Source organism: Petromyzon marinus, chromosome 52 (genome assembly GCF_048934315.1).
Source record: "Petromyzon marinus isolate PM22_M1 ecotype Great Lakes invasive population chromosome 52, UKy_Petmar_22M1.pri1.0, whole genome shotgun sequence".
Classification (NCBI taxonomy): Eukaryota; Metazoa; Chordata; class Hyperoartia; order Petromyzontiformes; family Petromyzontidae; genus Petromyzon; species Petromyzon marinus.
The window spans coordinates 7,424,817-7,485,764 of record NC_133718.1 but is presented as its reverse complement, the minus strand read 5'-3'; the positions used below and the strand labels follow the sequence as shown (position 1 = coordinate 7,485,764).

Here is a 60,948-nt window from a genome sequence, read left to right as displayed (position 1 = left end):
CTGTAGGCTAGGACCCTGAGGTTCCCTCAGCCCGACGTCCTTCTGAGGGCCGGGGCTCAGTGCGGTGCCAGTGGTCTGTAGGCTAGGACCCTGAGGTTCCCTCAGCCGGGTCTGGACTGGCCAGCGGTCAGAGACCCACCGGTGCCAGCGGTGGGTCAGCCTCCCCTAGGTCCAGCTAGCCGGAGGGCTATAGCAGTAGTCGGGCCAACGGCTAGGGTACGATAGCCCAGAGGCTGTACCTCCTCAGGTTGTGGGTAGAAGGGGCCATTACCCCTTCGTGTTAGGGACCTAGTGAGTTGTATTAAGATATAAATAAAAGTATTGCTTACTACTACGACTCCATCTCCATCTACTACTACGACTCAATCTCCATCTACTACTACTACATTGGTAATAGAAAACTGATCGCATTAATAAAAAAAGTCAATATATAGTCAATAATAATGTATGTTACGCTGTCATCTGCTTTATATGCCATATATTATACACACATTTTAAGTATTCATTCCCGAGCGAGACCAGATTAAAAGAAATAAAATAAAAATTAACTTGTATAATGGGTTTTCTGTGGTGAGCTGGTCAATGTTATCCATCTCAGGAAACCTGAAAGTGAAGTTGAATCATTTGGTGGGAGCCCACGATTTAGGGCCCCCCATTTAACCAGTCACAAAGCACCAGGCTCAAACCAACCGCAAGACAAACACGAACAAAAAGTGAAGAAAGAATTTATTACAAAAGGAGACATGTTACATTTTAAGGTGTCTCTGTAAATCAGAACAAATGGTCTCTACCAATTGAATATGAATCTTTACACACTGCGAGAAGCGCAGTGTACAAAATATATTGAAGAATGTAACCAGTACTAGCACCGCTTGTTCAAGAGTGTAGCAAACATTTTCATTTTATGAACCAAATTACAATTTCACTGCCAGGTCTGAATGTTATACGTCTATGACTTATTCTAGAAGCTCACTTCTCAAAAGAAAGTTGAACGGGAATCGTGTAATGCAGGCATACATGTGCGAATTACATCGCAGGTTTTTCCAATTTCGTCTCACAACTTCGAAATAATGATGAGGCTGCCGCGGTCACAACGTTAGGTCCTCACCTTGCTGTATATGCAGGGGGTCGGCATCCGGCGACTCCGTAACCGCACACGGCCCTTTAAGGACCGCCGCTTTGCGACGTTATTCACGTGCATTGCGGCTCGGTTTTTTTTTACCGAATTCTAAAAAAAAAAAAGGCTCTTCCTGTTATTTTGGTTGCCGACCCCCGTGTACGTGGTACCAACGTTTTGATATTTTCATGCAATATTCGGCTCGATATTGTCCCCTTCATTGCACCAATTGTTATTTTTTGGGGACAACTCACCCGACATCGACCCGAAAGATCACGCACGCTGTGCTCGCTTTGCCATCTCTTCCTGCGAAAGGCTCGCGGCAGAATTCGTGCTTGTCCGTTTTTGCAGAGCAATAACAAAGCAGAGCCATAATGTTCTAAGCAAGTCAAAATATCTCCCTGCTCAAACGCGCATTGGGGCAGTTTTCACCGATGCAAGCAGCACCCAAGCTCGGGGTGAAAATTCCACATGCTGAAGGCAAGAGGCAATCTCTCAATAAAATTCCCACTGTTGACTTTCCAGGAATTAACATTTAATTTAGATAATCCTCTTGAGAGATGAGCGGCTTAAGCGACTGGGCGGCCAGGAATTGATACTCCTTCAGAATATGAAGTGCGCGAACCACCGTGCCACAAAGCCAGACCACCTCCCCCCTCCTTCCGCCAACATTCCCATCACACACGAACAGCAGCAAGCGGTTTCAACACCTACCACTTGCCATGCCCAACAGCATCCTGTTCCATAAAAACTGAGTGAAGCGGATTTCTTTAGGCCACAACAGCGCGCAATGGCCCCTACACTTGCAGGTGACACTGCAGGGTACTTAAAGGACACTATGCAGCAGATACTGCACTTTGGCAATTCCCTGCAGGACATAACTCGGGAAACCAGAATGAGAATCAAACTGGCGACTCTGCATGCTAAGTGAAGAGTGGTGAGCACTCCGCAACCTCCGATTAGCACGGCGGGCTAAGTACGGTGCGAAAGAAGTTCAACATACATAAGGACAAGTTCAGGGCATCCATGTCTCGGTAGACACAACCCCAAAAAAATCCGCGGTTATATCACAGATGTGACGCTCGGGTCTACGTCACGGGATGCCTGAGACGAGTCATCATCAGCTTCATTATTGACAAAACCGGACTACAAGCGACTCTCTCAGGCGAACCGCCATAGCGCCCTCTAATGACGGTACAGCAACACTGGGGTCTCAACCCGTGTGAGCTGGAAGCCCCATCGTGAATCTCTGGCCAAAGTCACAATCCACAGCAAATGCTGGGAGGTAATCCATGCTTGCCTATGGAGCTCAGCACATATGGGGGGGGGGGGGATTTCAGATCGACAACAGTGGCACTGCACCATAGAGCCTGGAGCTGAGATGTCACTGATTATTCTGCAGGTTTTTGTTATTTGCAGATGCAAATTTCTACTTGAACCGATACATTGTTTGGGTTGCGTCTTGCTCAACAACACACTCCACTTACCGATCCTTGCTACAGGCAAACTTTATTGTTCCGAAATTTTTCATTACACGTGTCAACACCGAAGGTACTTGGACTTGTAGTAGAGCGCCTTAACTCACGGTTTGCAGTGTTCCTCATTGACATACATGAGTAATCGCACAGGATTTGGAAATGAAGTTTGCCTGTTTTAATCTTCTGTGGTCTGATCCAGCATTAGGTCTCTGGCCTCACCTTCCCTAAACTCCGAGCACGAATTCTCTTTATTAGACCCACGACACTACTGCCTTTCCACTTCCGAGTAGTCAACCTTCACTAAAGTTGGTGGTCGCCCCTTTCCCTGTATGCTGTCGTCGTGAAACTTCAAGCACCTGTTCAAAGGCCTCACAGTCCTCACATCTCTTTCACACGCTTCTTCTCCGCCGCAGCGCACATTCTTCTGGAAGACTCTTCGGAATAGTTTGTCGCGTGTGCCCAAGCGTTGCGGCAATTGATGCGCTGCTTTAACAAATTAAAAGTAATAACGTGCCCTCAATGCAGCAGCTTGTGCACTGCAGTTTGCAAAGGCAACCTTTTTGTGAATGCGGAATTTGTCAATGTCAACTATAAAGCAGGTGGCAAGCCGGAGAAAATATTAACGAGTGAAAATATCTCTACACTCAAGAGAGGCATTAGACAGTGCTCAGCCACTCCACTGGTTGCCTCGAGCCATGAGTATATTAGCAATGGTAAAAAGCCACAAAAAAAACTGTGCTCACAACTTAAGGATTTAGGAATTTACATCGGCCACTTAAATGTCTCGAGGCGCCTTGCATCACATCGCGATCATTCCAATGTACAAATGTAGCTCCTCTCTCGATGAATGCGCCGAGGGGACCCCCCGATGAAAACTGTCCCTGTGCGGCACAAGGTGAAGCAGTATCTTCTCTTACCTTAAAATAATATAATAAACGCCTTATCGAAGGCGCTTTACACAGAATTAACAATGGTACATATGAATGTGATGGTGGAGACGAGGTGAATGAAACAGATGAGAGGAAGCAATGGGGGGCAAATCTGTGACGTGTGAATTCGGTGAAAGCTAAATCGATGACAGTAAATGATGATGAATGGATTGAATGAACGGGGAAGAGTGATAGCCGTATAATGAGAATATGAAGAGGGGACAGTAACGGTGGTGGTTATGAGGGGGAGATTAAGGGGGTCGTGGGGTGAGCTAGGGAACAAGAAATACGTTTTTAGTGAGGAGGGTAAACTTAGTGAGTGACGTTGCCTGGTTAATGTGGAGCGGGGAAGTTTGTTCCAGTTAAGGGTGGCAAGGAGAGAAAAATAGCGAAAGCGAGGATTAAGCGCAAGGAGGAGGAACAGAGACCGACAGCAAAGATTGAGCACAGGCCTGCAAACGGGCATAGCCTGTCAGTAGGGGGCGATTTTCTTATTTGGTTGCTACAATTCAGTAAAATGCAAGCAAATTTGTTTTAAGCTTGGCAAATTTGTGCCATGACAATGGCACGCAAGGCCTACCCCCCCCCTATTTTTTTTTAAAACGCCACGGGATCTAATGTTCCCTGCGCTACAGACGGCTATTATGAACCCCAAAACTCCGCAACAAGCGGATAAATGCACTACGGCTCTGTCGCATTTGACCGGGTTTATGAGGTACAACTTAGCCTTAATAAAAACAAACTTGAGACAGGCGTCGGGTTTTGTGCCTTTGGAAATGAACCATCGCAGCATTTTATTGCAACACGCTACGGTTGTTCCGTACGCACCGATGACTCGTCACATCCCGGGCCACCCGGAGTAAACCCTCGCCAGCTGCACCGGCACACCTCCTTGCCACTCACAGAGCACTCGTGCTACATCTTTCTGCGTGAGTCGCACGTGAGCTTACACAGTCCCACGTTACACACACACACAAGAGGCCGCATGTAATGATAACAAAATAAAACAAAGCTGGCACAATGCACTCGTTGTGCCGTGGAAACGCGAAATAAATTCAACTTCGGAAGTTCGGTCCCTGGATTGAGGGGTAACGCAACGTGTAAAAATAATCACCGTTGCACTTCGTCCAGCCTCGGAAGCTGCGAGTGCGGTTTAATCCGTGTTGCCCGAGATCAGTGTTCACTCTCTGAAGCTTTTCTTATTTTCTTCCCTCCCTGCTGCAAAATACAAACAAAAAGTTCAAGGATCGAAAGTGTCGACCACAGGTCAATGCATGCAGGCATGGTCCCTCTCCATTCATCGACTCTCTCGTGTTTGTCAATTACATTTAGCAATAACCGAGACAGAGATCTCCCATATAGCCTCAACAAACTTTTGGTGCAAGTGCTGTTAGCCAGTAGCACCCATGAATGCGAGCATGGCACAAGAGGGGGTGGTGGGGGTGGCCAGCACCACGCTCGAGCACCTTTTTTTTCCTAGCGGCGATGTTTACACATCGCACCAGGTACTCATTTGAGGCAGTCGACCCACGGGAGGTCCAGGACCGGTTCAGATGTTCAGTCATTGTTATTGGCCGTGAATGGGAATCAAACTCGGGTCACTGGGTTCAGAGCGAAGCGCTTACCACTCTCCACACATATATAATAAAGGCCACGTGCACACATACAAACACATTGCTTACGGCTCACCAGTATTTTGAGGGCCAACATTTTTCCACTGGAAATTGTGTAACAAGAGACGCAAGTTTGACGCAAAACACATGACAGAATCGATCGAGTTGTTCTCTTGCCGAGCGCTATTTATAAACCGTCAACTTGCTCCCCGTGTTTTACCTGGTGTTTCACGAGCTCTGCTTGTAGCGTTTTCACCTTCGACCTCTCCTGTTCCAGAGCAGTGTGGAGGTCGGAGACCTGTGTCGCAAAACAAGCCGTTGGTTTCTGCTCTGTCTACCAATTGCAACTCGGTTGCACTGTGGGGCTTTCAGCCCGGAGCACAGAAAAAAAAAGTTTTTTTCTTTCTGGGGCTTCCTACGCACAAACCCGAGCCACATTAGGGATGATTTTAAGCTATAATTTCAGATCTTGTTTGGATTTTCAGATGTTTTTGTGCCAACAATAGAGATGTCACCTGGTGCCACGTGACTCCACTTTTGCAACAATAGTCTGAGAGTGACTGGCCACATGATTCAAGCAGGATGACAAAATGACCTTACCAAGTACCCGTCCACCATTCAGGTGTGACAGAAAGAGTAACCGCTCATCATCGGGAGCTGAAATTTCCTGGGAACGTGTTTAACAAACACCCATTAAATGAATCACCCCCTTTATGAGTCTACGACTTGTTATGCATCACCGTCTTGTTGTGCATGTGGAATCTCTAGTGGCTGCAGAATACATACAACATATAGAGATTGTAATACATACGCGATTCCATGTATCGTGAGAGTAGGAATATTTAATCGACGAATCAATGCCTTGTTACGTGCCTAGCGTTTATCCACGTCACAATGACGGACACCGACGAGACCGTGACACCATTTCTGTAAATGTCAACACAGTGGTGCAACGAGGGACCGCTCAAGATGATTCCCACCACTGCTCATGTCAGGTCGTAAGACACATCGTATGTTGAACTTCTTTCGCACCGTACGTAGCCAACCGTCAGGGTTGATATCGAACCTACAACCTCCTGTAAACCAGGCAAGGTAGTAAAAACATCTCGCCATCGAGGCGCCCCATGTTGGTGTGAAGCCGGTTTCAGAGGGGAGCGACGGTGACCTCGCGTGGTGCTGTAACACGTGGACTGAGAGCCGAGAGCCGAGCGCGGCACTAATACGTGCCGATCTGGAGTTGAATAAAAAGGGAATCTATCCTGGAGAAGTCTTCGCCGTCCATCGCTGTGTGTACGTCAACCTCCCCCCCCCCCCACCGAAGTTCAATCATAAACTCATTCTGAAATAATCAATGTGCAGCCACCGAGCTGGAAAATGAACGCTCGACGGTTCGGGAAGTGCGACAATAACCCACGCGGCCAGCGCCACCGTCTGACCTGCTGTGTGAGCTCGTTCTTTATGTTGGTCAGCTCCTCGACTTGCAGGAGCACGTCAGACTTCTCCTTCACTGCGACGACAACAGCAACGACAAGGGGGCGAGGAGGGGTGCGCGCTGCGACCCTCGATCTGCGCTTGCCGCAAAGCGCGGCGCGCGCAACGCGGGATTTCTCCCCGGCAAGCCTCTCAATGCCGGGAGGAACACTTCACGAGCGAGGACAACAACAACAACAACAAGATCCGGCAAGCGGAGCGCGGCTGCAAAAAAAAGGGGCAGCACGGAGATCTCCAGTTGTACACGTCGGCTTTTGCGATCGATATTATCCATAACAGAGGTTTTTGGGTTAGATCGAGGAAATAAAAATGCGTCGTTGAACCCTCCACCACCCGACACACAGCTAATTATGAAGGTTTGTCACGTAAAACCTTACGACTTGGCTGTGTCGGGTGATGGCGGGTTTAACGGCACATTTTTATCTTCTTTGGTTCTTTCGGTAAAGTCACGTAGAATGAGAATAAAATAATAGGCCGCCTGTGTTGTGGCCGAAACGTCGTGAGAATATTATTGTGTTATTTTATTTTATCAATTTGTTATTTTATTCTCATTCTACGTGACTTTACCGAAAGAACCAAAGAAGATGAATCCTTGCAGTCACGAAAGCTTTAAATCGAAAGACACATTTTTATTTACGAGAGCCAACCCAAAAACCTCCATTACGGAGATTCCCCTTTGATAATTCTCAGTGGAGACGGCGACAAGGATTGTCGACCCTTCTACCCTGCGTCATCTCAGCGGTGAAGACGCGGAAAAAAAAAAACCTCAGCTCGCTATTCACTCGCACCCCCTTGCTGCCAATCTGCATCCCAGTGTGAGCGTGCTACAAGACGTCGGCGTGGTGATGAACGCAGTCTTACTTTCTCCCTGCTGCAGCATGTACAACAGCTGTGCGTTCCGCTTCTTCACCTCCTTGAACTTCACCTGCAAAGGAGCAGAGGGTAAAAAGAAAAAAAACAGATTTTAAATACGGTAAGCCCTCGCCTAACGCGTGTGCACCCGGTGCGTTTTCGCTGAAACGCGATTATTATATTGGGCAAAACACTTTCGCGCAACGCGGAGCACGCGCCATTGTGACGCAGTTTCGGAGCGATCGATGGCAAACTACTTTCTTGAGCTGCGCGGCTGAGTGGCATGGGAATTATGGGTATGCGCGTGGAATGATACAGTACACGGTGGGGTGCACTCATCTACGGTTATTTGTCCCACCGTGGGATGGCTGCAGGCTGATTTTATAGTGCAAATGTGATTAATATTTTCAACATTAATTCATGCACTGTAACGTGTGTGTGTGTGTATATATACACACACACACACGTTACACACACAGCAATTCTACGCGGCACTTTTCAGGAACGCATGTACTGCGCTGAAAGCGGAATTACCGTACACAACAAACAAACATTGTTTACCCTCATTAATACCAATGCTCCCAAAAACCCCACAAGGCCACCCCTCGTGACACATTCATTGACAGCCGGCGGTGGTAGCGGTGGTGGCGGTGGTGCGCGAATTCACCTCCCACTCAGCCGTGACCACCTTCAGGTCGGCGATCTCCTTGTCCTTCTTCGCCAGGCCGTCCTTGAGCTGCTCGATCCTCACCGTCTCCAGGACGGGGCTCGGAAGCCGCGCTGCGCGCTCCGCCGGGGGCTCCTCCGCGGCGCCCCGGCACGACAGCACCGCCGCCGCCGCGGAACCAGAGCTACCCCGGGAGCCACCCCGACTCCTGTCAGTGGCCCTGCTGCTGTTGGTGCTGCTGCCGCCGCCGCTCGGTGCGTCTGGGAGGGCAACACCACGTAGGAGATTGGGGGAAAGGAGGGGAGGACACAGCGGCACGATATCAAGACTCTGTAGTTTTATTTTACGTACTTGTTCCGTCACTGTATGCACCTGCCCACCCACTCGGCAACTTACCCATTCACTTACTCGCCCGCCCACCCACTCATTCACTCACCCACCCACCCGCTCACTTACCCACTCACCCACTCACTTACTTTGAAGGGGGATCAGTAGGTATACAACCAATATGTGGGAGGGGGTTTACTCTTAACGACCCCGATGCACGTGACCGAGGAGAGCCACAGCCCATGCAGCATCTCCTGCTCCGAGCCATGCACCGTGGAGGACCTCGCCAGGGTTACAAACCGGCCCATATCAACAACATCATCATCATCACCACCACCACCACCACCACGTGCCCCCGACTCCCACGAATGTGCATGGCGGGACACGAGCAGAGCCATCGGTGTGCCCGTTACCTGCGGCGCCGTCCGTCTGGGCAGCGTGTGCCGGCGTCGGTTCGGGAGGCAGCAGCACCTCCACCATCCTGGGGGCGACGTCGCGGTCACGCGCCTCCTGGAGGAGCTTGCGACGCTCCTTCCGATTGGGGACCCGAGGGACTCCGTCTGGATCGACGACCCCTTGCTGCGGGCGACCAATCACGCACGGGGGAAGATCACGATCAAGAGGTCATGGGGTGCCGCAGTGGTGAGATGTTAACTCCCCCGCCTGGTATGCAGGAGGTCGTGGATTCGATCCCGACCCCCAACGCCTGTATATGTTTGGAGATTGCATGTTCTCCTTATGGTCGAATGGATGTTTCCCTGTGTCCTCCGGTTTTTCCCTCCACATTTAGAATTAACATGCATTTAGAGTATTTGGTTGCTATAAATTTCCACACAATAATAAGCCACTTCGTTGAGCTATCATTTGTGGCCAGGTCGCATCTGAAAAAGAGCCATGAAGCTCAGGGGGTCTTACCTGGTAAAATAAAAATAGTAAATTTATCGTGGCCAATAACACGGATAGCACCACGAAGCCGCACCATAATTTCCCCTCTGATCATCAGATCCCAGGATTACATTGTGAGACAAATAGAGGAACACACGGATTTGCTAACAAGTGCACATTATAGACATTAGATTAATTTTAGTAGCAACTGCATACTTTATCCTTTACGAAAAGGTCTGACTTATCAATATAAATGTGGTGTTTAAAGGCAGCGAGCCAACCAGGACATGCTGTGGGCAGATCACTCAACTCAGGATCGCAAGAGTTTGAATTTCAGTTGGTGGGCTACTCGGCAAATCATGCCACCAGGCGCAGGGATCCACCCCTTATGCGCCCACAGTGGACATCGCACGGTACCCCAGTTGGGGAATGTGGAATTTACGCTCGCAGTTCGGGGGCCGCCAACGGAAATGAGCAATGCCCACCACTCGTTTGAGCAGAGACACACTTTACTGACTGGAAGCAGCAGCTAAAGATGTCCATGTTGTGCCTTTCAGAAATCATAACTGCAAGTGCCCATAGCTTCTAATTTCCATTCACATTCGCAACAATAAGGATCTTCATATGAAACCAGGAAAGAAGCCGACCAAATGTTACCATGTGTTACGCTCTCAAACACAATACGTGCAGGGTCATTTCTAAAATGATAGCGTATGCCTTGGGTCACAATCAGATCCACTGGTTCAACTGAGACACATTTAGGATTCGAATCATTCAGTGGAAGATGCCCAAGACACAAAAACATCACGCCGTACAATATAGAGTCGTGGCTCGGCTCGAGCCTGAGGAGCTCAGCCATGGCCTGGTTCAGGCTCCACCCAGGAATATCCTGAGCATGGCTGGGACCATGCTTAGACCTGGCTCAAGTTAAACATGGCTTTGAGCCAGCTCACTTGAGGCAGAGCCAAGCCTGAGCCAAGCCGTGACTAAGAACATGGGCCCTTCATTGAGTCATAAATCAAATGTCTTTTTGCCACCGAGGTACATTTATAATCCGCAGTGGCTGCAAGGTTTCCACGAATAAGTTATGACCAGCATACATCAGGCATGGGAGCTGCCACAGTGATGTAATAGTTAGAACACCGGACTCGCAATCCAGAGGTCACCGGTTCGATTCCATCTCCCGGCGAGGCAATTGAAACAATGGGGGCGCGTGTTTCTTAAAACCCCTCACACGTGCACCCAGCACTATGAATGAGTTCACCACAGTTAGTCGATTGGCAGCTCACGTGTGGTGGGGTAAAGTGTGGGTACCCCCAACACTTCAAATACCCTCTAAAGGGGCTCTATAGAACTCACTCTCCAATGGAAGCCCTTCCACCAGTGCTGGCAGTGAACTATTTCAGGATTGCACATTTACATCAGAAATTACTGACCATTGTAGGCACGAAATGAATCATTACATCTTCGCAAAGCAAAGCTTATATCCCAAGCTGGAGTGTGCAGCTGTATTGTTCAAGCTAATCAGCGGGTATGTTGGTCGTATTTAATAGGCATCTTCCACTCTAAAAGGCTGCTCCCTGCTGGGTTTTTGAGGCGGGCGACTACAGGTTAGTCCGATGCAGCTGCAAATTTATCTTCTTTGTTATGCAACGCGAAATACACCCCCCGCTAGCCTGAAACCTCAGTGGCAGAGCGAGGGGCACGCAATCGGTAGGTTGTGAGTTGAATCCTGGTTGGGAGTTGACTCAGCCCATCCTCATCATCCATCTGAGGTCAAGAAAAAAACACTACCTCGTCTGGTACGCAGGAGGTCGTGGGTTCGATTCCGACCATGACGCCGCCTTCTGTATATTTATAGAATGCATGTCTTTCTCCCCGTGGTCGCGTGGATTTTTTCTGGCTCCTCCACTTTTTTTCCCTCCACATTTACAAACATGCGCTTATGTGTATTTGGCTGCTGTATACTTCCAACATGGTAAGCCACTTCGTTGAGCTATCATTTTTGTCCAGGTCGCTTTTGAAAAAGAGCTGTGTAGCTCAGTGGGCCTCACCTGGTAAAATAAAAAGTTTAGTATATGAATGTGGAATTTAAACCGCTGCCTCAGGGGTGTACACAGGAAGCACCGCACCAACGCTCATTTGAGCCGGAAATAATAAGACTACTGAGACCTAACCATATACTGAATTGCAGGCGCGGGAAGGGATGCAGATGTAGCCAGCCTGCGTGGAACCCCATCTTACATTTCTAACACTTTGTAAGGCTCAGCAGTGTCTTGAACGTGGCCGATGATCATCTACAGGCCTAATTTGCACTTCAAGTTGAATATACCAGCAAATTATAATATAATGGGTACTGTGAACAGTCAACACTGACATTAAAGGCCGGCTCCTGCCATGTGAATTTGGAATTTCCACCACTGGCTCAGGGCCACCAATGGAGGCGTCACCTTATTTCTCTGTTTAGCAGGGAGAGCACTTGACTGGGCTTGAATAAGATGTAATGTAAGGGTCTTTAACGTCTAGTTTACAGCAGAATGCACACATTGGCAATTTCCCACACAGTTTAAAGGGAGACACACAACAAAAAGCAAGAAACTTGTATCGATACAAACGTCAGTTAGGTTGGGGCGGTGATATGGCTGAGCGAAAGGGCTTTTGCCAATTGTTTCAGAGGTTCGAAGTTGGAGCCCATTGGCAGCCCTGGTTAACACTGCGGCTGTATGAATGCAGTGTGGACATTTAAAGACCTTGTGACTTTCGTAAAAAAAAAATTAGGCTGTGCGTGCCGGTATCATGGGCGACATTTTCTACGAATGAAATATTACCCACAAGTTACTGAATCAGGAAAAAGCATAGCAACATATGCCCCCACTGAGAAACTACAACACCCCGTGTCTGTTAATGTTAGTGCCTTTCTTCATGATAGCCACACGCTGTAAGAATGGTGCCAATGCCAAATCTATTCACGATTTTATTTGATTGCAGTTGCGCATCCTGCGCTGTCTAGCGTGTCGAAAGCTTTGCTTATAAATAAAAAAGGCTTTGCTGTGACATTCAGGCGTACTTTACGGGCAACTTATCTTGTGTCACTTGCAAACACACAGTATGCACAATCCTAAAATGCAAGTTCAAAAATATATATTTTGAGATACCTTTATTCCTGGTGTGTTCTGTACTTTGAAAATCTTACTACAGTGATGTCACGAGAAGATTCATTACCGAATGTTTCATTATTATGTTCTCTCAATAGTGAACATTCATCTGAATGCCAGGTGGCACAAGACGCACAGCCTGGGTAGAGGACTTATGTACAAGATAAGATTTGTTTGTTTTTTGGCCCTGGTCTTCAGAATTGACCCAGAATCGAGTGCGCGTCCCACCTGGTTACCACCACCCACATGATAAACCTTTACTCGGCCCAGGCAACCAGTCCAAAGGACAGGTAATTCCACTTTATCCACCCAGCCACCTCCCAAAGAGGCAGCTTTGATAACGTAGTGACGGGTGTAACCAGCTGCTATAAATTCTCACTATTTTTATGAACGATTGAGAATATCGCTTACAGGAGTACACCTTACCGAGTCTCAAAGACTTTCTTTCAGGCGGGTCCTGCTCAGTTTTGCAGTAGGTGACAATATTGTTTCGTATTTTCCCAAACGAGCAGTTTGCCTGATTCGCGGATCATTGTTCAAATTTGGACCATGCCGTCGGCAAACATTGCCTACGCTTCCTCGAATATCGTCTCAGAATCTTTCATGGCCACTGTCAAGCGGAAGTCGCACATTTTTACAATACACCCAACAGTATTAACCAGGGCGGCCATGGAGCTCGAACCGTGAACCTCTGAAACAAGCAGCGAACGCAGTTATGACTCGTCCATGCCTGGAGAGTTGTAGAGGTGGCTCAGAGAACTACAGGGCCAGCACGATATACGCTGGGGTTGAATTCAGGCAGAAATCCGTGATTAAACCAGATTCTCCAGTGCAGCAAGTTAATGGTCTCAGCCCGATCACCAATGACTGCACATTTTACTTTTCATTTCACAAACATTTTACTCATTTAAAACTTTAACATTCACTGATTCGCTTATTCCAGCTGAGGACTAAACACTTCCATTTGCCATATGAGGAACTCTATGCAGGGCACACAAGTGGCGTGGCCGTGGTGTGAAAAAAAGAGGGCACTTAAGTGACTTTGGAAATCCAGTAATGTCACCTTCCAGGACCATTCTGCCACAAAGAAATACACTCCACGCTGTACAGTGGTTATCGACAGCACACGCAGAAACACAACGAGGGGGAAAAAGCTACACACACACACATTTTTTTTAAATAAATATTTTTCACAGCACGTACCGTCTTTTGAAACTCGTACTCCATCTTGCTGAGACGGAGAGCTCTTTGAAGGTCGGCATCAAAAGTTTCCAACGTGTCCTGTGAATAGTGCACAACACGACATTAAATTAAGGAATCATTTAATTAAGCCCCAGCACCGTCAGGCTGACGAGTGTGGTAAGAAGTTATTTTGTTTATTTTGGGATGTTATGAAACAAAAACATAGGCCCCATAACAATGCTTTAGGTGACAGAAAAACCGGATGGGGATCAACTCGGGGGGGGGGGGGGGGAATTGAACCGCAGGTGTGGGGGGGTATACAGCAATCGTCTCTTTCACACAAAGGAATCACATCAGGGAGCCGCTCTAGGGGAGGAAAGGGATTATAAGGGAAGAACGGGGGTGGGGGAGACATTCAACTAATGGAGTGGTAGTCCCAGGCCTGCAGGGGAAACAAGAGCCGGGGTGTGGTGTGAAAGAAGTTTCACATACATACAAATATCCTCATGAAAAACAGTGCCAAGGACCTTACTGCAATGGATCTTACTAGGAATTGCAAACACGGCACCGCAATAATCAATCTACGAGACCTGTACTGAACAATATCAGAACATCGCATGACAGATGCGGTTATTTAAAGAAATATGCCACAGTGCAACTTCTGTCACCAATCTCACACCACAGATCACACGGTAACACCGCTGCCCGCTTCCATCATGCGGTGGCAGAACTTCACAGAATCACTATGAAGCTATTCCTGAAGGCGTCCACTGGTTCAGTCACTCACCAACCAATGGACATTAGCATATTAACATTACTGACCAATTTCCTGTCACAGGAAAGATGTGCCAGTCAAATAAATCTGCAAATGTTTCGCAAACACCATACGAGTATGAATCCGTGTAATAATTGGTCAGTGGCGTAGCGATTAGCGTGCTGCGCAACGAACCTGGCGACCCAAGTTCGATCCCCGATCACGGCCAACACCGGTGACAAATAGCTCAACCGGTCCTGGGTCTTCCCTAGGTCGACTCAGTCTCTCAAGTACCTAGTGCACTGTATAAACATTGCCACTGGTGAGACGAAGGAGGCCAGGCGGGGGTGCTGGTCACCCACCCCCTCGTGTGCCGTACCGGCCTTCATAAGGGGCTTGCTAGCAGCACTTGCCTCAACAGTCTGTTAAGGCTACATGGGGGAGAGCTTTTGTCTTTGATTAGATTCGCAATTCAAGCGCACCAGCTGTCCGCAGGTGCCTTCGTCTGGCACGCCGTCAGCGACCAGACTGCGCTCCCCGTTGGAGCGCTGTTCTCCGTTGGGCTTCTGCGAGTCGAGCTGGGCATGTGGTGACGATGCGTCGCCCTCCACACGGACCGCTGGACGCACGGGCAGCTTCTTAAAGGCCAGGTTCCTCAGCTGTTCGCACAGCGCAGGTCACACGCACACACACGAACGTTGCGGCGGTTGCCCACCCAAGCACTATCCAGACTCAAACCTGCTCTTCTTCCGAGATCTGACAAGATTGGGCACGCTCTCGGTCACGGGTCGGCAACCTGCATCTCCAGAGCCGCATGCGGCTCTTTAAGCATCGTTTTAAAGACAGTCTCGTATTCGCATGTATTGCGGCTCTTCGATGATTTTGTTGTTGTTACCGAATTCGAAAAAAATGCTTGTTATTTCGGTTTCCGACCCCTGCTCTGGGTGATTTGGTAAATTGCATTAACTATGCGCTAATTGTACATATGCACCCTTGCAATGGCTGGGTCACGTTACGGCACTTTATAACATATCATTATTATTAATTGCCTGATGATGCTGGTTGCAAGCACCAGTGAAACGACGTACTCGATTGTAAATGTTGTGGGTTTGCTAAGACACACGGTGTGCTAAAGTAGTAACAAATTGGCACATTCTGTTCACGTGACAACCTTTACTAATTGGCTGTGTCGGTTGGAAGGTGCATGACACATTGACATTTACGAGATCAAAACCATTTTTTTATATATATATCGGTCGCGAAAGCCTACATGTTAAATTAACCGATTATATTACGCCACCATACATTTAAATGTTTGCGCATCTAAAACCAAGAAGTTTACAATGAAATAAAATTAAAAACGCTTCTATGCTGTAGGTTATTTTGGGTGCTGCTCATATTCATTGGGAGGTCTAAACCAGTCGTGGGAATTTCACATTGCCAATACAGGAGCCAATCTCTCCGTAAAAAAACACTGATGATTTACCATAAAGTGGTACGGCATCATTATCACTCATGATCCACCCACTGTTGGATGAAGACCTCAAGTCTCGTATGCAACAGGCCATCGATAAGGTTAAAGGTACAGCCCTGCAATTTATTTCATCTGCCACTACTGGGAGAAGGGTCTCCCCACTGAAGCGAAGTGAGCCAATATAGTATACTCTTCGACGCTGGCTGGACATCTTAAAAAGGGTCATAAGTACGCACACTTTACCCACTCGTATTGCTTGACCCTTTTTTTCAAGCGCCACGCCAGGAAACTGAATCGGGCATTGCGAGTCCACTGTACTCACCATTAAGTAACAACAGCATCCTCCAAAAAGTCAATGCTTTTTTATGAAGGTAAATACAATGTAATACTGTAAACTATTTGAAACGTTTACGTGTTATCGGAAAACAAATGCACCGTGAAATATGCTCAATGCAATGTAAGTACACAACTGAAACAACATACCAAGAGAAAAAAGGGAAGTTGGCTTCGCCAAAGGTGTAGGCTCTGGCACTACTCCTTGCAAATAAAGGGGTTAAGAGTTTAGGGTTTGGGAGTTCGCATTTGGATGTTAAGGTTTATGGGTTAGGCGTTGAGTTTAAGAGGTTCGGGTTGAGTATTTTGATTTCGAGGTTGAGATTGAGTGGTTTTAGGCTTCAGAGTAAGAGTTCTGGGTTAGGTGTAACGGCTTATGGTTAGGATTTCGAGTTCTGTGTCAAGTATAGAGATCATGGTTAAGGTGATGTTTCTGAAAACAAATAAAAACATTTTTATTTTACAATACCAGGTAAGGCCCACTGAGCTGCATAGCTCTTTTCAGAAGCGATCTGGCCACAAATGATAGCTCAAGTTGCTTATCACGTGGAACAAATGGGTTAGGCTTGCAGCTTTAAAGAGTTTCGGCTTAATGGGTTAGGCTTTAGGAGGTTGGGCCTTAGTCTTTAGGGTTGGGTCGAGGGACAGCAGTACTTAAGACCACGAATCGTGCCCCCATCACACCTACAATAGCAGCCTCAACAACACCACCACCACCACCACGCAAACACCGCGTGCAAGGGACCTCGTTGGTCTGCTCGATCATCTTCTCCTTTTTCTTCTTCTTCCTCGCCCGCTTCTTCTCCCCAGCAGCTCCACCTGCGCCTCCGTCTCCTCGTCCAACCCCTCCTCGTCCTGCGCCACCACCACCGCCGCCGCCGCCACCACCACCACGTCCTCCTCCATCCTTCCTCGTGCCGTGGTGGACAACGTCTTCATCGGCCTCCGAGCCCGAGGAGGAGTCGCCCTCCACGCCCAGCACGGCGAATCGCAGCTTGCTCGCCGGGATGATGCTGGACATGATGAGCCTCAGTTGAGGGCAAACGTGACCTCTAATGAAAGGGGCTTCTCCTTAGATGCGAGAGACTACGCTTTTTAAAAGAAAAAAAAAACCTCCTTAAGGTTTAACGCTAGGTTTTGCACGACGTCTTCCTTTGGTTGACACGACCTAAGTCTCCCTTAGGGTTCAACTCGACTCTACCTTAAACCACACTTTGTTGCGACACGACTCCACTTAAGCCTCGTCGGGGTTTAACGACACTAAACCTCCCTTAAGACACAGTCCTATACCTCGCCTAGATTTAACCCTACAGCATCAAATCCTCGCGGAGATCTCACAACGTCGCTAACTAAACCTCCTCCCCCCCCCCTGGGACGTATAACACCTGGTGCGAAGTCTCCCCGCTTGGTTTAACAGTCCTAGACCTCGCCCGCCGGCCTCTTAACTGCGACCCCGACACCTCGGCCGACGTCGACCAGACACAGCAACACGAAAGCCACACAAAACCACCACCGCAAACTTACCACCAACTGGACCAACAAACCCCACGGCCGCTTGCAATGCGTTTCTAGTCTAGCGTTCCCCTTTTTTGCTGGCGGACACGGAGGGCACTCGGCCCCTGTAGACTACGAGACAGCCAGTGGAGTGTGGGGAGGGGGGGGGGCGATTGTCGACACTGGGCCCCCCGTTTTAGGGTCCTCCACACGGCTGCAAGCGCGGAGCGAGGCGGTGACTGCGGAGTTGGGAGCGCGTTGGCGTGGAGGAGCGCTGTGCCGACGGGATGGCAGAGGGGGGGGCCGTGTCACTGAACACTAAAGCAAGGCGACCCTACCACTACAACCGCCTACAACACAAACAACAACAACAACCGCCTACAACACAAACAACAACCACCCCCCACCACCACCACCACCGACAGTCGCCACAAGACGCGGCTTATCCTCGCCGATAAATGTTACTGCTGCTACTGCTGCTGTTGCGCACGGCACACCGGCAGAACAAGTGAGAACAGAAACGTTGTTTGTAATCACAACCCAAAATGTAAACAACAACAATAATAATAACGACGACAATAAGCGAGCGATGTTAGAGCGCAGAGACGGCTGAGGAGAGGACGCACGGAGTGGGACTAGCGGATGACTGGGCCCCAGGATCCGGATCCCCGGGGTCATGCGCAGCAGCGGAACCGGATCCGTGGCTCGTGACGGGAGCAGGGAGGCGTGGTCACTCCACCGCTGGATGGGTGAGAACCCCCCCACTCACCATGGTCACTCCACCGCTGGATGGGTGAGGACCCCCCAGCCACCTTGGTCACTCCACTGCTGGATGAGTGAGGACCCCCAGCGCCACCTTGGTCACTCCACCGCTGGATGGGTGAGGACCCCCCAGCCACCTTGGTCACTCCACCGCTGGATGGGTGAGGACCCCCCCACTCACCATGGTCACTCCACCGCTGGATGGGTGAGGACCCCCCCACTCACCTTGGTCACTCCACTGCTGGATAGGTGAGGACCCCCCACTCACCATGGTCACTCCACCGCTGGATGGGTGAGGACCCCCCACTCACCATGGTCACTCCACTGCTGGATGGGTGAGGACCCCCCACTCATCATGGTCACTCCACCGCTGGATGGGTGAGGACCCCCCACTCACCATGGTCACTCCACTGCTGGATGGGTGAGGACCCCCCACTCACCATGGTCACTCCACCGCTGGATGGGTGAGGACCCCCCACTCATCATGGTCACTCCACCGCTAGATGGGTGAGGACCCCCCAGCCACCTTGGTCACTCCACTGCTGGATGGGTGAGGACCCCCCCAGCCACCGTGGTCACTCCACCGCTGGATGAGTGAGGACCCCCCAGCCACCTTGGTCACTCCACCGCTGGATGGGTGAGGACCCATGAGCTCTACGGTAATCGTATCGGCATATCGTGATTCAAGTTGATACACTTTTTTCATGTTATTTCCAGACAAACTATATACGCAATAACCAACCACGATTATTCACCACGTTATTTGACGATGCTGCGTTGACAGGGGTGCACAAAACACGAATAACAACAACTGAACGTAAAAATGTGCTGTGAAAAAGGGCCGTCCCCCGAAACGTCGAACTATTATATAATTTTCCGTTTAAGGCCACAGTCCTGTTGACGAATGTGTTGCATTTCGTAAATGGTCAAACTTCTACACGGCTACTGCCCTACTTGTACGCTAGCACTTTGCAAAATCATTTCGTTGATGTCACAATCAATGTCCTGCTATCTGTGGGACCTTTTTGCCAGTATCAAAAGTATAAAAAAAACTAAGAATAAGTTTGACCCTTTCTGGAAAATAAGAACAAAACAGGTGTCGAAGATGTTCAAACGCCTTTTTTGCGAGGCATCAAGTCTGCATTAACCACACACAGTGTTTGTGTCAAAGCATGCAAACAAACATGCTCTGATAGAAAGAACCAAAAAGTAATTCCTGCAGTCACGAAAGCTCAAAATCAAGTCTGAAAGCTCCAAATCAAGCATGCTCTGATAAAATACGCGTTGTCTTTGAAACTGATTGACTGTTTGAACATCAAACACCAAATAGATGGGTTTTGATTGACTGTTTGAACATCTTGGATTATTGCCATAAAGGGTAAAAAAAATACTTGTTCGTATTCTTTCATACATTGTGATACTCACCGTGATGTACCTGTTTCATTATTTGGCGTGCAACTGACGGCATGTGCGTTACATTTATATAACGCTAACAGCACTTGCTCCAACAGTCTATTCAAGGTATACGGGGGGCCTTTGTCGTTTTTTACGTGTTGTATAACGATTTCCTGAGCGTGGATTTCCTGAGTTCAACGATATGGCTGATCTGATAATATTCGGAGGGGGTAAATTGTGCGGTCACCTCGGAACAACTTTGAACGCTGCTGCAATGATGCACTCCCGGAAGGATGGTCGTGATGGGATGCGTCAGGAAATTCTTAATTTTTTGTGTGTGTGTGGAGAGACGAACCTGTGAACGAGACGCTGTCTGCTCATCGATCGCGTTAAAAACTGAGGGTATTTGATTAGATGTTTCACTGCGTTAGTCACTACACGAGTATAGACCAGGGGTGGACACATTTTTTGACTCGCGGGCCACAATCGGTTCTAAAATTTGACAGAGGGGCCGGGCCAGGAACAGATGGATGGAGTGTTTGTGTGAACTAATATATATGACATGTAAAAATCATTACTTGAAAGGATTTGGCCTTTAACAGGTAGCAAAGCATTTATTTGCAAGGCAATTTAACAAATTGCACGAACATGAACAATACAAAAACATGTCGTAACTCCCGGTCAAAGTGCGCCATCTAATGGGGAAATGGGGGCATTACAGGAGAAAGGTAAAATTTAATGTAATAATATTTGGACAAGTTCGGCGGCCCGGATTAAGCTCAATGGGCCGTATACGGCCCGGGGGCCGTACTTTGCCCATGTCTGGTATAGACTAACACTTTAACACGTCGGCATGTTTCGTTTACGTGACGAACATTACTAATTGGCTGCGTCGGGTGGTGGCGGGTTTCACGACACGTTTATATTTTCGCGATGTAACCCCCCCCCCAAAACCCCCTCTATTATGGATAGACTAACACCTCGTGCTCACAACACAAGACTCATCACTCCTCGTCACAATACTCACACGTATCCCTCTGCCCATGAGAGAGAGAGAGAGAAAACAAATCCCTGTCAATTGATATTTCCCGACAAAAAAACATCACACAGCACAGATTGTAAAAATTTTAATATTGAATGTAGACATTGCCGCTTATTATTATTCCAGCAGTCACTTCCAAAAAGGCTTCACAATTTTCCAGTATTTGGTCCAATATTACACATTTAAAGCAATTCTCACTGCGATGCAATTTCACAAATTGCATCCACTAATTGTGCCATCAATTATACCCCAAGTAGGCAATTTTTGCCAATTACAGGCTAATTGTTCTGTCATCATCTAAGAAAACATCGCGTAATCTACTCGAGATCTCCCCTGCAGATAGCCCAGTCGCATCCCGTCCGTGTGCAGTGACCCAGACGCGTGACTTGACGGGGTGTGTGATGGTCATCCTACAAGCACCTTTCCCTCCACGGCTACCGAATTGCGCTGCCGCTGTGCTTAAAAACAAGCGAAGTCACCGGGTTTCTTCTTCTCCTCCGTCCAATTTACTAACACAGTTACACCACTTGGATATAAAGTGTATGCCACGAGCGCAGTCGTAACGTTTAGATGTGGAGAATGCCAATCACGCGGAATGAATAAGCCCATGCCTCTTCACATAATAATAATGATGCTGCTGCTGCTGTTGCTTTTATGCACAACTCATTGGAACGAAACAGACCTCCCAGAGGGTCCACCTCGTCAGCTGCAGCGTTCACTCAACGCGAGCAAACTCTGCTCCAGTTGTCGACGTTCAGTTGCTCGTCAGCAGAGTGAGGCTTTTCGTTCGGAACAACGGCTGGTGGACGTCGCAGGCGGCTTTACGGGTAAGGACCCCTCGCTCGTGAGAGAGATTTGACTGGAGCTCGAAGACAAAGCCCTACGGGATACGCAACACCGATCGTTCAGCATCGCTGCGGAGAATGCGAATTACTCGAGAAATCCCACCCCCTTTTCACTTGAGTCTCTCCGCATGAAATACCATTGCAGGAAGGATTTAAAACCTTGAAGAAAGTGCGAGTTATTTTTTTCTAATTACCACACGAGACCTTTCATTTTATTTATTTTACCAGGTAAGGCCCGTTGAGCTTTGTGGGTTTTTTTTCATTCAGAAGCGACCTGGCCACCAATGATAGCTCAAACGAAGTGGCTTAACGTCGTGTTGGAATTCTATGGCAGCCAAATTCTCAAAACCTCAGTTTAACACGTCGGCTTTCGCGACCAATATCATCCACGTTATCTTAATGTGGTGGCTAAACGCCTGGCCTGCGGAACTGCGTGGTGTATTTACCCATGTGTGATGAGTGGAGACGCTCGGAGGAAGATACAAGCAGGAAGACAAGAAAGAACGATGCCTAGGAGCCATCGTTGTGGAAGTCGTTAGAGTAGGGTTCCTTATTGTGTAAACTTTAAATAAAAGTGGCTCTTCTCATTACTTTGTCGTCTGAGTGGTTACACATGTATACCGTTGGGTGGATTGTTGTTGTTGTATTATTATTATTAAAGAAACTCGCTCGATTGTTTCATCTGCCGCGCCGGAAGATGGCATCGAACCGGACGATTCTCTGGATCTATTAGTCCAGCGCGCAGCCGACCCAGAAACACCGCGGCAGATCAACTCTCTGGCCGGTCGCAAGCAAAGGAGTTTCTTTTCAGCTAATTCGAGCACTTTATCCGCAGCGGAGTTTAAATGCCCGCCTCTCACATGGCTAAATGAAGAATGAGAGGAGAGGAAGGAACGAAATCCCTCTCCCCCCCCACCACCACCGCCTTCAACGAAGGAATCACTCAGAACTTGATGGCATTGCTTCTCCAAACTGAATTCACACCCGGACACGGGAGGACTGCCGATGTCATGGGACATTGCAGAGAAAGGGCATTTTTATGCATCGCTCTGTCCCAATAGTTATTGCAGCCAAAATGTTCGCAACAATTCGTTGCGTGCGTGTGGAGAGAGAACACTGTGGGGAGCCGTGACGACCCGAGTTCAATTACCGCTCACGGCCAAGATCAGCGGCGATTATCTGTGACGGTCCTGGGCCTCCCCTGGGTCGACTCAGCCTCAAATTAGTACAAGGTGCGGTGTGTAAATATGACCACTGGGGAGACAAAGGCGGCCGGGTGCGTGGGGATGACCACCCACCCCTTCGTGTGCCGTCTTGTCCTTGATAGGTGCTCGTTAACAGCACTTGCCTCAAAAAAAATCTGTTAAGGCTACACGGGGGATATTTTTCTTTGGAGAGAAAATGTAAGGTAGTGAATGACTAGACGACGGAGAAGCACTTCCATGAGATTTAATTAAATCGTCCGCAAAACTCAATGGCAACTTCTCCGTTGGGCCCCGGTTTAAAGGCCTATTCTTGTTGCCAACGACAGACAAACTTTCCTGTAAAGACAACACACACAGAGAGAGAGAGAGAGCACGTGTTATTGAATGTTTTAAAAGGATGCCAAAGCGGTTGAGCAACGAGGCCAACGGTGAATACTGACCGACACTCGTGAACAATGCGTGCAACGACCTCACCCAACGCGCGCCATGCAGTCAACCGATGAATTGTCCCGATCCTTGGTTCTGGTTCGATTAAACTATATAACTTTTTTTGCGTCGTCTTATTTATTATAAGGCTTCTTGCTTTCACCCCCCCCCCCCCCCCCCAGTATTGTGTCTGCAGTTTTGTTTAGCCTTAGTGTAACATCGGCACAGCGCTCGCTCATCGCGCGCACGAACAAACACGCTCACGAGTTTCTCTCGCTTTGTATGGTAGTGGATGCGTAAAAAAAAAATAGGGTGGGGGGGGGGATGCACAAAGCGAACCGCACGAGACAGCTGCCTGCCGAGTATAGCGCACACAGTACTATGTATGATGGACACAAATTTAACAATCATTGGAAGGATGTTATTAACCAGGTAATGCCTGAACTGGTTGTGGTTGTTTCCATCGTACCTACCGGTGGTTTACGAGTAAACATTCCCCCCCCCTCCCCCCGTGTCCCACACTCAGCTTCCCACTTCTAGCCCTGCCCACTCCCCCCCCCCCTCTCACGCAGCCCCCCCCCTCTCTCTCCCCCCTTGCTTCACCCTTTTCTTGCTGTGGTTGTTCCACCTGATGAAGATTGCCTGTGTTGCGATCGAAACGTCGTGATTTGTTTTTACATTTTATTTCTACCTACGTGACTTTACCGAAAGAACCAAAGAGTAGTACTATGTATGTTGAACTTCTTTCGCACCGTACGTAGCCAACCGTGCCAATCGGAGGTGCGGGGGAAGGACAAACTAAATTAAACACGAAAGTTGTCCCACGTCCGACCGCATAGCTGCAGATCGGCTGATTTCAAACCGCATAACCGTACCGACATAAAGCGTGAGAAACCTGTACACACTATGCGACCCGAGTTCATTCCCCCAGCCACGGACAACATCAGTGGCAAGCAGTACCTGAACCTATCCTGACCAAATCCTGGGCCTCCCCTCAGTCGACTCAGCCTCAACTGAGTACCTGGTTTGCGGTGGGTAAACATCAGCACTGGGGAAGACAAAGGCGGTCGGGGCGTGGTTCCTGCCAAACCTGTACGGTATCCCGAAGTCACCAAAACTCGCTGCTGCAACGTCGACCTCTGGGCAGCAAAGCAATTGAGGTCAGGACGAACTTCAAAGGTCGACTGCGTGAGGTCTGAACACTGCCGCTGTGCTGACTTGCGAGCGGAGTGTTCAGAACTCATGAATGAGACCACGCCGCGTGCACAACAGCACTCGGTGGCGGGGGGGGGGACGGCTGTGGATGATTTTCTTTTCTGGAAGATTTGCTGGTTTATCCCAGGATGTTTCTGTTGCGTGTCGTCGCTTTAAGATGTTTCTCTGTTCACATTTTGTTTGTTGCGGTTGCACCCGACTCATGAGCCGCATGGCTCACAGGGCTATACCAAGTAAATGAAAGTTGAGCTGCGTTGCGTTCCAGGCTTCCCCTCCCACCCCTCCACGCTGGAGCCCTGCCCGCACTCTCCGCGACGCGCCGACGACGACGACGACGACGTCACCGCCGCGTTCCTGTGACGTGGTGGTGACGCGCCAACTGCGTCACAAATCAAACAACACGTGGCCGAGTCCTTGCACACACGATGCCTCTCTCTCTCTCTCTCACTCCTACGGTGATGGTGAGTTTGACGCAAAGCCTCGCTTAAACTCGTTTGCTGTGGCTCCGCATGTCTCGTTAAATGTACGCATTACGTTTAGCACTCCCAGTGTATTTAAATAATCAAGGAAAAGCAATGCTTTCTCGTATCAACAATGCGACCTGCAATTACTTTCAAATATAATGATTGGCATTACACGCACCATAGCTTATTTTACATTTCTTATTTTATATTAAGGGAATTTATGGAGCAGAATTAACAATAGTACGGATGAATGTGATGGTGGAGACGAGGTGAATGAAACAGATGAGAGGAAGCAATGGGGGGCAAATCTGTGATGCGTGAATTCGGTGAAGGTGAAATTATTGACAGTAAATGATGATGATGATGATCAGATTGAACAGATGTATTGTACACGTTACTCCCATTGATATTATTTAACACTGGAAACAATGCAAGTCAAACGATTAGCTGGGTGGAGTGACTGGGAAATCACGTCTATAAAATGTCTCTGTTGTTGTTGTTCTATGAGCCCGCTGTACACTCTCTTCCGTTGGGACTTCCTTGCTCACGTTGTATCACAAAAACACGATCTTTTTCTCTCCCACACACGCTAATAAATCATGTTGCCACGAAAGGTTACACACTGGAACAATTGCACGCACTCGCACATTCGGACAAATAAAGGTACGCACATTTACACTCGCGTGTTACTTTAATAAACATCGATGCTATAAATATACATTATTCAGCTGCAGACCAGCTGAAGCACATGAGCGATGACGTCACGGCGGCCATGTTGCATGGGAACTTTACGACGGCCATGTTGCATGGGGGTGGGGGGGGTGTCTTCCTGGCAGCTGATTGGCTGGTGCAGTGGGAGCGCTGACATAATCCCTAGCAACCACTGCCGCGTGCCCAGCGTTGTGGTCTCGGGGCGCTTGTCTTAATCATGGATGGCTGAAACCTGAATCGAACCCAAGAATTCTCAAACTGGGCCCAAATGCGACCGGCAACTTCAAGCTCATCCAACCTCGTGGCCACAGAAAGCATAACATTCGCAAATGGCCCAGAAACAATTTTTGTATCTGTTACCGCCACCATCTCAGTCGTACTAATTAGGTAATGGAGGGGGGTTATTTTTCACTTGGCAAACGCTTTATTTCTACAGTTATCATGTTCAGTAAAGGTGCATCCTAACAATTTTTCGTCCTATTGTCATGACAGGCTGGTTTTATTAGACAACGTCAAGATGTGTTACGGCGTGTTGATGTGTGGTTACGGGCTCGTGGGTATCTGTCCTGCGGTGAGGAAAGAGGCTCTCCCTTCCCCGTGATCTTGACATACCAGAGGTACCTTTGTGTATCTGACATCACCACGGTGGTGCCCCTCCGCAGCCGGAGTCCGCATTGGCCACGCCGCGGCTGATGGAAGGAGCACCGCTCCATGCGGAACACTGTGATTTGTTGCCTGCTTTAGCGATACAACAACACAATCACAAGTCTTCCACATGGCCCACAGCTCCGCCTTCTTTCCACCCGTGATCGCCAGTTTCGTCACCTCGCTCCAGTGGGTCGAAGATCTTTCCCTGTTGTTCCGGGGGGTCCAATAAAGGAAGTTATTACGGGGTCGCCCATAAATGATGTCACGCGATTTTGGACGATTTTTGACCCCTCCCCCTCGTCACACGGCGTCACAAGAAGTCAGACCCCCCCCCCTCAAATATGACGTCACAAAGCTCTGCCCCCCCCCCCCCAAAAAAAATATATAAAACATGCTTTAAATCGCTTTAAACTATTGTCATTGTAGTGCATATTTCATGTGGCGCTGCACTCTGATGTTGTAGGAGAAAAATATTTATTAAAGAGTCTATTTAATTAAGTAGAACGTGTTGTCTACATTTAATTAAAGTTGCGCATTTTGATGTGACGTCACATTTCTCAAACCCCCCCCCCTCGTCACACATCGTCACAAATGTCTGACCCCCCCCCCCCCCAGGTGCGTGACGTCATTTATGGACGGCCCCTAACTGCTCTTACCGTATTGACTTCCGAGACGTCTGCCCGGCGTGCAAGAGTAGGCCACAATTACCCTCGAAATGGGGGCTTGTAGAGCTGCATCTAGTGCAGGCCCTATCGCCAGCAGTCGCGAAAACAGGCAATTGCAGGGCTGCGCTTTAGCACGTATACCGTATTCTCCGGATTATAAACCGCACACTTCCCCCCCCCCTCTCCACCCCACAATATTTTTGAGTAAACGTCGGCGTTGTCTTTTATCGCCCAGTGTTGGTATGTGTGTGACCGATTTGTATCGCGTAGTTTCTTGGCACCAAGGGGCGCCGCAGTGGCGAGATGTTAACTACCTCGCCTGGTATGCATGAGGTCGTGGGCTCGATCCCGAGGAACGTCGTCGTACGTTGATGTTAAATTCGGTCGTGCAAAATCTTCAGCTACCCTGTGAGCTGTAGTTGTATCGGCCAGAATTTTATCAACACATTGGCAATGTATACATACTGCAGCAATGTATTTGTGCACGTGACAAGCCCGTGATGTGGTGGAGGGGTTAACGACAAAAAGTTTGGCATAAAATCACTACCAAATGTCCCTTTCCCTAACACGTGAATAGACAGTTGTTCTTGCTGAAGAAACATACGCTGTAATTTTCACAATTGACAACCTTTGTTTTAATTTTCGCCGACGCAGCGACTTCCCAACAGTGCCGTATCCTCTTGATTATAAAGACAGCCACATGTTTTCCCCCAACTCTCTAGATATATTGTCTTTCTCTACGTTTTACCTCCTCGTGTCCGGCTTGCATGGGATATCATATTTCTCAAATCGTTTTTTTTATATTTCTCAAAACGACCGCAACGTTCTGAGTGCGTCTTAATTTCCGAGTCGTGGCTGTTATCCAGAGAATACGGTAATTCAGTTCTCAAACTGACTTTATGCCCCGTTTCCATTAAAAATTAAATAACTTTCACTTTCACGCTATCGTTTGTCTTCAAGATCTTGCAATGGCGAAACCTGACGCTTGCTTTACCATAGCTATTATTTCTCATAAACATTTAGCATTGATTTTCTCGCATGATTTTCCTTACTACCCTAAAAATCCTTCCTGCAAATACACATCCATCACTTTCTGTAACTCATGAGACAACCCATCAAGATAGGAGGATGCCAAAGGTTGTAAAAAAATACAAATAAAACAACAGGCGAAGGTGTGCTGCTCACAAGACGCAAAATATCACGATTCTTATGAGGCCTTGTAATGTTATCTATTTTGAGTTTGTAGTTTAGGCAAGGTTGATAATTGTATAGTAATAGGTTTTACCCTTTTAACTGGCACAAAAACTGAGACCTTTATTCAAGGCATCATGTTTGCAATAACCACAACACAAGCAGTCAAAATGCAAACAAAAAGAGACAACTCTGATAATAATATGCACTGTCCTTGAATTTGATTGGTCCACACCCGAGACGGCTTTTCTTAGAGCCTAGTCTCCACTGGTGTTGGACCAGAAGACGCCAAAAGGCGTAAAGGTGTCAGTTTTTGTGCCAGTTAAAAGGGTAAAACCTATTACTATATCTTGTTACTGGCAAAGGAGGTCTCATAATGTAAAAGGTTGATAATTCTTACACATGCATTGTGGTTGTCACGTGACATGCGCGCAAGGCATATGAATTATAAACTCGTGCATTCCTCTCTGTTGTTCCCATGTCTGACTACGCAATCTTAGGAAAGGAATGAGTTACTCTATAAAATTACATTTTAGCCTTTGAATATGGGTTCATACAGAGAGTAATGGAAAGTTCATTGCATGATAGTGTAAACGACTTTTGAGTTGATATTACAACTTGTCAGGAAAGCGTTATAGGTGTAATCACGAAGAAGAGGATAATGTGATGGGACACGTGTGCAGGGTGGAGCAGGCTAGGGTAGGCAACTTGGAGGTTGGAAATAGGAGGAGGTAGTGATGGGTGAGACACGTGGTGCAGGTGGTGGACGGCAGGACACCGAGACGGGCATTGGAGTGGCTGGCGACCATGGAGATTTAACCAATTGAGGCCCTGAGCAAAAATGTATATCTTCCTCCCTCCATCCCTCCCTCCCTCCCTCACCCCGATGTGAATGTGTGTACCTACGAACTCATAGTGAGATAACAGGAGGTACAGATGAGGCAGCGATTCAAACAACGCTCAAATGCGTGTGAAAGCTCACAGCCATTTGTGCATCACAACAAAACCCATCAGCATTTCCTGCGGAAGTGCACTGTGGTTCTCACATCTTAGATCATCGTCAAAATAAATGTGATTAAACGTTATGCGGTGACTGGTCCAGAGTCGTCTCACTGCTGCTGCTGTTGTCAGTCGCTCACTTTGGCTCGGATTGATGTAGGTGACGATTTAAGACAAGGGGGTCCACAATGCACCGCACCTGCGCTTAGCGCGGTTGGCTACGTACGGTGTTGTTTGAAACTGGCGCCACGACTTGGAATTCGCATGTTCACCCCGTGGTCGCGTGGAGTATTTGGCTGCTATTAATGTCCACGTGATAATAAGTCCACTTCGTTGAGCTATCATTGTTTATGGCTAGGTCGCTTCTGAAAAAGAGCTATATAGCTCAGTGGTAGAATAAAAAAAATAGTTTATTATTGTGTTCCTGTGAGATGTCTCGTTATTTACATATTCTGAGCTGTGGACCCACTGAATGTCCGTTCGCGTGTGCACGGACCAATACAAACGCTGGCCACGGTAAGTGGCACTCTTCAATCGCCGTTCGCAGCGGCGCTAATAGCGGCTGCTAGTCTACTGCACAGGTGCACCCCACTGGCTCCGCAGCTTTTGTCGCAGTGGGGACCCCGAGTCTGGGGGGGGGGGGCTAAAAGCATGGCCATTAATGAATCTGCCGTCCACGTGTGGGTGGCTGGCTGAGATTGTGCCCGCGGAGCTCGATGATAATTGGAAATTAATTAGGGGGCTCTGCTTTTGTTAATTGGATGAGTGGATGGCGCTGTTTGTGTGTCAAAGAATTACCCTTTCCGGAACCGCGCCACTCGTAAAATGCTTGTTGTTGATACACACGGGCGGGGCTTCAATTTCTCACTCGATGTTTTCCGGAACGCTGCGAAGCCGGCACGGAGTCAGGATTATGGGCGTAAGGAACTGCCACCAGAGCAGGGGTCGGCAAGTAAAAGATCAAGAACAAAACAAATTAACTCCATTATGTCAAGAGCCCCAATGCGCGTGAACAACATCACGAAGCAGTCCGGAAAGAGCCGCATTCGGCTCCGTAGCCGCAGGTTGCCGACTCATGCCCTAGAGTGTACGAGGTAATGCCATATTTTATTAACATTACAATCCTATATTATTGTACCCCACATTCCTACAATGCCATGATCAGATGTATAAAACAAGGCGAGACGAGTGTGGATGGGTGCCAATAGAATTTCCGTCGCGAACAATGTTCGCGACTGTTCGGGCTGAAATTCAGCACCACCAGTGCAGGGACAGCACAGCCGTATACACCCTGCCATTTGCTGACACCTGTGTAATGCATATTACATATCCATATATGTGCACCTATAACTCTATGAATAGGATTATATATTTTTTTTAAAGGACAATTTAATGTGAGATGGATTGGGCATTCCAGACTCATTCTGAAATGAGGCGCTGGCGAAGGGGACGCTGGGTGCTGTATTTCTTGCAAACACGCTCGTTACTCACCGCGCCGCTCGCGGATTTCACACACGTTGCCAAGTCAGAACGCTGCGCTCTTACCGAGACTAATAGCGGATTATATAAAACGCACTCCTTTCCTACTCTACATGTTGTAACTTCACATACATTGTGTATCCGTGTTACCCGCTGTTTCGGGACGTCATACTTCCTGGAAAAATGTATGGTTTAAAAAAAAAAGTAATCTGAAAGATGAAAACTGAAAGATTAATTTCTGCGTCTTCCTTCATGGAGTATGTGCATGAGATCAAGTCTCAAACTATAGCTGGCTAATTATGTATCTCCTCCCTGTCCGTTTACGAGTGTCCTTATTTTTCAAAATAGTATTATTTTCATGTTTTTGCTGACTACCAACTCTTCAGATTTTTGCATGATGACTACGCCTGTTTACCCAGGAAAGCCTCACTGAGTTTTAATTTAATTAACTTCAGGAGGATCTTGCTAAGTTTTCGCAGTAGGGGACGTTGTTGCTCTGTATTATCCTCATCGATAAATTTGCGAGTGCATTTGTTTCAGCATTGTGATGTGTTTTGGCCAATATCATGCAATTACAATGCATCGTTTGTTTGTTTATCAGCTACAGGAGGAAACTCCATGCAGAACATGGGGATGCGTTTCTTCCTTCTGACATCAGCAAGAAACTGAAGCTATACACTCTTTAATCTAGATTGACAACTCGTTTCTTTACAATTGTTTTTTGGTATGTTGAGTTTGTTGTCCTTCCCCCGCACCTCCGATGAGCATGGTTGGCTACGTACGGTGCGAAAGAAGTTCAATATGAATACGTACATACATAATATGCAAACAGAAAGTTGCCCGAGCCAGGAATGGAACTGAGATGTGGTGCTTGCACAAGTGTTAGCACTGCACCAGCCTGCCACCCTATGATGTGGATCGTATATTTGTTTCGTGCTTAGACTACGCCAATGCAGAACTTCATGGTCAACCGTGCCCTATACGGAGTGAAACCATTCGGCCTTCGGTTCGTACTGAATTTTTTTACGGGCCAAAAATCTATATTTTTTTACTTGTAACAATTTAACAAAATGTACTTTACCAGGTAAGGCCCACTTAGCTACTGTATATCGGGCTTTTTCAGAAGCTGCCTGGCCACAAATGATAGCTCAACGAAGTGGCTCCTCACCATCATCATCATCACGTGAACATTTATAGCAGCAGCAGCCACATCCTCGCAATTGTCAAAGTTTTGAGCATCGGCTCGACTATATTTTGCGCCGAATGTCATCTCCTTTCCTGCCCCCGCTTCTGGTACCACGGCGAGCATGACGTACGCCAGTGGCTTGCTCCATGGAGACCGTGTCTTCAAGAGCTCCATGGAAACCGTGTCTTCAAGTGCTCCATGGAGACCGTGTCTTCAAGTGCCCCATGGAGACCGTGTCTTCAAGTGCTCCATGGAGACCGTGTCTTCAAGAGCTCCATGGGGACCGTGTCTTCAAGTGCTCCATGGAGACCGTGTCTTCAAGTGTTCCATGGAGACCGTGTCTTCAAGTGCTCCATGGAGACCGTGTCTTCAAGTGCTCCATGGAGACCGTGTCTTCAAGAGCTCCATGGAGACCGTGTCTTCAAGAGCTCCATGGAGACCGTGTCTTCAAGTGCTCCATGGAGACCGTGTCTTCAAGTGCTCCATGGAGACCGTGTCTTCAAGAGCTCCATGGAGACCGTGTCTTCAAGTGCTCCATGGAGGCCGTGTCTTCAAGAGCTCCATGGAGACCGTGTCTTCAAGTGCTCCATGGAGGCCGTGTCTTCAAGAGCTCCATGGAGACCGTGTCTTCAAGTGCTCCATGGAGGCCGTGTCTTCAAGAGCTCCATGGAGACCGTGTCTTCAAGTGCTCCATGGAGGCCGTGTCTTCAAGTGCTCCATGGAGACCGTGTCTTCAAGAGCTCCATGGAGACCGTGTCTTCAAGTGCTCCATGGAGACCGTGTCTTCAAGAGCTCCATGGAGACCGTGTCTTCAAGTGCTCCATGGAGACCGTGTCTTCAAGTGCTCCATGGAGACCGTGTCTTCAAGAGCTCCATGGGGACCGTGTCTTCAAGTGCTCCATGGAGACCGTGTCTTCAAGTGCTCCATGGAGACCGTATCTTCAAGAGCTCCATGGAGACCGTGTCTTCAAGAGCTCCATGGAGGCCGTGTCTTCAAGTGCTCCATGGAGACCGTGTCTTCAAGTGCTCCATGGGGACCGTGTCTTCAAGTGCTCCATGGAGACCGTGTCTTCAAGAGCTCCATGGAGACCGTGTCTTCAAGTGCCCCATGGAGACCGTGTCTTCAAGTGCTCCATGGAGACCGTGTCTTCAAGAGCTCCATGGAGACCGTGTCTTCAAGAGCTCCATGGGGACCGTGTCTTCAAGAGCTCCATGGAGACCGTGTCTTCAAGAGCTCCATGGGGACCGTGTCTTCAAGTGCTCCATGGAGACCGTGTCTTCAAGTGCTCCATGGAGACCGTGTCTTCAAGAGCTCCATGGAGACCGTGTCTTCAAGTGCTCCATGGAGGCCGTGTCTTCAAGAGCTCCATGGAGACCGTGTCTTCAAGTGCTCCATGGAGGCCGTGTCTTCAAGTGCTCCATGGAGACCGTGTCTTCAAGAGCTCCATGGAGACCGTGTCTTCAAGTGCTCCATGGAGACCGTGTCTTCAAGAGCTCCATGGAGACCGTGTCTTCAAGTGCTCCATGGAGACCGTGTCTTCAAGTGCTCCATGGAGACCGTGTCTTCAAGAGCTCCATGGGGACCGTGTCTTCAAGTGCTCCATGGAGACCGTGTCTTCAAGTGCTCCATGGAGACCGTGTCTTCAAGAGCTCCATGGAGACCGTGTCTTCAAGAGCTCCATGGAGGCCGTGTCTTCAAGTGCTCCATGGAGACCGTGTCTTCAAGTGCTCCATGGGGACCGTGTCTTCAAGTGCTCCATGGAGACCGTGTCTTCAAGAGCTCCATGGAGACCGTGTCTTCAAGTGCCCCATGGAGACCGTGTCTTCAAGTGCTCCATGGAGACCGTGTCTTCAAGAGCTCCATGGAGACCGTGTCTTCAAGAGGTCCATGGGGACCGTGTCTTCAAGAGCTCCATGGAGACCGTGTCTTCAAGTGCTCCATGAAGACCGTGTCTTCAAGTGCTCCATGGAGACCGTGTCTTCAAGTGCTCCATGAAGACCGTGTCTTCAAGTGCCTCCATGGAGACCGTGTCTTCAAGTGCTCCATGGGGACCGTGTCTTCAAGTGCTCCATGGAGACCGTGTCTTCAAGTGCTCCATGGAGACCGTGTCTTCAAGAGCTCCATGGAGACCGTGTCTTCAAGTGCTCCATGGGGACCGTGTCTTCAAGAGCTCCATGGAGACCGTGTCTTCAAGAGCTCCATGGGGACCGTGTCTTCAAGTGCTCCATGGAGGCCGTGTCTTCAAGTGCTCCATGGAGACCGTGTCTTCAAGCGCTCCATGGGGACCGTGTCTTCAAGTGCCTCCATGGAGACCGTGTCTTCAAGTGCTCCATGAAGACCGTGTCTTCAAGTGCTCCATGGAGACCGTGTCTTCAAGTGCTCCATGGAGACCGTGTCTTCAAGAGCTCCATTGGGACCGTGTCTTCAAGTGCTCCATGGGGACCGTGTCTTCAAGAGCTCCATGGAGACCGTGTCTTCAAGAGCTCCATGGGGACCGTGTCTTCAAGTGCTCCATAGAGGCCGTGTCTTCAAGAGCTCCATGGAGACCGTGTCTTCAAGAGCTCCATGGAGGCCGTGTCTTCAAGTGCTCCATGGAGGCCGTGTCTTCAAGAGCTCCATGGGGACCGTGTCTTCAAGTGCTCCATGGGGACCGTGTCTTCAAGAGCTCCATGGGGACCGTGTCTTCAAGAGCTCCATGGAGGCCGTGTCTTCAAGTGCTCCATGGAGACCGTGTCTTCAAGTGCTCCATGGAGACCGTGTCTTCAAGTGCTCCATGGGGACCGTGTCTTCAAGAGCTCCATGGAGACCGTGTCTTCAAGTGCTCCATGGAGACCGTGTCTTCAAGTGCTCCATGGAGACCGTGTCTTCAAGTGCTCCATGGAGACCGTGTCTTCAAGAGCTCCATGGAGACCGTGTCTTCAAGTGCTCCATGGAGACCGTGTCTTCAAGAGCTCCATGGAGACCGTGTCTTCAAGTGCTCCATGGAGACCGTGTCTTCAAGAGCTCCATGGAGACCGTGTCTTCAAGTGCTCCATGGAGACCGTGTCTTCAAGAGCTCCATGGAGACCGTGTCTTCAAGAGCTCGCCATTGCAGGCGCGTGCGTGTGCGCGCGTGCGCTTGGGATTCAGGGCAAGAGCACACGCGGGCATTGTGTCGCGGTGTAAGAGCCCGCATTTATCACATTAGAAAACAAATTACCCCTCCTGTGTGATATATATGTTTTATATATATAGTGCGATAATTTAGTAAATGGAGGTAATTTTCAACAGCGGATTTATATATATATGGACGGCGAGGCGAGGGCGAACAACACGCGTTAACATTTCCGACTGATGCCGTGGGGTCTTTAACGTCTTGTCTCTCTCTCTCTTGTTTTGCGTGGTTGTTACTAAAGCAGCCACCGCCGCCGCTTTTGGTGTCAGTGCTCGCGGTACGTTGCGTGGGCGAGCGGGGGGGGGGGGTGCATTCTTCAATTCCTAGCAGGCATCACGGATAATAATAATAATATGAATTAAATAAACTGCGCGCAATTATTCCTTTTTTTTTGCGCGAAGCACAATAGGGGTAGGTGTCTCACAGACGGGTGCAGGTCCGCCAGGATTTAACAATCTTAGGCTATTTATATGATATTTGCTGCTGTAAATGTATACGTGATTTAACAATGTTAGGCGGCTTCTGAAAAAAAATTGCGCTTGTAACTCAGTAGGCTTTGCCTGGTGACATGGGAAAAAAAAATATGTTTTATTTGAGTATATTTCTTAAGTGATTTGTTCACCTTCCTTATACTTTGCATTCCGATCGTGTTATTGTATGGTTTGTTGTTGTAACGTTACGACTGGACATCTGGGAAAAGAGCTTTATAGCTCATCGGATTCCTCCAGTATCAATACAAATTATGATTCTGATCATACTTTGCGGTTTTATCCAACTAACAAGTGAATCGCGAGTGGCACAAATAATTATTGGGAAAGGATGTGGACGGAACGCCTGCACAGCAACTCTTTCGAATCAAGTCATGGATCTTTAACGTCTGAAATGAAGCATTGGGCGCCTGCATGGGTTCAGGGCCTATAGGTTTGTGGAAGGTATTCATGGTGCAGTGTGTAGGGTGTTCATGGTGCAGTGTGTAGTGTGTTCATGGTGCAGCGTGTAGGGTGTTCATGGTGCAGTGTGTAGGGTGTTCATGGTGCAGCGTGTAGGGTGTTCATGGTGCAGCTTGTAGGGTGTTCATGGTGCAGCGTGTAGGGTGTTCATGGTGCAGCTTGTAGGGTGTTCATGGTGCAGCGTGTAGGGTGTTCATGGTCCAGTGTGCAGGGTGTTCATAGTGCAGCGTGTAGGGTGTTCATGGTGCAGCGTGTAGGGTGTTCATGGTGCAGCGTGTTCATGGTGCAGTGTGTAAGGTGTTCATGGTGCAGCGTGTAGGGTGTTCATGGTGCAGCGTGTTCATGGTGCATTGTGCAGGGTGTTCATGGTACAGTGTGTAGGGTGTTCATGGTGCAGCGTGTAGGGTGTTCATGGTGCAGCGTGTAGGGTGTTCATGGTGCAGCGTGTAGGGTGTTCATGGTGCAGTGTGTAGGGTGTTCATTGTGCAGTGTGCAGGGTGTTCATGGTACAGTGTGTAGGGTGTTCATGGTGCAGCGTGTAGGGTGTTCATGGTGCAGCGTGTAGGGTGTTCATGGTGCAGCGTGTAGGGTGTTCATGGTGCAGCGTGCAGGGTGTTCATGGTGCAGCATGTAGGGTGTTCATGGTGCAGCGTGTAGGGTGTTCATGGTGCAGCGTGTAGGGTGTTCATGGTGCAGCGTGTAGGGTGTTCATGGTGCAGCACGTATAGTGTTAATTTACTAAATATACAATAACTCTACTGCACGCTCGCCTAGACAGCGGTGACAATTATAATCGTCAATAATAATTATAACTTAATCGAGCGACACAGCATACGCTGTTGTTATAGATGCGTCATGCAAGGCAACGTGACAATGTTGTACCTCCGTTGTGTATAACCGTGAATTATGGCAGTGGTGAGTCTATGAACAGTGTGAGTCTATGGGCAGTGTTGAGTCTATTGGCAGTGTTGAGTCTATGGATAGTGTTGAGTCTATGGGCAGTGGTGAGTCTATGGGCAGTGGTGAGTCTATGGGCGGTGTTGAGTCTATGAACAGTGGTGAGTCTATGGGCGGTGTTGAGTCTATGAGCAGGGTTGAGTCTATGGGCAGTGTTGAGTCTATGGGCGGTGGTGAGTCTATGGGCGGCGTTGAGTCTATGGGCAGTGTTGAGTCTATGGGCAGTGCTGAGTCTATTGGCAGTGTTGAGTCTATGGGCATTGTTGAGTCTATGGGCAGTGTTGAGTCTATGGGTAGTGTTGAGTCTATGGGCGGTGTTGAGTCTATGGGCGGTGTTGAGTCTATGGGCGGTGTTGAGTCTATGGGCGGTGTTGAGTCTATGGGCGGTGTTGAGTCTATGGGCAGTACTGAGTCTATGGGCAGTGCTGAGTCTATTGGCAGTGTTGAGTCTATTGGCAGTGTTGAGTCTATGGGTAGTGTTGAGTCTATGGCGGTGTTGAGTCTATGGGTAGTGTTGAGTCTATGGCGGTGTTGAGTCTGTGGGCAGTGTTGAGTCTATGGCGGTGTTGAGTCTATGGTGCAGTGATGAGTCTATGGGCAGTGTTGAGTCTATGGGCAATGTTGAGTCTATGGCAGTGGTGAGTCTATGGGCAGTGTAGAGTCTATGGGCAGTGTTGAGTCTATGGTACAGTGTTGAGTCTATGGGTGGTGTTGAGTCTATGGCAGTGGTGAGTCTATGGGCAGTGTTGAGTCTATGGGCAGGGTTGAGTCTATGGGCAGTGTTGAGTCTATGGGTAGTGTTGAGTCTATGGGCAGTGTTGAGTCTTTGGACAGTGTTGAGTCTATAGGCAGTGTTGAGTCTATGGACAATGTTCAGTCTATAGTGCAGTGTTGAGTCTATGGGTAGTGTTGAGTCTAGGGGTAGTGTTGAGTCTATGGACAGTGTTGAGTCTTTGAGCAGTGTTGAGTCTATGAGCAGGGTTGAGTCTATTGACAGTGTTGAGTCTATGGGCAGTGTTGAGTCTATGAGCAGGGTTGAGTCTATGGGCAGTGTTGAGTCTATGGGCAGTGTTGAGTCTATGGACAATGTTCAGTCTATAGTGCAGTGTTGAGTCTATGGGTAGTGTTGAGTCTAGGGGTAGTGTTGAGTCTATGGACAGTGTTGAGTCTATGAGCAGTGTTGAGTCTATGGGTAGTTTCGATTTAAAGCTTTCGTGACTGCAATGATTCATCTTCTTTGGTTCTTTCGGTAAAGTCACGTAGAATGAGAATAAAATAATAAATTGATAAAATAAAATAACACAATAATATTCTCACGACGTTTCGGCCACAACACAAGCGGCCTTCATCAGGTGAAGGGGCGAGACTGTCTGGTAGGACAGCGCTGGAGTGAAAGAGCCACGTTCAGATCACGGCCTTTAAGCCTCAAATTTCAGCACCACGGATAGCTACGGGCCCCGTTCAGACGGACGAGTTCGTCCATGGTCGGAACAGAGGAGGGGGAGAGAGACAGCTGCGAGGCCCTAGTATACTCCATGTTGTAAAACTATACCATTAACCGTGGTGTGAGAGGTATTAAGAGGCAATGCTGGCGAAAGAGCTGCGGTCTGAAGGCCATCGTAAAAATACAATTAATTAAGAACAGAAATGATTTAAAACATCTTTCCAGTAGTTACTAAGCCTGAATCCATCTTCTCGGTTGAAATTGTCTCTGTGCTTGTATATGTGAATGGCCTCATGAACGAATCTCTCATGGTAGCCGGTTGGTTTGCAAATGGGTAGTGTTGAGTCTAGGGGTAGTGTTGAGTCTATGGGCAGTATTGAGTCTATGGGTAGTGTTGAGTCTATGGGCAGTGTTGAGTCTATGGGCAGTGTTGAGTCTATGAGCAGGGTTGAGTCTATGGACAGTGTTGAGTCTATGGGCAGTGTTGAGTCTATGGGCAGTGTTGAGTCTATGGGCAGGGTTGAGTCTATGGGCAGTGTTGAGTCTATTGGCAGTGCTTTAGTCTATAATAATAATAATAATTTACATTTATTTGTAAGGCGCTTTCCAGAATGAGACACTATAAATAGAATAAACTGACTTAAGAATTTGTGGTTTGAACACGACACTTACTAGTGTCCACATTATGGGATAAACGGATTCTCAGTGGGTAACGCACTACACGTGGCTCCAAAAGTTAAACGTCTCCTCCAGCCAGAAGAGCAGAACCCTCTGCAGTGCTGTGCGGGTTAAATATATAGCGTTCGGGAAATTATTTCGGAGTTAAGACATATTTGTGAAAAGTGCGTGCGGTTATTAATCATGTGTGTACCGCAATCGAAAAACGTCGAAATTAATGTACATTATATATACATACACTGGAATGAATACGGTGCAGTTAATGCTTATTACAATAATTTATAAACATCTGTAAACTTACTGCTGGCCGAAGGCATCTCTCCCCTGTGTTGTGTTGGCTGCAGTTTGACCATACTTCACCACGCTGGTCAAAGCCGCTTGGTAAATGGCATATATATGATACAGTATATGATTACACATTACCGGTGATTTGCATATACTGTATCATACACTTTATGAAATGAAACAACAGATCCGTAAATGACCTAGAACAAGAGATGTGATAGCATGGCACGTGTTGTCTGCGGATGTGATCATTAAAATAGCAGTCGCTCACTGTAGGTGCAGAACAATGGACCAGGAGCACACGTGTTGGGAACAATACGGCACGCATTTATGTTAAGATACTACACAGAGTTGCGATGTACATACGTGGGATAACGCAACTATGCAGACAATTATCCTCCTTCACACATCCGTCCCTCCACATAGGGACATTTATAAGTGTTCATATTGTACACATCCCATCATACTCTACGCATCCCATCATATTGTACACGTCCCATCATATTGTTCACATCCCATCATACTCTACACATCCCATCATACTCTACGCATCCCATCATATTACACACACAGCGTACACACACAGCAGAGTACACACACACAGAGTACACACACAGAGCACACACACAGAGTACACACACAGCAGAGTACACACAGCAGAGTACACACATAGCAGAGTACACACACAGTACACACAGTACACCCACAGTACACACAGAACTCATACACAGTACACACACAGTACGCACAGTAAACACACTACACACAGTACACACACAGTACACACAGTAAACACACTACAGACAGTAAACACATCGTACACACACATTACACACAGTAAACACACTACACACAGCACACACACAATGTTGTCCCAAGCGCGACCGCATAGCCGCATGTAGAATTAATTCAAACAGCATAAAGCGAATTTTGGGGAAAAATAGAACTAGCCGCTTATACAGCGTGACATCGCAAAAACCGAACCCGCGAATAGCGAGGGAAACCTTCGTACGCTATGCTGGGGGCGACCCGAGTTCATTCTCCCAGCCACGGATAACACCAGGGGCAAGTAGTCTCCTTCTGAACCTATCCGGGCCAAATCGTGGGCCTCCCCTAGGTCGACTCAGCCTGAAATTAGTATCAGGTGCGGTGCGTGGACACCAACACTGGGGAAGCCAAAGGCAGAGCGGGACGCGGTTCTGACCAAACCCACCGTGGTATCCTTCACAAGCGCTCGCGAACCGCACTTGCCCCAACAGTCTGTTATGACCATACGGGAGTGACCTTTGTAGGTATGTATGTATGTCTATGTGTACGCACAGGTGTTTCTGCATCTTGTAAAAAAAAAAAAACCCCGATACGTTTCATGAACCCGTGTAGACAAAGGTCTCATGTTCTAACGTCTTCCAAGTTTAAATAAATATCACTCATAGGTTCGCTGACAGCACTGGCTCCCTACAGAACTCTAGAGCGATGGACGAGGGGGGGAAATACGGGGGGAAATACCGGGGGTGGGGGTACGCGGGGGTTACGGGAGAGAGGGAGAAATACAGGGGGGGGGGGTTACGGGGGGGTATGGGGGGATACGGGGGGAGAAATTCGGAGGGGGAGAAATTTGGGGGGGGGGGGGTTATTTGTTTGACCTTGAAGCAAGCACACGCACGGTCGTGATAAATCGTACGTGCATGTACTTTAATCGTGTAAAGTATGCGTGTGTAAATGTGTGTGATGCCCAGTTGTTGTGAGCGACGCTCACAACAACGAGCGGAGCGCCGGGTGGCTAAAGCACAGCAGATTGGCACAGTAGGGGGCACAGGTGGTGCATCAGCCAGTCATCTCAGTCAGTCGACCCGTGGCACCACCTGGGTCTGCCCCGTGACCTCCTGCCAGCGGGCGTTCGACACTTCACGTGGCCTCAAGGTGCACATAGCCTGGCACAAGCGTCGTGGTGACGTCACCGCCACTTAGTGGCAAATGGCGGTTGTTGTTGTTGATGCCCAGTTTGTATGCACGGCAAGACATCAATTTCTCACGCGGTGTATCTCTGTTACGTGTCGTTGTAAAACAATACGTTAATTTCTGCCCTTTTATCAATCCACTGCTGGATGAAAAGGTTCTCCCGAAGCCGTGTGTCGGCCAACGGGGATTCGTTTGACTATACTTCACCACGCTGGTCAGTGCGGGTTGGTGTCAGTGCTGGTTCGAGGCATCACTCACCGTCAATGCGAGTTAGCCGAGAGATCCCAGGAATCCAATTCCGGGCTCACAGCGCACGTGCAGCGCTAACCACCGCGCCACCGCTCCAGCCAACCTGTGCAGACAACACGACCGCGTTGTGTAGAGTCTGCGGTGTTTTCCGTGTATACCGCGTGCATGTACATGGGGAATGTATCGTTGCTTTGTTATTGTTGTTGTTGTTTAATGAACGCGTGTACGTGCATCTGTAAACATCACGGTGTACCTGGTGATGCTGCTGCTGTTGCTGCGTTGGACAGGGATGCACACGCACAATTGAAAACGACAACAATAACAATGACGACTTAACGCGTTCATTTAGAGTACAAAGGGAAGGGCCATCTGCCGAAACGTCGCTTATTGTAGCGGAAAATAAGAGGCGGTTGTCATTATCAGCCTCTCCTCGCCATCCTGGACTCGGAGAACGAAAGGTCTTTGTTGTTGTTGTTTACACCAAATACAATGCGAAGGTGATACGTATTGTGAGGTTTTTTGTTGTTGTATATACTCTATATGATGTAAAATAATATTTCGTGGACAAAAAATAATGGCGGTACAACTTTCATCGGAGCACAAAAATTATCAAGTTAGAGCGATTGTCAAACGCGCCGTTTGGTCAATCTTTTCCAGTCGTTCCTTGCCACCTCTTCTGTGCCGCTATCGATGATCCCACGTCCTTCCGACCTCCTCCCACCAGTTTCGAATCAACGTTCATTCGTTACACCAACAACAACAACAAGCATCCCGTGAAGCCAGTTAGCCAGTTAGATTCGGCGGCGACGGCCCTGCACCGCGTCATTGTCAGGGACGCAGAAAGGAGCTCAGCCAGCAGGCAAACCTGGAATCTCGAGGCGTAGGTTATTACGTTTATTGAACTTATATATATGTGTAGGGGTACATATGCATTGTGCAGTCACACCCGCATGGGGAGTGGTGGCGCAGTGGTTAGCGCACCGCGCTTACGAGCCTGGCGGCGATGAGTTCGATACCAGCTCATGGCCAACAACCGGTGACAATAATCTGAACCGTTTCGGGGGAGACTTACCCTAGGTCGGCTCAGCGTCAAATGAGTACCTGGTGCGGTGTGTTGAATATCACCACCAAGGGAGACAAACGCGGCCGGGTGTGGTTGCAGGCGACCCCGCCCCTGCGCGTGCAGTTTCTCACTTCAATAGGCGCTCGCTAACAGCACCTGCCCCAAAAGTATGTTCAGGCTACACGGGGGATCTTTGTCTTGTTTTGTTGTTGTTGTTGTTGCTGCTGCTGCATGTGTATACCCGGGCAAGACTCCCCGGTGACACCATCCCTTCGCGTGGTCATGTCGACCTTCATTGGTGCTGCTACTCGCTCACAACGCTTACTCGAACAGCCCCAGGGGGCTATCCGGGGTACCTTTACTCTGTTTTTCACCTGCATATAATATACGCAGGTGCGTGCATCCACTGTATTCAAATAATCAATTTTGTATCGCATTGTATTCCCACATTACACTCATTGCACGTGCATATACAATACATGGAATCTGTACCTATATATAGTACAACCTTGGATTGCGAGTAACTTGGTCTGCGAGTGTTTTGCAAGACGAGCAAAAATTGTAAATAAATATTAATTTGATAAACGAGCGAGGTCTTGCAATACGAGTAGTACGTATATGATATACGAGTGCTTTGATATACGAGTGCTTTGGATTACAAACACGTTTCCGGAACGAATTATGCTCGCAATCCAAGGTTTTACTGTACGTAAAAATAAATCATATAGGTTTGCATTTATATATGTTTACGTAGAATTGTTTAAAAAATTGTCATATTTATTTGCAAAATTATCAATACTGTACCTCCGTCCAGCATTGATATATTGGTTTATCCACGTAAAATTGAGGTAAATGTTCACGCATCCCATCAGCGTCACGGCCTTCGAGGAGTGCATCGTTTCAGCCGCGTTGATGCGAACAATAAAACCATGACAACTCTGGAGCCGTTTCGACATTCAGCATCTCATCAGCAGTCATGCTCGAATGAACCACGACTGGTGAAATGCCCGATGTTTATAGGCGAAGGGGAACTCCTCTGTGTGTTTTTTTTTATATATATGTGTCTCCCAGTTCAACGCAAACGTATATAACACGTGAGATCATTATCATCTATACAGAAAAAAAAGTTCAGCAAAAATAATAACTTGATGAGCCCGAAACATCACCTTATTGTATATATATATTTCCCTTTTAAAGCCACACAGCGTTGCGTCGTTGGTGATGACTGTTGTTCGTGCACCACTGCCATCGCAATAACAGCAGCACCACCACCAGATAATTGGTTTAATTGTAATTTAATTGTAATTGACAGATTACCTGCTGTGATGCCAACAGATGACTCCCATTCAACGAAACGAGCAGTAGAGTGACAACTGTTTGTCAATAATCATTACTGTACTGCATTATCAATGCTGGAATGAGTGTTGGGTTCCAAAAACAAAGGGGGCGCACAAAGCGAAACCGCACGACCATACAGCTGCCTGCCGAGTAGCAGCACACGGTACCCACACGCACACACAATGGTCTCCCACGTTCGACCGCATGGCCGCATATTTGTGAATTCGATCCGCATAAAGCGAATTTTGGGTAGAAACAGGTTAGCCGCATATACAGAGTGAAATCGCACAAACCGAACCCGCATAAAGCGAAGAAAACCCGTATTCCGTTTATTCAATACCTGCTCGTCGCCTTAATATAAACACACACACACGATACCAAGGCCATGCGTATGCAGTAACTATGAGGGCACGAGAAAAATGTGAAATTAAACATAAATATGTCATGCAGTTGGCTTTAAATCCTCACTAGATATCTTCATAACACTTCTATGGGGTAGTTTGAAGTCGGGATTATCGGCGTAAGGCACTACCACTAGAGTATACTAGAGTATACGAGGCAATGTGTGTACGCATGCTGAACTTCGTTCGCACCGTACGTAGCCAACCATGCTAATCGGCGGTGCGGGGTACGGACAACAAACTATGCAACAACAAAAAAAACACTACTAAAGAAATTAGTTTTCAATCTATACCATATTTTATTACAATTACAATAATCCTAAATTAGTGAACCCTACATTCATACAGTGCTATGATCGGATTTATAAAACAAGGCAAAATGGATGTGACTGGGTGCCTATATAATTTCCGGAGCGGCAATGTTCCGGACTGTTCTGCCTGAAATTCAGCACCCCTAGTGCACGGACAGCACTGCTGTTAACACCCTGGCATTTGCTGATACATACGTAATACATATGCCATGTCGTTGTACGTATGTATATATATATAATTGTAATTAATTACATATGAATATTGTATATGTTTAACACTGTATCTGTAAGATTTTCACGAGAAAATAATGTTGAGTTATCTAATTATATATTTAATTACGTGATTATTTTGCGAATTACATTTTAACATTAACGTTACGTACATAGACGCAGCAGTCTATACGTTTGAATGCCCGTTTAACGTCACTACCATCATCAAGAGCCATGGTCAATCCGCTGCTGGATGAAGGCCTTCCCAATCCGCCACCATCTCTCACGATCCTGCGATGTAACGAATCCACCACGGACCGGTACACGAGCTGATTTCATCGCTTCATCTCTCTGACGGACGATGCCCTATTGGACGCGATCTATATGTATCGTATATAAATATATACACTCGCATCTCGACATGCATGTATGTTTATGTACGTTTATGCACGTCAACGAGCAGTAGTCCGTGTTGTTTCATCCGTTAAACCATAATTTGGATAAACATTAAACCTACCAAGGGAGAGACTGTCCTTCACCGAATCTCGGTCTCCTGAAACGACAAATCTCCCATTATGCTAACTCGTAGTATGCGGAGCGGTGGTGCAGTGGTTAGCGCGCTGCACCGTGAACCCGGCGTCCAGAGTTCTATGCATGGGTAGGGCTAACATCAGTGGCGAATGATATCTGAGCCGGCCCTTAGATCGTTTCGCGACGCAGTCCCTAACCAGCGCTGACCGGCGTGGTGAAGTATGGGGAGGCTTTGAACCAGTAGTGGATGAGTAAAGCGCGGTCAATACCATGCTCGGCCGCCTTTGTCTCTCCAGTGTAGTTGTTTGGACGTCACACCAGGTGCTCGTTGCAGGCTACGTCGAGCGAGTGGAAGTTCAGGGCAGGTACAGACACCTGTCATGTTATCCGTGGTCGGGAATCGAACCCAGGTTAGCCGGAACGTAGCGCAATGCGCGAAGCACTCAGCACCCATAACAGTACACAACAACAACCGCCATTCGCCACTAATGGCCGGTTACGTCACCACGGCGCTCGTGCCAGGCCACGTGAAGTGTCGAACGCCCGCTGGCAGGAGGTCACGGGGCAGACCCAGCTGCCACGGGTCGACTGGCTGAGATGACTGAGATGACTGCCTGATGCACCACCTGTGCCCCCTACTGTGCCAACCTGCTGTGCTTTAGCCACCCTTTAGTACACAACAACACGCAGAGACACACTCATATACGCAACAGACAAAGATCCCACCGTTTCGCCTTTAACGGACTGTTGGGGGAAGTGCTGTTAGCGAGCAGCACCGGTGAAGACCGGGGGTGAGTGGCCAAAATCACTCCCGGCCGCCTTTGTATCCCCAGTGCTGATGTTTACACAACGCATCAAATCACTGGTATTACTGATGATGTGCACAGCGAGGAATCGCTGCGGCATTATAATGATTAGAAATATATATTGAATCATTGTAAATGTGGTTGTAATTCTGTACATAGGATTATAGGAGTCGGAACGGAGGATACATTATCATTATTATTATTCTCATAGGTTATTTAAAATTGATGTACCTTGTAATCGAGTGTTTATTCCTTCGGGCGACAATCTCTGTAGCAAGCAAGACGAGCAGCGTTCAGGAAAGTACCGAGCGAGAGATTCGGCGCTTAATACACACGCATATATAAACGCGTACAATGACATACTAGAGGTTTCTTTGTGTTAGATCGCGCAAATATAAATGTGTCGTTACACCCGCCACCACCCAACACAGCCAATTAGTCAGGTTTGTCACGTAAACAGAACATGCCAATTTGTTACGAGTACAGCACATCGGTGTGTTGGAGAGTAAACACACGACATTTACAATTCGAGTACAATTTGTGGGTTTCCTCTCCAACACATAACGAATTGGCAGACGCGGCAAAGTAATCGGCTCAAGATTAGGGCGGGTTTGGCTACGTACTGTGCGAAAGAAGTTCAACATGCACACATACACATACAGCTCGTGAGCAGTGTCCCTAGGCGGATTGTCAACATCATAGTCGTGAGAAAGGTGGTCCCGCAGCCAACCGTGCTCATCGGAGGTGCGGGGGAAGGACATAAAACTCAACGCAAAAAAGCAGTTCCAAAGAAATGCGTTAACAATCTAGATGATGATTTAAAAGTGCATCGCTCCAGTGGCTTCCAAAATGACGGAAGGAAGAGCGTTCCAGACGGCCGCAGAAGCGCATCTGAAAGCGCCGCGCACGATGCGGTGACCACCGCCTTTGCTCGATGCTGCTGCTGCGAGGATGAGCCGAGTTCAGGATGAGGATGATGGTTTCTGCTCCTTGAGGAGATAAGCGAGGTATTGTGGTTCATTTGTGGCAATAACTTCGTGTGTAATGTGTGCGACCCTATAATGCATCCGTTCAACATGATCCATCCAGCAGTGGATGTATCATGGCTGATGATAATCATGATGATTATGGTGATGGTGATGATGCAGCTGCGTAGTGCAATGTACGAACGATACGAGTGAAACCCCGCTTTCAGAATCAGAATCAATCAGAATCTTGCTACGGGTTACTGGACATCTGTGAAAGGGGGCTTTATAGCTCATCCGATTCCTCCAGTATAAATATTGATGCTGAGCTAGGGCAGGGGTCGTCCACTCGCTACATCACTGCCGTCACATCGTCATCTCGGCTGGGCCTATAGGGGCATAACGATGGCGAGATGTGAACTCCCTCGCCTGGTATACGGGGAGTCGTGCGTTCAATTCCGACCCTGACGATGCCCGTATATTTGGAGTTTGCATGTCTCTCTCCGGCCCCCCCCTCCCACTCTACATTTAGACTAAACGTGCGTTCAGAGTATTTTGGCTGCTGTAAATGTCTACGTGATGACAAGTAATTTCGTTGATGTGTGGCCAGGTCGCTGACTGAAAAAAGGCCGACAGAGCTCAGTTGAGGGCCTTACCTGGTGGAATAAAAGTACACATTCGTTTCAGTTTAAATTAAGTAACGTCGAAGGCGGGGTTTCTTGTACCCCGCGTAGCGATTAGCACCGTCCCGTTGCTCCTCAAGTAAGGAGAGGAAGAGCCCTCGGAGAATTATCGGGCTTCATTCCACGTATTCAGTGGCGTCCGCGAGCGATTGTGTAACGTGCGCCAGGGTGGCAGAATTTGCTCGCTCGTCGTGGAAACGGGTTTGCTAGAATAAAAACCAACGTTTCGTTTGTTTTGTTCCCACGATGGAGAAACTGGCCACCCGCCAAACATCCGCATGAGGGATTTCCAACGAAGTCGCTTCGGACAGGACCGCCAAAGCAACGAATTATCAGCAACCAGCCTCATCGGCTCGTGCAAAGCATGGCAGGGAATTATTTTGAAAATTGAGCGCCCGTGTTAAAATACTGGATAATCGTAACGCAGTGTGTGTGTCTCTTTGTGTCTCCGTGTGTCTCTCCGTGTGTATGTGTGTGTGGAGCGGTGGTGCTAACCGGACTTGCCCCAATAGTCGGTCAAGGCTACACGGGGGATCTTTGTTCGTGTCTCTGATGTCGTGGTGAGCGCACTGCGCGACGAAGCCCACCGACCCACCCCGGTTGCTTGATTCCTGCTCTCGGCAAACACTCGCGGCGAGTGATATCTGAACCGATGCAGGGCGTCTCCTAGGTCGACTCAGCCTCGAATGAGTACCTGGTGCGGTGCGTAAACATCACCACTGAGATAGACGGAGAAAGAGAGAGAAAGAGTGCCCGCTAACAGCACTTACCCCAACAGTCTCTACGGGAGCTTTGATTCCGTGTGTGCGTGTGTGTCCGTGCGGGTGTGTCCGTGTAGACAGCCTCAAATGAGTATCCGTTGTGTCGTGTGTTCACATCGCCACTCGGGAGACAAAGGGGGCCGGACGTGGTGTTAGCCACCCACCCCTTCTCGCGTGCCGTGCCAGCCTTCACAGGTGCTACTCGCTCACAGCACTTGCCCCAACAGTCTGTTAAGGCTACACGGTTTGGGGGGGGGGATCTTTGTATTTTGTGTGTCCCCGTGGTTGTGTGTGTGCGTGTGTGGTCTTACCATTGTGCGTGCTGTGAGTCTTTCTTGCCAGAGCTTCTGCTGCTGCTGCTGCTACACCTGTTGACGGTGGGGGGGGGGGGGCATTGCCTCTCACTGCTCGGCGATAGTTGGAGGCGTCTTTTATAGCGGGAGAGGACAATCGACCAAAACCCCGTGAGTGCTTTCTTAATGACAGCGACCGTGGCTCAGCGCTTGGAATACGCCTACCGGGGGTCACGCAATGCCCCCAGCCATCCAGGCAGCCGGCCTCCCACTCACTCACCCACTCGCTACCTCTATCCGGCCCAATTTCGTAACCAACCCCCCACCGCCGCCCGCTCGCCTAACACTATCATCAATAGCAATGTCCTAACATGAAGGATATATATGTATATAATAGGCGACGTTTCAGGTAATGACCCCTTGCTATGAAGAAGGACCATTATTAAACAAAAAATTAATGTCGCTTATTGTCGAACAAATTCGTCCATGACGCTAAAACTAAAAGGGGGGGGGGAGGGGGGAGGCAAAACAAAACAAACAAAAAAATGATGTAATAGGCGACGTTTCGGACAAAGGCCCTTGCAATAGCAGGGGACGTTGCAGTGTCATTGGCGAGTTTTTGCTATGCGCTGATGCAAAACTCCCAAAGCGGCATCACAACAAAAAATGGTTCAATGTGGTTATTCATGTTCACGGCAATATCTACACACAAAGACAAAAATACCCCGTATAGCCTTTACAGACTGTGTTGGGGCAAGTGCTGTTAGCGAGCACCTATGAAGGCCGGCACGGCACACGAGGGGGTGGGTGGCTAAGACCACGCCCGACCGCCTTTGTCTCTCCCAGTGACAACGTTTTTACACACCGCAGCAGGTACTCATTTGAGGCTGAGTCGACCTAGGGGACGTGCAGGACCGGTTCAAATAATAGTCGCTGGTGTTGGTGGCCGTGAGCGGCAATCGAACTCGGGTCGCCAGGTTCGTAGCACAGCTCACTGACCTCGACACTAACGCTCCCGACACACATGCACGCACGCACGTACACAACGTACATACAGTGAGGGAAAAAAGTATTTGATCCACTGCTGATTTTGTACGTTTTCCCACTGACAAAGAAATGATCAGTCTATAATTTTAATGGTAGGTTTATTTGAACAGTGAGAGACAGAATAACAACAACAAAATCCAGAAAAACGCATGTCAAAAATGTCATAAATTGATTTGCATTTTAATGAAGGAAATAAGTATTTGACCCCTCTGCAAAACATGACTTAGTACTTGGTGGCAAAACCCTTGTTGGCAATCGCAGAGGTCAGACGTTTCTTGTAGTTGGCCACCAGGTTTGCACACATCTCAGGAGGGATTTTGTCCCACTCCTCTTTGCAGATCTTCTCCAAGTCATTAAGGTTTCGAGGCTGACGTTTGTCAACTCGAACCTTCAGCTCCCTCCACAGATTTTCTATGGGATTAAGGTCTGGAGACTGGCTAGGCCACTCCAGGACCTTAATGTGCTTCTTCTTGAGCCACTCCTTTGTTGCCTTGGCCGTGTCTTTTGGGTCATTCTCATGCTGGAATGCCCATCCACGACCCATTTTCAATGCCCTGACTGAGGGAAGGAGGTTCTCACCCAAGATTTGACAGTACATGGCCCCGTCCATCGTCCCTTTGATGCGGTGAAGTTGTCCTGTCCCCTTAGCAGAAAAACACCCCCAAAGCATAATGTTTCCACCTCCATGTTTGACGGTGGGGATGGTGTTCTTGGGGTCATAGGCAGCATTCCTCCTCCTCCAAACACGGCGAGTTGAGTTGATGCCAAAGAGCTCCATTTTGGTCTCATCTGACCACAACACTTTCACCCAGTTGTCCTCTGAATCATTCAGATGTTCACTGGCAAACGTCAGATGGGCATGTATATGTGCTTTCTTGAGCAGGGGACCTTGCGGGTGCTGCAGGATTTCAGTCTTTCACGGCATAGTGTGTTACCAATTGTTTTCTTGGTGACTATGGTCCCAGCTGCCTTGAGATCATTGACAAGATCCTCCCGTGTAGTTCTGGGCTGATTCATCACCGTTCTCATGATCATTGCAACTCCACGAGGTGAGATATTGCATGGAGCCCCAGGCCGAGGGAGATTGACAGTTCTTTTGTGTTTCTTCCATTTGCGAATAATCGCACCAACTGTTGTCACCTTCTCACCAAGCTGCTTGGAAATGGTCTTGTAGCCCATTCCAGCCTTGTGTAGGTCTACATTCTTGTTCCTGACATCCTTGGAGAGCTCTTTGGTCTTGGCCATGGTGGAGAGTTTGGAATCTGATTGATTGCTTATGTGGACAGGTGTCTTTTATACAGGAGCACACTCTTAAAGGGAGTGCTCCTAATCTCAGCTCGTTACCTGTATAAAAGACACCTGGGAGCCAGAAATCTTTCTGATTGAGAGGGGGTCAAATACTTATTTTCCTCATTAAAATGCAAATCAATTTATAACATTTTTGACATGCGTTTTTCTGGATTTTCTTGTTGTTATTCTGTCTCTCACTGTTCAAATAAACCTACCATTAAAATTATTTACGGATTATTACTTTGTCAGTAGGCAAACGTACAAAATCAGTAGGGGATCAAATACTTTTTTTCCTTACTGTACGTTGGACTTCTTTCGCACCGTACGTTAGCCAAGCGTGCTCACAGGAGGTGCGATTAACGTACACAGGGCGATCCACGACGATAACAATGGAGAGGAATCATCGAGATGACATTTTTTTTTAAATATTTCATTTGAAAGCCCCTCTGGAAGTCTCCCTACCAGCATCACAAACGTCTAATCTGCCTGTGTCTCCGTAATCTGCGTGTGTCTCCGTATTCTGCGTGTGTCTCCGTAATCTGCGTGTGTCTCCGGAATCTGTGTCTCCATAATCTGCGTGTGTCTCCATAATCTGCGTGTCTCTCCGTAATCTGCGTGTCTCTCCGTAATCTCCGTGTGTCTCCGTAATCTGCGTGTCTCCATAATCTGCGTGTGTCTCCATAATCTGCGTGTGTCTCCATAATCTGTGACTCCATAATCTGCGTGTGTCTCCGTAATCTGCGTGTGTCTCCGTAATCTGCGTGTGTCTCTGTAATTTGCGTGTGTCTCCATAATCTGTGACTCCATAATCTGCGTGTGTCTCCGTAATCTGCATGTGTCTCCGTAATTTGCGTGTGTCTCTGTAATTTGCGTGTGTCTCCATAATCTGCGTGTGTCTCCGTAATCTGTGACTCCATAATCTGCGTGTGTCTCCGTAATCTGCGTGTGTCTCCATAATCCGCATGTGTCCCCGTAATCTCCGCATGTCTCCATAATCTGCGTGTGTCCCCGTAATCTCCGCGTGTCTCCATAATCTCCATGTGTCTCCATAATGCCGTAATTATCTGGCGATCCGTGCGTCTATGCGCAAACGCAGCGTGCACGCGCATCAAACTTCTTTCGCACCGTACGCAGCCAACCGTGCGGATCGGAGTGTGCGGGATGAAGGACAAACAGACGAAACACAAAACGCAGTTCTGAAAAGAAACGAAATGTTTTTCAATTTAGCGAATGTTCTGCTCATAGGGCAGCACGCAGATTTGATGACACACTAACCGGTTGGTCGTGTCACGGCCAGACCTGGCCCCCGCTACAAGAACGTGGAATTCACATCACTGGCTCGTCGACCGCCAATAACGGTTGTGCAGGGGATGTATTGCATTGCGCGATGCTGGTGGTTTTAAGTAAATAAAAACGAGCTTCATCGATTACTGGCGAAACGTCGTACTCGGATTGTAAATGTTGTGGATTTGCTCTCCAACACACCGGTGTGCTGTACTCGTAACGAATTTGCATGTGCATGTTCTGTTGACGTGACGCACCTTACTAATTGGCTGTGTTGGGTGGTGGCGGGTTTAACGACACATGTATATATACGCGATCTTACCCCCTAAAAAAACCCACCTGTTTTATGGATGATATTCGTCGCGAAAGCCTACCGCATGTTAAACTGTGAAAGTCGTAGTCGCTGCTCTGCGTCTACATCAGCAGCCGTACGACAACAAAAAGAAGACTGATTCTGGCCGCGAACAGAGGTGAGCGCTGGCCCATTGCTCGGTTAATTGGGCAGGAGGGATTGTGGATTAGGCGATGGTGAGTGCACGGTTCAGGACTTAGTTTTTTGTAACCAGGTAGGAACAGCGAGAGACCAGAGGATGAATCTCAGTTGCGAGAGAGGTCTGGGTGACCAAAATGACAAAAGCAACAACATCAACAACAACAACTAAACGCACAAATAAAGCAGAGTACAGCAATGAAGCAAACAGCTATCAGTACAAAAACAAATAAAAAAGACCGCATCACACAAGGAATTCAAAATATCGCAAATATAAATCAACGTTAAATCGAAAATTGCCTTTTGCGCAAATCAGCACGGGCATATCACCTCTAGACTAATAACAGCACAATGACAAAACCAAGCAACAGCAAGACGAAATATTAAATGGAAAAAGGATAACTGCGTCACCTCCCTCGTCTAGTTCGCAGGAGGTCGTGGGTTCGAACACGGACCCTGACGATGCCTGTTGTATACGCAGAGTCCACATGTCCCTCTCAACGTGGTGATCGCTTGGGATTTTTCTCCGCATCCCTCCAGCGTTGCTCTCCACATTTGGAGTAAACACTTGTTCAGATCACTTGGCTGTTTCTATAAATTCCCACGTGTGACGATTACGATGATGATGATGGCATCAACCACTTCGAGGAGCTATCACGTGTGGCCAGGTCTTCTCTGACAAGAAGCTAATAGCTCAGGTGGGCTATTAGATGCGATTCTGCGGCCGTCTGGAACGCGCTTTTCCTTCCAATATTAGGAAGCTACCGGAGAGATGCACTTTTAAATCTAAGTTGAAAACTCGTCTCTTTATAACTGCTTGTTGTTTTTATTCTTTGGGTCTTTTGGTAAAGTCACGTAGAAAGGTTCAACCTCTGTACGTGACTTTAGGTTCAAACAATCTACGTGACTTTAGGTTCAAACTATCTAAGTGACTTTAGGTTCAACCTACCTACGGGACTTTACCGAAAGACCCAAAGAATATGAATTCCTGCAGTCACGAAAGCTTTAAGTCAAGATTCACTTCTTGTTGTTGTGTTTCATTTGTTGTCCTTTCCCCCTGCACCTCCGATTAGCGCGGTTGGCTACGTACGGTGCGAAGGAAGTTCAATAGACATACATAGTCGTACATCCTGCCCAAGCCCACTACAATTAATTTGTTGTTGTTATCTAACCGCACGTGTTACCCCGTATCTCACTGCTGATTTCAAGCGTGCATAGGTCCCATGCGAAAGAAGTTCAACACACACACATACATGGGAAATATTATTTTAGTAGTCGTCTCGGAGATGCATCGAGGCGGTAGCTATACAATGTTGCCGTGTGGGGCATGAGAAACGGTGTTTGTTTCTGTACGTATGTTGAACCTCTTTCGCACCGTACGTAGCTAACCGTGCGAATCGGAGGTGGGTACAAAGTCCACACGGTGGCTCTCATTTTTAGTTTTGGAATTCTAGTTTCCGTCCGTGAGGTTGGTGTCGAGGTGAGAATTTGGTGTTGAGATGAAAACCGTGATGCCAGGACACGCGAATGCAGAGACGTTTGACATTTCTTTTGTCATCTATTATGTTTGTTGCGTTAGCTAACCTGGATTTGGGGGGGGGGGGACACCACCCACTTTTCATCCCGGCATCTGTCTGGACAGCGCAGAATAGGTTTCACGAACCGAACATTCAAACTAACAATGGCATATTTAATCACCACAATTAAGATGCAAACAACATAATCGACTGTTGTGAAGCAGAGAAAGAGTGACCATGTGGCTAGGGATTGTGGGCATAGAGCTGGGGACGACCCGGGTTCGATTCCCGCCCATGATCAACACCAGTGAAGATTATCCGAACCAGTCCTGGAACCATCCCATCGGTTGCCACTGGGGAGACAAAAGTGCTTGGGCGGAGTCCTGGCAACCCACGTCTTCCTGTGCCGTGCCGGCTTTCATAGGTGCTACTCACTTGCCCCCAAAGTCTGTTAAGGCTATACGGGGGATCTTTGTCTACGCTGTGTGTGTGTGCTGTGTGTATATCGATGCATTTTCAAAAAAAGGCTGGGGGGGGGAGGGCAGGAGGAGCGGCCCTTTTGTGCACCGTGTGCTCCTACGCAGCCGCGAATTAAGCGAAGGGGGTCCTCATTGTTGCCGTGGCTGCGCTCACAAATGGCTCTCCTCCGCATTTGCATTGAAGTCGCAAAAGGAACCCGCGCAAACCCTTGCGACGATGCCCGCGTGCCCGACTCACCCCGCCCGCCCACTCGCTGCCTGCACGACGCGAACCTCGCTGACGACGCCGTCGACGATGCACTGCTGGATGAGGCTCTGCCCCACTGTTGCTGGTGACCATACTTCACCTCGCCATACTTCACCTCGCCGCTCAGCGCGGGTTGGTCAATGTGGAAGGCTCAGAATCTGGGGTTTAGATATCACTCCCGCTTCACTCGATCCCCGTACAAATGGAACAGATGGGAATTACCCCTCCTTGCTGTACTGCCATCACGGCGACCTCGCAATCCAGGGGGAGGTGGGGGGCGAGGCGGGGTTTGGGTTCAGCTCAAATTTGCGTGATTCACCAACCCTTGCTGTCAATGCAGCGGCCCAACGGTGCCTTGCTCACGGTCACGCGCGCTGCAATATCGCGCTCGACCTGAACCCAGCGACGATGCACCGTCGGGTGATTGACTTGAAAGATGTTTTTGGTATTCCGGGATTATAAGGCGCTCTGGAGAGTAAGACGCACCCAGAAAAGACGTGTGCTCTCGATGTCACGCAAATCTCGTCTCATACAAAGACAAAGATACACCTCCCCCCCCCCGTAAAGACTGCTTAGCGCAGCACCTATGAAGGCCGGCACGGCGTAGAAGGGAGTGGGTGGCCAGAACCACGACCGGCCGCCTTTGTCTCCCCAGTGGCGATGTTTACACACAGCACCAGGTACTCATTTGAAGCTGAGTCGACCTCAGGGAGGCCCAGGACCGGTTCAGATAATCGTCACTGGTGTTGACCGTGAGCGGGAATCGAACCCGGGTCGTCAGGTTCGTAGCGCAGCGTAGCGCTAACCGCTACACTACCGCTCCCCACTCAGTCTCATACACGCACACGAAACTACCGGATTATAAGACGCAACCCCAACTTAAAAAAAAAATGTTTTTAACATCAACGCCCTCCCTCGTCTCTCCCTCCCTCCTTCAGCCAGCCAGCCAGCCAGCCAAACGTTTTTTCGAATATTTGTTTTTATCATACTATGAAGGACAAAATAAATGCCCTTCTTATAGTCCTGAGAATACGGTAACAAATTAGTTGGTCTCCGTCCTCACAAAGTGTGGGGCATCGATTTCTCAAACAAGAACCAAAGCGCCTGCAACGTGGCGAGTTGTTAACTACCTCGCCTGGTATACAGGAGTTCGTGGGTTCGATCCCGACCCTGACGCCTGTTGTATATTTGGAGTTTGTGGTGTCTCTCTCTCTCATCATCATCACGGTGGCTAGGAGATGTTGACGACCTCGCCTAGTATATAGGAGGTCGTGGGTTCTATCCCGACCCTGACGCCCGTTGTATATTTGGAGTTTGTGGTGTCTCTCTCTCTCATCATCATCACGGTGGCTAGGAGATGTTAACTCCCTCGCCTGGTATACAGGAGGCCGTGGGTTCGATCCCGACCCTGACGCCCGTTGTATATTTGGAGTTTGTGGAGTCTCTCTCTCTCTCTCATCATCATCACGGTGGCTAGGAGATGTTAACTTTCTCGTCTGGTATACAGGAGGTCGTAGGTTCGATCCCGACCCTGACGCCCGTTGTATAGTTGGAGTTTGTGGAGTCTCTCTCTCTCATCATCATCACGGTGGCTAGGAGATGTTAACTCCCTCGCCTGGTATACAGGAGGCCGTGGGTTCGATCCCGACCCTGACGCCCGTTGTATAGTTGGAGTTTGTGGAGTCTCTCTCTCTCTCATCATCATCACGGTGGCTAGGAGATGTTAACTTCCTCGCCTGGTATACAGGAGGTCGTGGGTTCTATCCCGACCCTGACGCCCGTTGTATATTTGGAGTTTGTGGTGTCTCTCTCTCTCTCATCATAATCACGGTGGCTAGGAGATGTTAACTCCCTCGCCTGGTATACAGGAGGTCGTAAGTTCTATCCCGACCCTGACGCCCGTTGTATATTTGGAGTTTGTGGTGTCTCTCTCTCTCATCATCATCACGGTGGCTAGGAGATGTTAACTCCCTCGCCTGGTATGCAGGAGGTCGTGGGTTCGATCCCGACCCTGACGCCCGCTGTATATTTAGAGTTTGAATGTCTCTCTCTCTCTTTCCGTGGTCGCGTGGATTTTTTCTCCGGGTCCTCCGGTTTTTCCCCTCCACATTTAGAAATCAACATCACGCGTATGAGAGTATTTAGCTGATGCTATACATTTCCACACGGCGATGATAAAGCCGCCACCTCGTTGAAGCCATCGTTTGTGGCAGCCAGGTCACTTCTGAAAAAAAGAACCGTACAGCATCTCAGTGGGGCCTTACCTGGTTAAAAACGAAAAGTAAAAAAAAAACCCGTTTAGTTTGGATTATAAGCATCAGGCCACTCGAACGACTTCGAATCTCCACCTCCGGGAGGTGCGAACGCCACCATCGAAGCGCTACAGCTCCAATTGAGCACAGAAGGTTTAGTGGGGGGACGTTTTTTTTTTAATATTTTTTTTATTTAACCCCGCCACGAATCCCTGGAAGGGGGGGGGGGGGGGGAAGAGGCTCCGCTCTGCAGAAACAGCGCCCCGAGCACGGCTCAAGCGGTTTGACATCAGCGGCGGCGTTTTGCTTTGAGCACAGAAGGTGGGGAGGGGAGTTTGGGCGACGTTTACACATCGCTCCTGGTGCTCATTTGAGGGGGAGGCTCAGCACCGGTTCAGATGATCGTCACCGGTGTTGGCCGTGAGCGGGAATCGAACCCGTGGTCGTCAGGTTCGTAGGTGATTCACGCAACGCTCCAGCCGTGTGTGCGTGTGCACTTCTAAGCGATTGTAACACACAAACACGCTCAACACCACCACCAACACACACACATGCGTTAACGTGTAATTGTCTACACGTATAAGTTCGATAAAGCTTATTTCAGCGCTCGACTATTGCAACTGGGGTATATGATTGTGGTGATGTAATCACTATAGTGCACATTTTCAAGCATTGACATATACATACCACACGAATAGTCTACATATCTGCATCATCATCAGCCATGGTCAGTAAACTGATGGGAAAAGGCCTCTCCAAGCCACGGTTTGCCACTCTGGTCTTAATACAATGATTATTTAGATTATTTTGCTGCTATACATTGCTACGTCGTGATAAGCCACTTCGTTGAGCTTTCATTTGTGGCCAGGGCGCTTCTGAAAGAGAGCTACATAGCTCAGTGAGCCTTGCCTGGTAAAATAAAAACAAAAATACTTTAATTGTTTGATGATTTCTGTTCATTATTGACAAACGTATGTATGTATGTACCGTAATCTAAACGCACGTTGATTCTAAATGTGGAGGGAAAAGCGAGAGGGCACGGATAAAAATCCACGTGACCACGGGGAGAGAGACACGCAAACTCCAGATGTATAGCCGGCGTCAGGGTCGGGATCGAAACCACAACCTCCTGTATACCAGGCGAGGTAGTTTACATCTCATAGCCACCCTGGCGCCCATGGACATTTGGTCTGTCACTTAGCTTGAATTATTCCAGCTCCGTGGGTTACAAACTTGACTTTGATTGAACAATATTTGAAGGGCACGAAAGAATGCGGCAATTGGGTGTGAAATCACAGAGAGTTTGTTGTTGTTACGTTAATTTCCGTGGTTTGTTCCCTGACGCAATGCGGTGCACTGCTCGCTGGCAAAGCCCGAAAGGGGAATTTGTGTTTGTATCGGGACGCGACACTGATAGCACGGCGGAGAAAATCCAACTGAGAAAAAAACAGCAGTTAAAAAAGATAACGACATTGAATGAACGTAGGATGAAGATGAGGACTGCTGTCGATGATGATGTAAATGACGGCAACGATAGGATGATGATGATGATTATTATACTGAAAACAAATTGACATACTTACATGAAGATGATCATTCCACGTCTTAAGATAATTTTCATGTCACGATGATGATGATGACGGTGGTTATGATGAACATGCGGAGCGATTACATACTCTAAAGAGCGCACAACCCACAGTCCAATCGCAGACGCAAAGATATATCCACCAGTTGCTTACAGAACAAATTGTGAAATGCACATCGGTCCGTGACTTTGCTTTGTCCTGTCGCGCTTGCGTGAGCGGTGGTAGTGAGGTCGTGCGCGCGACTCACCACCACCAAACCGCGTTCACGGCCACGAGCAAGTGCCCGGGAACAATTGGCAAGTACATCACAAAATGTGCTCGCTCAGGATGCGAATAAATAAAGCTGGGGGTGGGGGGACGCAGGGAGTAATGATGATGTTATGATAATGACGGTGTGTTTTTTCGTGGGAGGCTGATGGAAGGAAAATATTGTTTTTTTATGGACTGCAACCATGAGAAAAGTAAAACAGAAAATGCGTTTTTTGACAAAGGCATAAACTGCCAGCAGTGCATGGTCGATAAAAGTTAAACTCTTGAAATATAAATAATAACGAATCAGAATATGTATTTATACTGTATGGTGTCGGAGGCAATGCCAAACCACGCTATCTGGTAATCTAGAAGTGCTGAACCCATGCGCGTATTCTGATATGCCCATTAGCAATAAATTAAAAACATTAGCTCTTTCACGTATGCATGCAGTGGATTATAAGAGCAAGGCTATTGCTCTTGAATTTCATTTCAGTTAAAGGGTCGTGGGATTTAAACGCCACGCACATTAAACAAACAAAAAAATGTGCCCGGGAAACTTTAGTCGCCCCCCCCCTCCAATCAGACTTTCCCAGAATTCGAGTGCCCTGGGGCTTTCAGAGTGGATTTTTTTTCTCCTCTTTTTTTTGTCAGTTGAAATTTCATCTGAAGTCATTACGAAAAATGTTCTGAAAGTACATCTTGTCCAACAGATTGACCGATATGTGAAAAAAGCATTGGCAGTATAATATAAGTATTTTATACATATAAATACTGAATTTTGATGCCAATAAATTGACTCATAGATGCTTGATAATGCGAACATTGAAAACTGGAAGCTTGTGGCAACATATTTTGCAAAATAATTATCTTCTTACCCAGGAATTTTTTTAAAGTTAATTTTATTACAATTAGTATTCATGTACGCTCGTTTTGTTGAGCCACGCTAAGGGCCACTTCGTCTGCAGCACGGAGAGGAGACCCCTAGACCACCTTTGAGGCCAGCAAGGGGGCCACTGATGACCACGTGCGACAACACCGGGCCTGCCTGTGGCCACAAACACCGACGACGTTGTGGTCACGTTGTGTGCGTGTTGTGCACGTTGCAGCAGTCACGCAACGTATTATAACACACGTAGCATCCACATAACATATTATAACACACGTAGCATCCACATAACGTGTTATAACACACGTAACAGCCACATAACGTGTTATAACACACGTAACAGCCACATAACGTGTTATTACACACGTAGCATCCACATAACGTGTTATAACACACGTAGCATCCACATAACGTGTTATAACACACGTAACAGCCACATAACGTGTTATAACACACGTAGCATCCACACAACGTGTTATAACACACGTAGCATCCACATAACGTGTTATAACACACCTAACAGCCACATAACGTGTTATAACACACGTAACAGCCACATAACGTGTTATTACACACGTAACATCCACATAACGTG

At 48.2% G+C, this 60,948-nt stretch overlaps 1 protein-coding gene and 1 long non-coding RNA gene across 4 annotated transcripts; both read right to left on the bottom strand.

The window, feature by feature from the left end:
- Positions 1-709: 709 nt before the first annotated feature.
- GKAP1 (G kinase anchoring protein 1) lies at positions 710-18,431 on the bottom strand. 2 transcript variants are annotated; one of them, XM_032973669.2, is made up of 9 exons: positions 17,003-18,431; positions 14,933-15,109; positions 13,718-13,795; positions 8,888-9,053; positions 8,148-8,407; positions 7,490-7,553; positions 6,574-6,644; positions 5,358-5,435; positions 710-4,739 (listed from the first exon to the last, which is right to left on the bottom strand). In XM_032973669.2, the coding sequence occupies exons 1-9, from the start codon at positions 17,276-17,278 to the stop codon at positions 4,698-4,700; spliced, it is 1,212 nt and encodes a 403-aa protein (XP_032829560.1). In that variant the 5' UTR covers positions 17,279-18,431; the 3' UTR covers positions 710-4,697. The 2 variants fall into 2 exon arrangements, with proteins under 2 accessions (XP_032829560.1, XP_032829559.1); XM_032973668.2 differs by having other exon boundaries at positions 710-4,742; positions 17,003-18,430.
- A 2,591-nt stretch (positions 18,432-21,022) lies between these two features.
- Positions 21,023-49,434, bottom strand: LOC116953487 (uncharacterized). 2 transcript variants are annotated; one of them, XR_004404597.2, is made up of 4 exons: positions 49,042-49,425; positions 41,671-41,764; positions 23,094-23,336; positions 21,023-21,830 (listed from the first exon to the last, which is right to left on the bottom strand). It is a non-coding gene; the product is annotated as an uncharacterized LOC116953487 (long non-coding RNA). The 2 variants fall into 2 exon arrangements; XR_012947318.1 differs by having other exon boundaries at positions 21,023-23,336; positions 49,042-49,434.
- Between the last annotated feature and the right edge of the window lie 11,514 nt (positions 49,435-60,948).

What these genes read in the sequence shown, in the direction of transcription:
- GKAP1 (XM_032973668.2), bottom strand. Translation starts at nt 17,278, where the DNA reads ATGTCCAGCATCATCCCGGCGAGCAAGCTGCGATTCGCCGTGCTGGGC. An exon ending in AGTACGAGTTTCAAAAGACG is followed by an intron (nt 9,054 to 13,717) that starts GTACGTGCTGTG and finishes GGTCGCCCGCAG; the next exon opens with CAAGGGGTCGTCGATCCAGA. An exon ending in CAGAGCTCGTGAAACACCAG is followed by an intron (nt 4,743 to 5,357) that starts GTAAAACACGGG and finishes TGTATTTTGCAG; the next exon opens with CAGGGAGGGAAGAAAATAAG.